Below are 71,747 nucleotides of genomic sequence, written 5' to 3' on the forward strand. Positions count from 1 at the left end.
AAAATCAAGACTCCTGTATTTTCTTGATTCCTAAAGAAGAGCTAGTACTAATTCTGAGAGCTGTATTGTGCCAGCTCTTGGCCCTGATAGACCCTTCCACTACCTCTACATGCGGGCTGTTCTCCATGGTCTCTTGTCCTTGCCTCCTGCCAGGCTCCCATTACACATTTCAGGACAGCCTGCACCTCCATGGGCTATGTCTTCCAAAGGCTTCCGGTGTTATCCATACCCCAGTCCCTTCTACCATGGAGATGACAGCTGAAAAACTAGATGTCAAACAGCCTCCTCTAACATTTTGTTATATAATGGCGAGATACTTAGCCTCGATGCCAAAACCGCTTCTGAACAAGTAAAACTGTTTATCATTTGACTGCATAATTGACCACCCACAAATAATGTGAAAAAATGTGTTTACCCAAACAGAAAATGTTTGGGTAAAGAATTGCTCATAACTGCAGTGAGAAAGAGTCCCACCTGGAGTAACTAGAAATTTTTCCTTCACAAATGCTTATTTTGTTGTGTTACAGAGAATAAAAATAAGAGTTAGATTTTGGCAAACCAACTTGCGAGACGTAAGGCAAGGCAAATTGCATTCACAGTACTATTTTTATGCTTTAAAACCACACAAATACAGCATTCGTAGAATGTTTATTTATTTAAACACTTCAGCAGCTATGACTTGCTTTAGATATTTGACAACTTACAGGTATTATTATTTGTAAGGAATGAAAAATTAACAAACACATTACCATTTCTCGTTGCATAGAGAATTTCAATAACACTATTCACATTTATAGCATTGCATCTGACCACTACTTTCCTTCTGTCCAGAAAGAAATAAAACAAAGGCTTTGTGCATCATGCCCAGAAAGTTAAGAGATTCATGCAAAAACAGATTTTGGCAAAAAACAGACAAAGAAAGAAGTTTCTTAGCTCAGAATTCTCTATGGAAATGGTCTTTGTCTGTAGCCCTTATTACACTAATCACTTACGAACTTTGGTTCTGTAAGGAAAAACTTCAGAGGATGGTACAGTGCTGTCTTGGTGTGACACACAGCTCAGCACCTAGCATGACTTTGAACTCTGTGGAGGCAAAGACTGTCATATTTAATTTGGTATTGACTTGCAGGGTTTGTACTCTCTATGTGCCCTGATAGCGTTTGGAACTGTGGCTCTGTCATTAACCGGTGCTTTGTGAGAGATGGGGCAAAAAGGCAGTATTTCTGTACAGTCATAGAGTAGGATTCTATACTGTAACAGGCATGCGGTGTGTGTCTGAAGTACGTGGGGAAACTCATCTGGGCAAACTAAACTACACCCTAGGTATTTTTTCCTCTTTTTGTTTTGTGAGTATGATACTGAAGTGATTTGAGAGCTCAAATCAGTGGCTTCCAAAAAGCAAAACGTGCATCTCTAATATCTTCATGTTTAGCTTCGTTTAGTGCATTTTTATTGTTCATATTTTATATCAAAAGAAAACCCTGCTGAAAGGAAACTACCACAGCACATGACATTGAAATGCACATATAAGGTTTCACAGGAGCCCTGTCACCAAACACTGTGTTGGAGATGCATGAAATTACAATCCTGCAAATGACTTTACAAAGTGGGGAGGGAATGAAGGGAGGTTTAAGTAGCAATAATTACTTATTGAATTGCTCCTTCTCTGGGCAGACATCAATAAAAGACAATAATGCTAGAAGCTACGGGACTTGTGTAAGATTAAATTACATTAACTGGTGTTAATTGAATAGGAATGCAGAAGCTCAAATTAGAAACAATGTACGCTATACTCAAATATAATTACAGAAAGGAAGTACACCTTGCCAACAAGGATAACAAACACTACTACATATCAAAAAACCATATTAGAGCTGGAGCAGCTGGTTTTTATGGTCTAGGTTGCAAGGCTGATTGATAGCTCTTTTTTAAATGACATATCAGGAGACTAAGTATTAGGACTGGTTACACATTCCCGTGTGCCACACTGAAAAACTTAATGTTCAAGAGCTCGATCCTAGTTCCTAACCGCCTTTTTCTTCCATGGCACCCACTGGTGGGTGCGCTTGTCCAGTGCACATGCCTGTGCTGGGTGCTGGGCAACAGGCACTTAGGTGACAGGAAGACCTGGCAGCCAGTGCTGGAGGCTCCCTGCATGCTCAGTAGGAGACCTGCAGGTTACTTTGCCAGCAGGAACTGGTGAGGCCTGAAAGGCCTTGGGCAGGGGCTCAAGGGATTTTGTAAATATCAATAGTTTTTATTTCGCCTTGTGAATTCCTTAAGTTTCACTGCGGAAAAAATCAGTACATTCAGTATCCACACCTTGGATACTTCCAGGCAAGCAATGGACACTATGAAAAGGTAAAATGATTTCCCTGAATATACACTAGATGGAACATGATTCAGTCCCTTACAGTGCTCCATGACAGGTTGTTCTGCTGGAAAGCAAAAGTACTTCAGTTACTGTGGTATAATTTGTTTGTTCAAAATGCCTCTTCTGCAAAAGGGTAATGAAGGGGGTATCATCAAACAAGAATTTCTCACAGAATTTAAATGACTGAAAACTTTGGTTTCCTCCTTTTGGCAAACTATGTATGCCAGGAATTATGCATTAGAATAGTTTAACACTAATACTATGTTGACTTAAAGCATGTCTACCAGTTTGAATTATGAAATTTTTCCATTTTCCAGAATTTAATGATATCTTTCGAAGTACACTTTGGCATCTACTTCCTAACTCAGGTTTTGAATCTTGCAAATATCTAGTCTGTCTTTTGTTAAATGTATCAATTTATTTGTTAGGATTATGATGAGACCTAATACTTTTTCTTATGATTTTGCAATTAATGTAATATCTAGCACTTATCTACTGATGTTTGCTCATACAGTGCTGTATAGTTTCAAAGTGTTACATGATAAGTCACTATTAACAGATTTTTTAAAAAAATCCTGTAAACCAGAGTGGTTTATAAAACAAGCACAAATTAACAGACATCAAACTGATGCATAGTACAGCGGTTAGTGCTTTAGTATAACTGAACACATGGAGAAAACGTCAGAAGATAAAAAATGCTCCAGAAAGGAAATGTCAAGGCACAACTCTCAATGTCAAGGCAGATCTATTTATTTTTAGCTGCTGTAGGTTCCATGTCTATGTCCAAGTCTGACAGAGCACAGTAGAAGAGCATCTGAACATATTTTGTTGTTGTAGCTGTAATAGCAAAAATGTGTGAGACAAAGTTATAATGCATCTGAGACAAATATATGGATTTTGAGGATTTGAAAGCACTACACAGATATTAGGAAAATCTTAAAATACCTTAATCAATTGGATCAAGCACATGTTATAAATAGCTAAAGGCAAAAGCAGCTCAATAATTAAACAGAAAGTCTTGTTTAATCAGACTTTCATCAACATTTCCATTGAATTGTCAGATTGATAGCTGAGTTTGAAACGCATAAAAATGTTAAAGTTTTGTTTCTCAAGACTGCCTGAATTTGAGGAGTGGAAACTACCCATCAGGCCAACAATTCATTATTTCATAATTTACAAAAATGCATGTACTCCACTGATGCAGATATTCCATTCCTTTGACAGGAAGTGAAGCAGTGGTGTCCTGGTATTTCTGCCTTCTAGGGTATCAAACTGCATGCAGTTAGTCCTCACAATCCTACATGGCTTTTATCGAGCCAGATGTTGAAATAGCTCAACACCACAAATATTAGATGACCATATTACATCCACATATTGAACTGTTTTGTACAGGTATGGATGCTTTTGTTTTCAGGACCATGTGATGAAGCAAACAATCTCAGACATGCCATATACAAAAGTGTAACAAATCTTCATAAAGAAAAAGGATTCCAGGAAAAACTATTCTTTCTTTCTTCTGACCAAGCATTCAAAGTTTTGACATACTGAGCAGGACAAGAACATGTTATCCACTAAGTGGACAAGGACTTCGTTGGGTGGTTGCACCAAAGAATTGTGGTTAAAGGCTCAGTGTCCAACTGGAGATGGGTAACAAGTGGTGTCCCTCAGGTGTTGGGACCAATGCTGTTCAACACCTTTGTCAGTGACATGAACAGTGGGATTGGGTGCTCCCTCAGCAAGTTTGCTGATGACAGCAAGCTGTGTGGTGCAGTCAACGTGCTGAAGGGACACGGACAGGTTTGAGAAGTGGGCCCGTGCAAATCCCATGAAGCTCAACAAAGCAAAGTGCAAGGTCCTGCACCTAGGTCGGGGCAATCCCAAGCACAAATACAGGCCGGGAGGAGACTGGATTGAGAGCAGCCCTGAGGAGAAGGACTTGGGGGTGTTCATTGATGAGAAACTGAACATGACCCAGTAATGTATAGTTGCAGCCTGGAAAGCCAACCATGTCCTGGGCTGCATCAAAAGAAATGTGACCAGCAGGTCAAAGGAGGTGATCCTGCCCCTCTACTCTGCTCTCGTGAAACCCTACCTTGAGTACTGTGTGCAGTTCTGGTGTCCTCAGCATAAGAAGGATATGGACTTGCTTGAGTGAGTCCAGAGGAGGGCCATGAAAATGACCAGAGGGCTGGAGCCCCTCTCCTATGAAGACAGGCTGAGAGAGTTGGGCTTGTTCAGCCCGGAAAAGAGAAGGCTCCACGGAGACCTTAGAGCAGCCTTCCAGTACCTAAAGAGGGCCTACAAGAAATCTGGAGAGAGGCTTTTTACAAGGTCATGTAGTGACAAGAAAAGTGGGAATGGCTTTAAACTGAAAGAGGGTAGATTTAGATTTAGATATTATGAAGAAATTCTTTACTGTGAGGGTGCTGAGGCCCTGGCACAGGTTGCCCAGAGAAGCTGTGGCTGCCCCATCCCTGGCAGTGTTCAAGGCCAGGTTGGATGGGGCTTTGAGCTTTGAGTGGAAGGTGTCCAGGCCCATGTCGGGGGGTTTGGAACTAAATGATCTTTAAGGTCCCATCCAACCCAAACCATGCTATGATTCTATGTTGCTTACCAGAGAGCCACTGCAGACATTTAGGTCGTTTTTCAACTGGCAGATAGACTCCTAAATAATATGCAGGAACGCCTGAGAGGGCAATACCAATGCCAATAAGGGAATTGATTGTGTCGCTGTAGAGAGGAACTATGACCAGGAAAAGGGAACATAAACAGTATACTATAGGGAAGAAGAGGCTAAGCTGTGGAGACAAAAAAAAAAAAAAAAAAAAAGAAAATCCAACATTTATTAAAAGATGCAGTAAAAATGTCAGTCTTTGCAGATTAAAGTTAGACATGTCAATAATAAAAATACAGCTATTGACTATATGGCTATTATGTACTGAATTTTTTGACTGCCTAGAGTCAGTATAATTTGCTAGCTTATGCGTATGGTGCTGAGAGCTTCTTACTTGGTATACACCTGAGTATCTGACCATTTTATTGCTTTCAGGCCTGCACAAGCTGAATTCCTTTCCAATTAGTAAGAGATTGATCTTTGAAAGAAGTGCTTTAAAACTGAGCAGTAATGGGTAGTTTTCCCTCTAACTTCAATTGCAAATTTTTAATTGTAATTGTTATTGGGAACTAACTCAAGTAGGCTTTCAATTATCATGTCGATGCTACAGAATTAATGGACTGATTTACAACCTCCTGGGCACTTAACAAATATCGTACTGCAAATAAGGAAAGTTGCAATAACCTCTCTGTGGATTTATTTTGCACTAAAATACTTTTCATTGCCTGTAGTAATGAGCCTTCTCAAGAGCCCAGGAGTTGACATTTGAACACTAGCTGCAACTCCTGAGTGTTTAATGGTATAAATAACTCTTTTTCCTTATAAAAGTTAAAAATGTAAGTAAGTCAATGAAAACCAACTGCTATGCTTCAGAAAAGGAAAAAGTGTGTGTGGAGTTGGGACGTTGACTAAGCTGGCAAATGCTGATAGGAATTAAACAGTCATTGTCTATAATCTGACTGTAATCCTTGCCTTAGTAAAGTCAGTAGCAAAACTGCCAGTAAAGCAAGATTTAATCTTTATCTTCACCATATTTTGGGGGAGAGTTTGGAAATGAAATATGAACATGCTTCAGGAAAATTTGGTCTGTTCTGGAAGACTGGAAACTTGTAGCAGTAGGCACTCAGGATATTTTATGCCTATGAACCATGTGGTTTTTTATAATCAGGATATTCCACTTGAATGGAAAAAAATGTATTGGTAAAAATGATGCCCAAGGTTTGGAAGTGAGAGTGACAAGGAAGAAATGTTTAGATTGCATATTAATTTGGATTTCTCATGATTTTTGCTGCATCACTGCTGCATCAAAATGCAGGTCATGGAGCCAACAGAATGCAGCGAAATGGAAGACAGCATGTGATTTTGTGTGCCTGGGGGAAGCTGTGCGTTTCCCTCCCTGCTTCCTGGACAATCACCATATTAAAACCAGAATCAAGTTTTAGGCACTCTTTCTGTGGTCTCCCTCTCCTAACTGATAGCCAGATGCTCTTCTACAGTCAGTCATAAAAAACTTGCATTTTACTGTCTATGACCACTATGCAGTGGGAGGGAACAATCAAAATATATTTGATTATTCATGCTTTTGAAGTTCTGCATGAGCAGAAATTTGGGTATTTATGGGCTTTGGAGAGATTTTGCCAAATTTGTTCAGTTGTGTAATTTTGATCAAAGTGCTAACTTCTCTATCGCCCACATCAATAGCTCTACTGAGCTCCTCTGTGAGCAATACAAAACGGGGTTGATCCAGGATGGGCTAAGAACCCCAGGCATTTATTTAGTCCTTATTTATTTTGAAACAAAGATAGTTGTAAGGTTGAATGAAAGGAAAAATAAATGGCAAATATCATTTCGACCTCACAGCAAAAGTGCCAGAACAGATATTCTTGTGGAAACTCAAATGGGATTTGCTCCTTTCTCATCTTGTATGTTGAAAGGATTTCTATGGCTGATAACTAATCTGTAACATAACTGGCAATGTTATGGTTGTGATATTATAGAGCACATAAACACATGCACTAACTGGCTTTTAGAGCTTGTTTCCTCTCTTGTTTACTTACTTTGATAGGCCGGGGTCTATGTGGCTGAGTGTATCTCAAATATATTAGTCCTGCAATAGACAGACCCACAAAAAGCCAGTAGTTGAAGCAGTAGTAATTAATGAGGAGGAAAACATCTTCCACAAGGAGATAGATCAAAGTCATTAAGCCCTAGAGATAATAAAAACAAAGACTTTTTAATGTGAAAATAAAAAGGTAGTAAAATTATAAAACGGCCTGTTTCCAACATATTTTTCTGGACATAGGAGATCAGGTCCATGTATGGATGTACTTAAAACTCTGAGAAATCTGCAAATATGCTGTGTGAAACATGCTGCTATCTCTTCCTTAAACACAGCAGTGAGACCACCACATTTGGCTGAAGAGGTGTCAGGTTTGTGAAGTTATGCTTTAGCACCAACAGAAAACCCTCCTAAGAAGGCTGGATGAGGAGCCCCAGACCATGAGATTGTAACTTTTAGTAAATTATGTGGTGTCAAACAAGACTAGTATGATAATTCATAAGCCATATGTAACCCAGGGCAATGGAAGACACAAAATATATGTTCAAATAAACAGCAGTGAAATGCTTCGGAATGATTCCACCTTCTCTGTTTGTGCACATCCTCCCCTTATTTTAATGTTAGATTTATGAATCATTTATTAAAATAATTTGCAGTAATTCTATACCTTATCATTCCTCAGTTTTGTGTCACAGGATTCATTTGTATAGTGACAGCAGGAAAAATGTCAATATGGCTACAGGTATCTGATGGTAGGAATTTAATTTTAAGTATGTTGTCACTCCTGTTGTAACAAGAATTCTAGAAAATCTGCCTATGGCGGGGTCTGAAAGATGTTCTTGCCATATTCTTCTCCAGAGACACTGAAAGCTCGCATAAAGGCTTATACAATTCCTGTGTATACTGTTACATATTTAGCCATTCTCTATTTTCTAAGTAATGCTATTTTACTTACTCCTCACTAATCTTGTTCAAAGAGCATATGAATGTAAATCAAGCCATTCCCTTTCCACTGAAAAAACCCTGCTAGATAAAATACCACCACCACTACCACCCTCAGTGAGTTTTAGAAACTGTGGGCATTTGAGGAAGGTGTCTCCAGTGCAGGAGAAGCCCAGGAGAAACACCAGGAAGAGGCGAGATGTTATACTCCCTGTGTCCGAATGCCCAGCTGCCCTGGCCATGCACAGGGCTCGGCTGTCACTTACATTGAAGAGGAGAGCAGGGACTGGTGTGAAGCACTTTACATGAATCAAGCTCAGACTATCAGGGAGGTGTCCTTCCCTGGCTCCAACATAAAAAAGTCTAAAGAAAAAAACAGAAAACTCAACCGGTATTGCTTTCTGACAAAGGCAGCATTCATTCTTTTATTACTTTGTTGTAAATGTTGTTCTCTTCTCAAGTGGCTTTAGTTTATCAGTTGGTGCTGACCACGAGAAGATATATCAGATCGTAACAATTCTTCCATCATAAATTAACAACTTGACATGGCAAAAATTAACTGTCACTTTTACAATGTGTAGTAAAGAATGAACATTAATAGTAAATGATTCCTCTTCAATTAGTTAAAATAAATCTTATATTTCATACCTAGATGCTGCAATTATTGATGAGTTTAAGCCACTATAGCAAGACATGGCCACCGCTATAGGAATTATCCACTTAGCATAACTAAGGGTTTCACCACCAAACGTCTGTAACAGAAAAAATAATAGTGAGGCCTGTTATATTAGGCATATGGACAATCCTGAGAAACTCTCATGAAAACACACCCTACCAATACGGTGTCATAGTCCATCCTTTCTTATGACACCTGATAACAACTTGTGAAATTAGAATTTGGAAAACCTGATTAACATCAAAATAAAAATGGCAGATACATTAAAAAAAGATTAACCCCCCCAACATTTCTAAGCCCAGATCAAGTTAATGACATAATAGAAAAAAATGTATTGCCTTTAACCTATTCTGACAAATTCTGACTGTAGTAATCCATGAGTTATAACTTTTGTATAAAACATTAGTAAGGTTTTAAAAAGCATTTCATTGCACCTTTTTGTGTTGAAAATATTGCTGTGATCCTGCAGCATGAAACATCACACACTGTACATTAGAATGATAGCAAAACCACCCAGATCTGGCATAGCTCTTTCTCTGTCTGGCCTTAGAGAAAGCATCTTCTACAATGAAGTGCTTTTAGGAGCAGGATTTAGAGTATACAAGAGGTTTTTTACAAGAGCAGATTCATCTTCACATGCATCTTCCACTCTTACATGACAACAAAGTTTAAAACAAAGCAATAGCCTTCAGCATAGAAATATTTCAATTGTTTTGCCAAGAAGTATGCTACCTGAGATTTTTATGCAGTGTCATCCATAGAGTAACTTTTTAAAAATTATTTTATACAACTTACCACAGCCACTGCATCACTTGTGAGGAGAGCCGACATGTCCAACACTACGTAGTATGCTATATTAGTCAACAAATAAATAACAGTAACAATAGGCATTGAAATTGCAATAGAAAGAGGTAGATTCCTGCAAAAGGAAAGTGGTAAAATTATTTCACATTATTTAAATAAAGAATATTTAAGTAGAAGAGTGTTCCCAAATTCAAACATTTGTGAATGGATACCTCCATCACTTTTTGTAATCTATCATTTTGTAATCATGAGGTTACAAAATAATGTGCAGCCATGTGTGGAACAATTCCATAAGCAACATAGTTGGCTGCTTGTGGGCCTGCCAGAAGTTTCAGATTAAAAAATGTACATTTATACCTGTAAATTGTATATAAGGCAATTTAAGAGAGCACTTAAGCAATAAGATTTAAAAGCACACTTCAGGGGCAGAAGATGATATTTCCAGTTCTACCTGTGGACTTTTTTATTCTTTTACTTAACCTTTCATTTTTAGCAACATTAAACATTTTACCCATAAACAGTAATGATAGAACAGTCATAAAACCGACACAGTCTTACTCTATTGGTGGTAAAACCAGTCTTGGAAAAATAAAACAATTGTTCTGTCTGACTGAAAAGGAGTAGGGAATTTCACTGGCCTGGATGATCCATGATTTTCTCTGCTTTCCAAAGGAATTTGTTCTCCTCTTTAAAAATTGCCATCTGAAGTATAGGGTGTAAAATATATATATGCAGACAAGTGATTTATTAGTGTGATACAATTGGCAAGTGAGGACAATAATCAGAAAGAGTTCTCATACTTACTCCTTCTTTTCAAAAGGAGAAGGTTTTTACAGGGAAAATAGTTTGAGAAATTTCCAGTCAGAAACAAATACAAAGCAGCTTGTCCTGCCATCTCACCTGTCTTACCAGCACACTTCAGCAATACAAAGGAAAAGCACGCTTTTACCTCTCAGGATTCTGCATTTCCTCGGTGACGTAGTTGAGTGTGTCCCATCCTGAGTAGGAGAAGAGGGCAGAGTAGAGAGCCAAAGCAATCATCCCTGGGTGTGTTGCAGAGCCCTCGAATGGAGCTTTCAGGTTTTCTGTTTCTCCTGTACAAATGACAGGTACCTCTTAGATTTCAAGGCTTATGATATAGACAGACACTACACTAAAAGTCTCAGCTAACCAAAAGGAAATAAAAGCCCACTGCATCCAGGCTTCATTACTATTTCTAAAAGGGCACAGCTTGTATTTTCACTTGACACATAGCAAAGCTTCAGTCAGATGTTCAGACAGCTGTTCTTGTACAGGAAGACAGCAGAAGACATTTTCCCGTATTTTGTTATTTGGATAATTCTACCAGAACTTACAGAGTCCTCATCTCCTGGCATCACTGTCTAGCCTACAGGAGGGAGCCATACTGAAGTGATGCTATGCCTGTCAGCCAGGCAGAGGCACTTTGGGAAACCCAGTTTCAATTCCTGAATCTGTCTTATAGTTCTTCCTCATATCTGTGCTTTTGTTTTTACCAGATGAATTAGTGGCCACTGGAGGGGAACTCCTGGAGGCATGGTTCTCAGTGGCATGCTCTGTCCCACAAAGGTGCTCCTAAAAATTAAGGGAGGAGACTTGCTTTCCTTTCAAAATTCTCCTCTAGTTTAGCTCAACTGGTTGAGATGAAAACCTGCTGCAAAATAGACAAAATGTTAATGAATCTGTGTGAGACTTCACTGTGGTTCTGGAAAGGAGAAGAAAGGCTTTACTGAGTTTGCAGAAGGAAAGTCAACTATCTAATGTAACTGAAAGTGGGTTAAATATTAAGGAAGACAGAAACATGCTTAAACCTCTATTAGGAAGAAAGTGAGGTCTTTGTTGTAAAATGAAACAATTTCACTCTCTGGTTAAACCAAGGAGGTTATAGATACCACAAAAGCAATTCAGTCTTTGAAAAGCAGTAACTACAAGGAGACTGTTCAAACTGAGGAAGGTGAAGCTATGAGATGTACACACACTTTGGGGGAGAAAATAGTTGGAAGGAAAAAAAGAGAAAAATCCAAAAGGACAAAGAAAACTGTTTTTTTTTTTTTTTCACTACAGACAGTTCATATTCAAGATCACCTACATTCACAGTGTTTTAAAACAAGAGGTGTAACTGAGCACAGCAGAAGGAATATGTCACGGCTAAAATGTCGTAACTGTTCTTTTGATTAAAAAAGCTGCTGAGTTTAAGAGTGCATTGACCTGATCACAGCTACCTCCAGAAGTCTACATCATTCCTCCTCCCAGCCCTTTCTGCATTTAAATGCTCTGTTCTGCTTAAACAAAGTAGAGACAAGACTTTACTACCAGTAAAAGCCCTCAGTATTTTGTGTTCCTCACAATAATGTTTCCTCTCTGCCTCTACCCTCCCTGACCCCATGGAGCAATGCAAGGAACTGGTGTGGGCTGTATGGATGCAGATCCAGAGGGAATGGCCCCTGGGCCAAACTGCGTCACGGTGGCTGCACGCCAGCAAGCAGGCTGGCAGTTTTGAAGGACACGATTTGAAAGCATAGGTAAATTTGTGACTGTGGGGACAGGACATCATGGATTCACACCTTTGTAAAACTGCAGCAGCTTTATGAGGGAAACTACTCCTTCATGGAACTGGGGCTCTTGAGCAGTGCTTTTCCTCTGCATCTTCATGCCCTTAGGACTGAGTTCATTTGTTTGGGTTTCTTTAGACTTGAACAAACTGGTGACAACTGACATGCACAGACAATGGCTAAACTACAAAGCTCTCTTAAAGCCTGGAGTAGCTTTAAACCATAACAGCTGATGCAACTGCAGCCAAGGAAAGGAGAAAGATAGCAAACATGGAAAAGCAAGCATGCTCGTTAGGTTTTATAAGCTAGTTTCAGCAGGAGAAAAAGACAATTCCTGAAGTGAAGAGGGGAAACCATCTTTATTTCAACTGAATAAAGATACAATACCTATTCAGGAATTTCATGGGAAAGGAAAATGAAAAAAACCTTAGTAGCTGAGTACAAGAGCTAGAGTTGGAAGAAACTTCACTGTACCAGAGGCCCAAATCAATAAAATCAAATCCACTGTCATATGCAAAGATCAGAGGTAGCGCAGGAATAAACTAGTCTCCAGCTTTTCAGCGTATTCAGCTCAGCGCAGTTATTGCTGATGTGAGGTGGCTCATCTGTCCTGTGATGTCTTACAATACCACAGTGATTTATAGGACTGCTCTATCACAATCTTCTCCCTTGTTTCTAGGAAGAAGCACACCCTCTTGCCAGTGAAGGAAAGCACATGTGCCACCCTCCCCTGTCCTCTCCCCTTGCAGGCTGCTGTGGTGGCTCTCTGCCATGGGCGCTCCAGGGACTGTGGTGTGAGGAGCAATGCAAAGGATGTGTCCAGCAGTTTCTGCTGTGCTTTCCTATCATAGGACAAGTAGCAACACTAGCCTTTAATAAGCACAAGTCAGAGGCTCTGAGGCTGACTTTAAACGAGTTAGCACTAAACTGATGTTAATTCAGCTGCTATTTGCTATTCAGCTTGAGCAATGCAGAACTTGGCGTGTGGTCTTCCATCCACGCTAAGGATAGAATAAAAATTAACCTCCCATTGCTTAACAAGCCATAACATTTCTCTAATCTTCCTATGAGAGACAGTTGGGGTTTTTTTTCCAGAAAAACCCCAACACTTCATTACGTAAGTGTAAAGGAGTCTGATCTTCCTGCACTAATTTTGAAATTCGTATACAGTTCATGTTTAAGAATTTAAGTAAATTATAATGACTCTTACCTTTACCAATTTTGTAAAGGCCAACAGATATCACCAAGATAAGGGCCATAATTTTTGCATACGTGAAAACATCTTGTACACGGGTTCCCCACTTCACATTTACACAATTAATAAATGTTAAGGAACCTGCAGAGAAAAAGAATATGCATGAGAGGAGCATATGCACCTGCTTTTGAAAAGGGTAAGAAGGTAAGGACCCTGGGAGCAAACCAACCTGTCAGACTTGCCTCTGTGCCTGGGAAGCTCATGGAACAGATCCTCATAGAAGCTACACTAAGGCACATAGAGGATGGGGAGGTGATTTGAGACAGCCAGTGTGGCTGATGAAAGGACGGACATGAGCCAGCAATGTGCACTCATAGCCTAGAAAGCTAACGTACCCTGGAAGTGTGACCAGCAGGTCAAGGGAGGTGATTCTGCCCCCCCGCTCTCGTGAGACCCCACCTGGAGTACTGCCTCCACTGAAAATTACTTACCCTTTTGGAAGTTTTTGCTGTGTTGTACAATTTAAACCGTTTTTAAGCACAGCCTCAGAGGAACTCATACCCTAGCTTGACAAATCCATGTTTACAAGGAAAATACTTTGAGTGCAGTCCGTCTACTAGGGGGCATATTTGTAATGCTTATCCCTGTGTTTATCTAAAACATATAGTCACGACGAAGTCAACTTTGTGGAGTGTCTGATTAAACTACACAATTTCTCTAGAGACAACACTCATATTAGGCAGAGTATTTTTAATTCTGTATGAATTTTATGATTTTTTTGTTCATTTTTTGTGATTTGCAAGAAATAGGGGAGAGAGACCATGGACCAAATGTGGGCTGCCAGTTAGGCCAATGATCCAGAGAGATATATGTATTTTTAATCAGCAGTCATAGTTTTCCACAGCCAAACTGTTGTAATTCTCCTCTCTCCTCTAGTAATCACAGCCCCAAACACAATCTGTCTGAATAAAAGATTATTAATTCCTAGGAATGTGTTTTAGAGGGGCAATAATTATTTTCACAGAAGGTAAAGGAAAAGAAATTCAGAAAAATCTGAGTACCTACAATTATAGTTCTTAACTTCTAGGAATCATAACTTTACTTACATATACACGCAGCTGCAATCAACCTGACTGCATCATACGGTGGCTCACAATGAGGAAAAATTGGCTGAACAATATAGTTGGCAAATGTGATTGCTATCACTGCCTGAGTTGTTGGTTCAATAATTAGCAAGGAAGACCATAGTCTGATGAAGGCCACAAAGGCACCAAATGCTTCCAGAATATAGGCATAGCTGGCTCCAGATTTAATGATGGATGTTCCCAATTCAGCATAACACAAAGCTCCGAACAGTGAAAATATCCCACCAAGTGCCCAGATGACTAGAGAGAGTCCATAGGAAGCACTGTACATTAAAACACCCCTGGGTGATACAAATATCCCAGAGCCAATCATGTTCCCTACAATTAAAGAAACTCCATTTAGTAATGTGATTTCTTTTTTCATCTGCATTTTTTCACTTGTCTCTTCCATACTGTCCCTTTCAGCTCTTCCATGCTTAGTTTTGGATTTCTTATTGCACCATATTTGCCAGGGGGCTGGCATCCTCAACTATCACCTGAAAACAAGAGAACAGAACATCTTTTGTAATGCACACGCATAAGATAATTAGCCTGCAAGGCATAAACAGTACAAAGAACAATTGTTTTGCCTGCTTTAATTTTGCAGTGCAGGAACCACATACTAGTGAATTTTCTTAGCTTTGATTGTTCTGTACCTTTTGAAAGGATAAATGTGAGGCCATTGTCCTTGGTTATAGATCCTGAAGCTTTCATGAGCTCTCAGTTCACTTTCATTGTTTACCTTGAATTGTAATTCTATGTTATGTTACTGAAGTTTTATCTTAGGGAATAAGGAGACACTGTACTTCTGGAAGCATGTTCTAATACAGCTAGAGTGTTCCGACATGCCTACCTCTCCCTAAATTTTTCTCTCATCCCGGGAAGAACTTTATTTCATTATTATGTTTCATCAAACCACACCCATCTGAAAATTATCTGCTGAGGAACACAAGAGAAAAGAGAGAAAAAGATCCTGAAGAGCTCCCGCCTCAGGAGGTTAGTGTTAATATGAGGATAAAATGATGAAAACCATCCATGGGTCCTGAAGAAGCTGGCGAATGAAGTTGCTAAGCCACTGTCCATCATATTTGAAAAGTCATGGCAGTCAAGTGAGGTTCCTGACATCAAGCTGTGTGGTTCGGTTGATACACTGCCCTCCAGTATCTGAAGGGAGCCTACAATAATGCCAGAGAGGGACTCTTCATCAGGGACTGTAGCGATAGGACAAGAGGCAATGGGTTTAATCTTAAACAGGGGAAGTTCAGGTTAAATATAAGGAAGAAGTTCTTTACTGTGAGGATGGTGAGGCACTGGAACAGGTTGCCCAAAGAAGCTCCACCCCTGGCAGTGTTCAAGGCCAGTTTAGACACAGCTTTGGCCAACCTGGTCTAGTGCGAGGCATCCCTGCCCATGGCAGGGGGGTTGGAACTAGATCTTAAGGTCCTTTCCAACCCTAACCATTCTATGATTCTGTAAAGAAAAGAGCTTTAGCTGTTCATACAGACAAGATTGCCGCTGCAGTGAATAATGCATGTTAATTATTAATCTCACTTGACCTCTGGGTAGAAGCCCCTAGCATGCATGGGGATTAAGTTTTGAACACCCTGTCCCTGGAACACTTTTCTGTGTGGGAGTCCAGCAAACACGACTGTAAAAGCCTCCCACTCTGGTGCTTGGATGGCAGGATGCAAGTATGCTGGGAACTGGGAAAAACAATGTAACTGCCTAGCTGCATTGATAAATCAGCCTTGTGCACACATCACACCCCTCTGGGGCTGAGGTCCTCAGGAATGGGGAAGGGAAACGTGACTGTTGGGGCTGCAGTGACTGTCTCAGTTCTTGGGTCCTGCTGACTCATAATGGTGCTTACTTAGAACAATGAATTTTTCTGGTGTCTGTCTCAAAAGAAATTTATTTCTCCTTCCCTTCCTCCCCTCCACATACACTCCAAAACACTTCCAAAAAAACTTCCTCAAAATCCTATGAGCTAAAGCCAAGTTCTCTGAGTAGATCACAGCTCCTTCACACCACACAGGCCAAAAACATTTGGTCACAAATTTATGTTGTTAAAACGTGTGCCAATGGTGAGTTTAAAACGAACAACCTGCCCTCCCCAAACTGTCCGAAAGGTTTGCTTTCCTTTACATAGCACGTTTGGTTTAGCAGCCCTGAATAATTTATAATTACATGTGTTCTTTTCCAGCTTTTTTTGCTGCAACTCAGTTTCCTAGTTGACCAAATAACTAAGGAAGCGGGATGAGGATTAAAGATTAAAAGATGTCAAACTATCTTTAAAGATTAAATGCTTTTCTCATCCCAATGGCACTTTCTCTAACCACAGGAACACTGTGGGAACATGGGAGTAAAGTTAAATATTAATTTGCCATAGGTGTTCAAGTGTGATTACTGAGTCTTCCATCTTTTGCTGATGGATGTCACACACGGGTGACTCGTCTTACTTCTCACTTTGTCCCTCTAGGAAAAAATATGTCACCTTGGTCTGGAAGAGAGGAATTATAAGAGCTAATACTTCCAGAACCTCCTGGCCCTGTTTCTGCTTTTCATGGCTATGTGAAATGTTGGCAGAAACACCCTCTGGTGATCCAGGTGTCCAGATTGCCCATCAGGACAGCAGCATGCTGGAAACGTAGGTAGAATTCTATATTAATACTACTTGGGCAGCAGGGCTAGTTTAAAATTACCTCATGCTTTTTGTGCCTGATCTGGGATATTTTAAATTTTTTTTTTTTTTTTTTTTTTTAATGTGGTTATTCAGAGCTCTGGCTCTGAGCCAAAATGCACGAATATTTAGGTGGTTACTGCTCAAAGGGAGTGAGAATTCAAAATGCAACAGTTCCAGAGGTGATGCGAATGTGGAGCTATGCCAGTAGTGATCAAAACCAATGGCTACCATTTTTCCCCAGATGAAGGCTCACTGATAAATGAGATAAATATATTTTCCTGTAAAGTAGGATATGTAAAATACGTAATGCAATTGACAGGTTGTCACTCATAGAGGTAACTTGCATACGTGATATCAAATCTGAACTTTGATGTCTAGTATGGATAGCCTGGTAGCTAAAGGGAATTTGAGCATTTAAAGTGGCAATGCTACTTAGGACTAGTAGAACTTTTACAATCTGTAGCTTTCATGAGAGTACGAAGGTAAAGTTCAAATTATTTTTTAAAGTAACACAATGTTTTGCATACTTTTTTTATTCTCTATTTCAGATCTCTCAAAATGTGTAACCAGAGCTGTGTAGGGAAATATTTTTCACAAATAGGTGACTGTGGATGAGACCATTTAAAAAGAAAAACAATTAGAAGAAAAAACAGTTAAAACTTCTGTACTTTGAGAGATGTCGCATTAGCAAAACTTTTAACCAGACCCTGAATTAAGTCCATGAATAGGTACAGCTGGAGAATGAAAGGATAAGAACCAAGATGTGTAACTTCACTGTAGTTACGTTAGCCCAATTTATATCTGCTGAAAATCTGCAAGAAAGTAGCTTCTGCCTGTCCCTTTGCTGCACACCTCCCCCCCCCACCAAGCCAATAGCAATATTCCCATTAGCTTTGACAGTGCACTGATTTTGTTCAGTGGGGTCGCAATGTTGAAGTGTTATTAATTTCCTTATTCAGGACTATGTCTTCCTTAAATAAATAAGGTTTGACTGAGGCACGACTCATGCTAGTTCTCAGCAAAGTTTTCATGCAATGGTCAGAGGGCTGGAGCACCTCTCCTATGAAGACAGGCTGAGGGATTTGGGCTTGTTCAGCCTGGAGAAGAGAAGGCTCCAGGGAAACCTTATAGCAGCTTCCAGTACCTAAAGTTGGCCTACCCAAAGAGTGCTAGAGAGAGGCTTTTTACAAGGACATGTAGTGACAGGACAAGGGGGAATGGCTTTAAATTGAAAGAGGTGAGATTTAGATTGGATATTAGGAAGGAATTCTTTACTATGCCGGTGGTGAGGCACCACAACACATTGCCCAAAGAACCTGCAGCTATCCCTGGCAGTGTTTAAGACCAGGTTGGATGGGGCTTTGAGCAACCTGGTTAAGTGGAAGGTGTCCCTGCCCATGGCAGGGGGGTTGGAACTAGATGATCTTTAAAAGTCCCTTCCAACCCAACCCATTCTATGATTCTATGGTTAAACAGTCTCCTGTACAGATCTTCCTGTATGATAGAAAAAGGAGAAGAATTTTTTTGTGTAATGTGTAAGAAATTTACTGCTGTTACAATCCAGGCAGTGATGAAAACAATTTGAAGATATGCCCAATGTCTGTCACTACAGTCTAACCCTTTCCCTCATTTTGCTATTTCGGTTCTACGAACCCACAGTCCTGCCCTACTGTCATCACTGTCACTTCATCCTCATACTACCACCTCCCTTTTCTGGGACCATCACTGCTGCTTCTGCCTTGAACTCATTTGCCAAAAAACTTAAGCTAAGAAGCCTAGCTGTTCAAGCATGACTTTGTTTCTGTCACTTGCGCATCTCTGTAGGTCATATTTTGAGGGTGCACATAATCTAAATGAGAGCCAGTATGAGCTAAGGTCTGGGAAGGCTTATGTGCTGGAGACAACCATCAGACTGTAACAAATTGACTTCTTACAGGGGGGTGGCCATTTTCAGTTAGAAAATCCTGTATTAAGATAGTTAACAAATCCCTACAGTGAATCCTCTATGTGAGAGGAATGCAGAATGGCTTCCTGAGAACGGAAAAACTTATTTTATGCAGTAATAAAAAACCAGGGGCTCTTTGCATTCTGGCATTCTGCTTTAGCATGTTTACATACTTAGATGCTAATCCAAATGCAGTAATAAAAAATTATGGCATCAAAAATATTAAATACAGGTATTTTTGTAGCTCTTGTGTTTGAAGTCTGAAGACCATGACATAAAAGCTTCCTGACATGAAGGAAAGTCCCTGCTCTGTTGGTCCCCATGGACTGAGACAAGCAGAAAGAGCTACTGCTCTGGAAATCAGAGATTCAGATAGGCATCAACATGCCGATGTGCCTCAGAGGCTGCAGCAGACTAAATGAAACAGCTGCAAACACTTGCCTGTGCCTTGTGTCAGCCAGTGCTCTCTACTACAGAACTTCAGAGCCCTGTTTTCATTCAGGTCCTGCTCTTCCTTAGGGGTTCCCACAGCTAATGCAGGAAAGTGTTTGTCTTTGAGAAAAACCAGAATGCCTTGAGAGTACAGACAGCTGTAATGGCCCTAAATCCTTTGCAGTCTTATATTTACCTCCTAGCTGTATGCACAAAGAGCATTAGAAAGGAACTTGTAGACTGACACCTGAAAAGTTAAAGAAAACGATAACGCCATGCACAGGTAATTCTCAATAGCTAATTTTTTAGTCAAGCTACTGCCAGAAATCATACACAAAAGTGAAAGAAGAAGGGACAGATTGATAGTAGTTGAAAACCAGAGCTGAAATCAAAAACAGTTCTTCCACAAATTAGTACCGGCCTGGTTTGTCAGGGCAGAATTGCTTAGACACTTTCCATCCTTCAGGGACTTACAGCCTCATGAGTGATTGCCTCCTTCTTTAGGAGGTAATTAACCTTTGCCAAATGTTTATGCAAGGCTTGGTCAGGAGTTATGGAAGTGTGACATCTTATGAGCTGCTCTACAGACTTCCAGAGGGACCGAGCTGCCTCTATTTGTTAGGACATTTCAGAATTCTCAGCTTTTAATTCAAGAAAACTGATAAATAAATCAGAGGATCTCTCTTAGACACCAAATACTGTTCCATTCAGCAAATTCCTTTCTAAACTGAGGGCATTTAAAAAGTTGTCTCCTATCAAAGATGCTGGAACATGCTGGACTCGAAACGTACTCCCTAATATTATTTCAGATAATTTCATGGCCTTTTCTTTAGGTGATTGTTGTCTACTGCCACGTAATGTCTAATAATGAAAGTCTGCTATGCCATCAAGGAACACAGCAAAGTCAAACCAGGCAATAAAACTGATGAAACCCCAATATTTTCTTGTTTCAGTTAGAAAATTAATGACAATAAGGATGACATTTAAAACCAAAATCTAGCGTATTTTAATTATGTTTATATTAGAAATCAATATATGTGTAGAAAGCTATTTTAAAAGTCATGAGCAATCTCTTATTTTCTCCATGTACACTCTGGGTAATTTTCTCCCACATGTAACAGATTAACTAAAAATAATACCTCCCCCAACCATAGACATTTATATTAATAGCTATTGGAACATGAAATCAGATGAGATGTCAATTTTCAACTTGATCAAAAATGTGTAGATGAAACTTCAAGACATGCTGAGCATGAGCATCAACAGGTCTTAAAGTGGCAGATTATACTGCTGAACATTTTCCAGTGACAAGGGAGATAAAGCAAACAAATGAAATTATACATTACGAAGGAACAGCATAAAATAAAATGCTGTTAGCAATAACAATAATAAAAACAACAACAAAAAATCCACTTTGATCTTCCCTGAAGAAAACATATCCCACTCAATAGGAAACAAGCATATTTCCTTTTGGTTTTCGAATTTTATGTTTATAATAATTCAGTGAATTAATGCTTCACATGCTCCAATTGCATTACTGTGGTCAGAAGATGGATTTCCCCTAGGAGAAACAAGGGATATTTGAGAGAAAAGCTCCTGTAGTCCAAATATAAGTAAAGGTATTAAAAAGAGAAGGTAGCAGCTTACCAGAGGGTGGGTGATACGCTTGCTTCCTTTAGCAGGAAGGCTACTGTAATTGAATAGTGACTCTCTAGCTGCTGCTCTAAATAAGTACACATTTGTTTCACCAGGATGGATGGGTTAACACTAATATGAATAGCCTCTTCTCTCACTCTCAGTTTAGCCTTGCCTTTAGCTGCTGTTTTTATTGCAGTAGCATGAATACTAAAATCAATGAGAGCTTTCAAGAAAGAAGATCCCAGACTCTCCTGGAATGTGGTTTCTCCAAACAACCCCAATTGAGGTCATTAGCAAGCACAAGCATCAGCTTAAATATCAGCTGCTCTCTTTTCCTTAGAAAGTTATGGTTGAAATAAGACAAAAGGAATTTTGGGGAAAAAAATATCCTTCATCCATGCATCACTGAAACCTAGAACAACATTTTCCCAGATGTTAATGTGAAACAAATGCAGTCTAATTCCTTCTTGTTAATTTAGAAAGCCACAATGGGACTTTTTACTAACACTGTACACAAAGACGACATTTATTCTCCTGGTGCAACTTGACAAAACAGAAAGATTTTCAGAGTGGGGAGACTAGTAAAGAGTGGTAGTTAACTGAAAATCATAGGTATTATTTCATTTCAAACAACCCAATATTTTTGTTTACTTTAAAAAAAAAAAATCTTTTAAATTGAATCTACTTATTGTTAAATATTTATCAACTCAGTTATTTTTCTGAACTGGAGAATTATATATCTGTGGCTTTTCTAATAATTTATGACATGATAATACACAAAACAGGCTGATCTGGTGTTAAGATCTTATTTTAATTAAATAAACTTTAAAGTAATATCTATGATAAAAAATAAGCAGAGAAAGAAATTACTTACCCAGCGTAATCAGCTTTGTCTTCTGAAACAATGCGTTGTCCTTACTATGAAGTACTTTTGGAAAGCCAGTATGGTATACAGCACAATATCTTCCAAAACAACTAAACATCCAGAAAATAAAGCCTTCTGGGCAGAGCAAAAAGTTAATGAATTCAAGAGCACTAACCTGGGATTTTTATTTTCCATTAATAACAAGGCTAAATAGTAAGGCAAAAATCTGTACTTACGTGTCAAAGAGCATCTGGAAGGAGCTGTTCCAGCAGGTCAAGAGTCTTAAGTCACGGGACTGAGTAGAGGCACTAGATACTAGATAACAGGACTTCATCAGAATGGGCTACTGATCCATGCAGAAAAGTGAAATAATTGAATTCAAGCAGAGATACCCCTCCAGCCAGTCTCAGTAATCCAACTTGAAAACAAGCAGGAAAGTTGCATCATATTGCACGTTCCATACTGTAACCCTCAGTGACCCAAAGGAATAATAGAAACAACCCAAGTCGTTCTACTGAAAGTCAATGCTCCTCCTATTTCTTCCTTTTAAAGTAACATCTTGTAAAAACATGCTGTCACAGAATGAGACAGGTCTACAGTTAATGTTTACACAGAAATGGCTGTCCTTTTTAAAAACCGTATTCAAAGCAGGTATGACAAGTATTTTGAATAAATAGCTTCCAAGTTGCTTTAGTTTTATCTGTGAAGGATGGTTATTCCTGAGAGCTCTTTGAGTCTGCCTGAAAAGATTGCACAATTCCAGCTGCCTGCAAGTCTGTGGTTACGTACATTATAATATACCAAGAGACATTTTGGCAACAGAATTGTTTTGCAGGGATGTTGGTCTCTGCTGAAAGAACAGAGAGGCTGAGAATCACGTTCCTTAATCATGACTTCTGTCATTTTAAAATCTTTTTCTTTGGTCAGGGCAGTGTTAAGAAACTATATTCTAAAAACTGGGATGCGTATTTTCAAGGAACTATAACTACTTTCACTCTGAAATTCAAACTTGAATTTGTGATGTTTCTAATTTGGGGCATGAACCTGGCTTTTTGATGGCGTGCTATGCCGTGCTGACTGTCCTTAGAAATTTGCCCCCTCTTAGAGCTTAAGTGCACCTTTATATATTTCATATATACCCCCCAGCCTCAGCCCTTTCTTTTAATTCTGTAAAAGGCTGCATGCTGGAACAAGAAACAAATGTTTTCTTCATTAATACTACTTTGGTCTGACCCCGATGGTTATGTCCTGCTTGACATTTCTCACAGATTTACAGTAACAGCACATAACTCAGCACTGAGCAATCATAAAGCAAGCAGTCTGCATGAAAACTATTTCTTTCTTGAAAGTTTCTTCTGCAAATAGAAAATCTAGTTCCTTTGCAAAGGAAGATTACACCTATCTTGCATTTTACATATGTAAGATGGATAACATAAAGAAGTGAATATGACTTCCTTTATAACATATGTTTCTCATTCATTTTTACAGTCTTGCAGAACTCGGCTAGCACTTCTGCAGTGAGGATTCTCCTGTGCCAGGTTACTGCTCATAGCAACTCTTCTGTGTGTTACAGCTACACAAACAGGCATTTGCTTATGGAATAGCAAAGTGAGGTATGCTTGCCTGAATAAGTGTGTGACATTTTCTGGTTTATTGCTTATACTTTCATTACTGCTCAGGAAAGTTTTTCATACTCTGCACTGGAAACGAGAGTGCTTCAATTATTTCCAGAGCTCTCTTCATTCATACCATTGTCCATATGTAGCAAACAGTTCAGCTGCACCTCTGCCAAGTCCTCCACTCCTTCGTGTTCCTTACCACTGCTGCCTGCATCTTACTGCTCAGCCAGCACAGCGTCCTACAGTCCTCGTCTACAACAGATGCACTTACAATTAACCCCAAGTGCACAAAATACTGTTTGTGTTGGAAGGTGTGTGTGGGAAACCAACCAGCTTTTCAAAGATAAGTCTTCCTGAGTGCTTGCAACCCTTTCTCTCACAGGCCAGGGTCCCACCTGCCACATCCACAGAACTGGCATGACTTCAGCAGATGTGCCAGACTTGGGCTTCCTGTTGGAGAAGTTGTGCATGAACTGCATGACTGTGCCTGGCTGGCCCCGCTGACCCTGGACTTGCTGCCACAGTCAAAACCAGTGCTGAGTGTTCCAGTTACACAGAAACTCTGTTCTTCTTTCATAGTACATAGGAGTTAAACAACAGAAGCAGCATTAGACTTTGACATGTTGGCTCATATGTCTGTCAGCTCCACACACCCTTCACACACCCTGCGTGGATCAGGCACACAGCCGCCGCCTCCCTCTCCCCACGGCTACCCCAAACCTTTCTCCTTACCTCTTCTTCTGTGCACCTCAAGTCCTGAGTGCAGCTGCCTCCTCCTCTATTTCACTCTTGAAGAAATCTCTGTGTGCCTAACATGTTGGAGAAGCCTCGCAGAAGGAGGCTCAGGGTCCAAGGAAAGAACAGGGAGATAGGACTGAGTTCTTCTATTGAGTGGCCTCAGGGTTTCCTTGGAGGACTGGACTTTGGCTAGAAATACTTTGCCTGTGCTGTGTTCTGACAAATTAAAACCAGATTTTTTTTTTTTTTTACTAGTTTTGAAGCCACCTAGGTAAAAGTCACTAAAGGTTTCTGAAACGAGCTGAAATAAATAGCACGTACCTTTTCCTCTCAGGTGGCCCCATTTGTGCATCAACATGTTAACATTATCTTTCAGACAAAAACGGATGGCAGAGATGTTGTCCAGAGAAGGTTAGGCAGGTTAGGCAGGAGAGACCCATTCACATCACTTCCAGCCTGGCAGGGCAGTGCATGCTTGATCTTTGTACAGACCCAAAATACTGCTCATCATGTAAATACTAAAAATAAAATTGAATGAGAAGTTTGATCCAGCAACATGAGATGAGAAGTATTTACAAAAGATAAGGGAGGCTTTAACTAAGAAAATGTAAAAGAGGTATTAACTAAGGGTGCTCTTGTATAAGCCGTATGTGGATCTCATCCTACTATGACTTCAAGAGGAGTTGAAGTGGTTATAACCAAATAATGTAAAAGGTTATAGCTGCATTCTTTCTAATATATCAGTTCTTAGCAGAACAAAGATGATCAGCACAATGCCCTTGGGCTCCTCTTCGGACTGACATTCTTCTTACGCAGCGGTCTGAAGTGCTTGCCCAGGCAACAAAATGGGGAAAAAAACCCAAAACAATAAAAAAAATCCTATCAAAATGCAATGTAATCTTCTTCCCACCTTCCTCTCAGCTCTGGTATCTCAGAAGGACTAACCAATATGGCTGAAAGAAAATTTACTCTGCACACAGCATACGAGCCCTGAAATAGAGCACACAGATTTTTTTCCTTCTCTATTGGAAAGACAAGATGAAGGGAGAAAAACCAATACTCCAAGTTGAGTTGGGTTGTCTCAATCCTGTGAGGTGAAAGGAAAGGATATCTATAAACAGAAAATATGTAAACCAGGGAACATTTAATATTTTTTCTTTGTCATGTATATACAAAACACTTTTATGAACTGAGTCAACAAGTGTCTAGTGTTTGGCATTATGGCTGCACTCCAACTAATAAATTACAGTCTAGATGAATGCAGTCTAGATGCATTCAGTGTCATTTCTGACACATTTCACCAAATGCAGTCTAGATGAATTCAGTGTCATTTCTGAGACTCTACAAAGGCATAGTAAAGACAAACCAGTACATATATAAAACCGCTATATAGAAACAAGAATCGTGTTGTAAGGAATATTCACATGGTTTCATATAGAAAGAATAAATTTAAAGACGCAGTCTTAGAGAATTTGGCACAATGTCTGGATAAGGTTGAAGTCCTAGCTGTTTGTTATCTTTCAACTTTTGTATTATAATTCTGGCAAATTCCTCTCCTTGGCTATCTGAGGTATCAAGCAGTTGTCGTACTTTTGATGTCCTTGTAGGTTTCGTGCTTATAAGTTCATAGTCTTCTTTCATGAGTAAAAATCTTGATAGAAGAGCATCCAGTGACTGATTCAAACATGCTTCGGTCATCTGATCAATAATTTCTTCTCTTTTGCTTTGGATCCATTGATGAGCTACGTTCCGTTGTATGGTTTCCAAAACAAAATCTGAGATTGGAGAGGATTAAAAAAAAAGTATTGTAACTGCTGTCAATAAATAGTGCCATAGAACAAAGAACAAACTGAGAAAGAGCTGTTTAACACTTGTTTTTTGGTCAGAAATACACTAGACTACTAAATGTGCTTTTAACACTTCAGTATTATGCTCCACATTTAAAATGTTCCATTTTGTTAAATTTGGTGGTTGAATTACTTATTTTATCTGAACTACCTAATAATTTAGGTGAGAAGGAACCCTCAAGGAGGTCTTCTTGTCTAATGGCCTGCTCAAAGTGGGGCAAACTTCAAGGATAACTCAGGTTGCTCAGTGCCTTGTCCAGCTGAATTTTGAACATCTCCAAGTGATGGGACTTCTATAGATTCCGTGGGAACCTGTTCCAATGTTCAACCCGACCTGGTGCTAAAAAGAGAAAGGTGGTAACTTCACTTTCTAGTGGGATTTTTATTGAAGTTTACTGAAAACATCCTTTTAGTTCCTGTGTATTTTCCTCAAGCTGAGGATTCACATAGTGAAAAGGTATCAGTTCTGCTGTTTCTAGAATAGGGATGATGTGGCAGATCATTATAAAGTTGCATGTTACTGTGTGGCCCATTAAAAAAAAAAATAATCTCTGAATAATTCATCATGCACTAGAGTTTCTTTTTGTAATTTTTTTTTGAAGCACACTTCTAACAGTTATTTGATGCATAGGAATATAATGAAGTGGGCTCTCAACTAACAGAAAATCATTAAAGGAGAGATGCTGACACAGCTGCTGCTTCTCTTTGCCCCATCATTACTACGAGGAAGATTGACAAGACTAAAAAGTGAGGAGAAGTGACAGGGAACAAGATGACTTAAGCTCAAACTAACTTTTTTTCCTGTTCTGCTGGATTGCAGCACTGCTACAGCAGTAGGAGAGAGGAGAAATAATATGAGGAAATGGAATGTGATAAGGAAGACTCAAGGCAGCAGGAATTATGTTTGCTTAAAAGGAGAGAAAAAAGGTGGTAGCTACAGGTACATGCACTTGGTCACATTTTACATTGGTTTTACTTTGTAATGTAAGGCTACGAGGACAGAATTACTTGCATTCTTAACTTGTAGAATGCTTTGTTTTCATTTTACAGATGAACAACAGTTCAAGTTTCCACTTCATTCACATATATATATCTGATATTAGGACACTTCTTGTGGGTCTTGGAATCAAATCAGTGTTTGCTGTACCTGAAGGAATTGGTGATGACCGCAGCATACATGATGCAGAATTTGAGGCATCTGAATTACTCTTGTCAGGTGAGGGAAAACAACTGTATGGATGCACGAGAAGTTTGGCGCTCTGAGTTACAGAGATATTTTCATCTGTGCTCTTACAGCTGAGAGACTGTAGACCCCCAGAACTTCCATCTAAAAAAAGGAAATAAGAAACAACCAAAGAGCCAGCTGTATTACTTCTATGTTCAAATAAAATATAGCCATTGGAGACTACTTAGAGTAATTCCATAAACCAAGTCATAAACAACCTGAATTTGCTTCAAAATTCCTTACATTCAGGTTCTGAGTATATTTATGTCCCTTATCTTTTACCAGGGCTTGACCATGGGTTGGGGGTTTTGTGTTATTTTAAAAGACCCAATGCCAATATCCGCATCAGATAGTTTTATAATGGAAAGCAAGACTGATATTCCTCATATTTTCAAAGTTTACTTCTGCTGTGAACAATTCTGCTGTTGTAGGATTTTGCAGACACTATTTTCCTAAGCTTTACAGTATCTATACATACATAGAACAAAGCCTAAGCAGTGACTCTATAAAAGGACCACCAACTGATCAGTCAGATTAATTGTATTACCACAATCTCACTAGTAACCTCCACAGGCAGATATGTCAATTTTTAACAGGAACCAGGAGCAAGAACGGCTGATACTTACCATTATCTTATCTCATTTCACTTACAGTCCATGCTCATATTCAAGCTAATATTCCATTTTCTAAAATTCATCACGGCATTCCTATTAAGCTTGGTAACCTCAAGTTTTTCTTAATCTTTAAGATTTTATACTATGTGTATAGATAAATGCTTGGGTTGAGGTACAGCCAAACGACACTACACTTGCTTCTTGCTATTTTTCCAGTAACTGAAATTCTTTAAGCCTCTTGTAATTTATTTTCCCTGGAATTCCTGCGGTATTTATATCTTTCTAGTACATTGAGTACAAGACCAGAATTGTGGATATGTTCGAAAAGGAACTGGAAAAGAAACTGCCTGTGCTCTCCTACCTCTACCAGAATATCTCCAGTTTTGCAGCACCTCAGCACACTTTTTGATGCCCCACTTTATAGCAGTGAAGTCAACCGTCTTGTCTGCTTTCACACCACTGATGCCTGCGAAACTAAAGGATACTCCATTCTTTTGAAATACACGTTTGCATTCTTTTGAAAGAAGAAACTTGAGTGCAGTTTTAGTTTCACAATGTACTGCTATTCCCATCACTTTTTTCTGGCTTCTGATGTCAGCCCAACCTCAAAATTGAATTCTGTCTGGGAATTTTTCCAAATTTTATTCAGAAAAGGTGACAGCTACAAAAGGTCTGTGCAGATACTTTTGCAAGGCAATCTATTTATTAAAGCTGGTTTGTTTATTGGATTAAAAATGACTGAGAGGTTGAGCTGCATTAGAAATTTTCAGTTTACTCAGCTTTAAGAGGGCCTCAAAATGTTTGGTCTTTTTTATCTTTAGAAGTAGTTCACAAATGATTAACCGAACTGCCAAGAGTCTGAAGGGACAAGTAAATGCTATCTATCTCTGCACTCACAACCCTGAAGAGCAAAACTGAAGCTGGAAGCTGGGGAGATTTCTCAAGTGACAAGAACAGAAAATCAGAGCTCAGATATTCTAGTTTTTTACCCAGAGCACTAAGTTTACAAAACACATCTCTTTTTTGACATAAACGGAGATCCAGCTTTCTACTGTGCAAATGTAACGTCACAGTGGGAGTGTAAAGCTGCAATGGCAACTTAAATTTACACAAAGTTATGAGTATCTCTACCTGATGAGAAGATATTACACTTGGGAACAGACTCGAGTCTTGATATATCTGGAGAGATGCTCCGAAGAGGAAGCGCATCACACTGTATGGAGCCAGAATATGTTTCCTGAAACGATTCCGGTGGTGTATTGAAAAAGAACACTAAATAAATACAAAGTTGCAATTTCTTACAGAGTACTTTCCCATCACTGTGTTTTCTGTGCTATCTAAATGCTCAATAGACAGTACAAATAAAATGCAGTAAACCAGAAGAAATTATGTAATTCTAATATTTGTGGTTTTCCAAAGCTGACAGCAATTTTGTATGCAAGTTTAACTATCAGTAAGAACCAAAAGCAGCAGCATTAAGAATCAAAATATAAAAGCAAATCTGTATGAGTTTATATAAGCAAGCTGTGTAGAGGTGTAACGGAGCAGAAGACAATATCTCTTACAAGTTGCACTCATTGTGTACTGCATTTCTCTTCTAGGGGATGGCTTTCCCACATTCAGAGGACACACCAAACATGCCCTTATTTCTGCTTACCCACCCTTTACTACCTTCACCTATATGGCTATGCATTTGTTACACCCCGGCTTAACTAATGTATTTTATGTCTTTCTTGACTGCACAGGAAAGTAAACTGCAGACCAATTCCCCCTTAATACATTAACCCTTTAAGCTCTCAGGATCTTTAATGATGCCGATATACCAAAATCAATATGTAAAATATTTACCTCGTGGGGATTCACAGGTATATTTAGTGATATCTGCTCCACATCTGCTTGCTTTCCACTCTTGTAAATAAATCGTGATTCATATAGTGACTGGAAAAGACATATTTATCTGTACTAAATTTCTGCTAAAAGACAAGATGACAGCTCTGTACAAACACATGCTTCAGCCAGATACAAGATTAGATAAATTACAAAGGAGGTTACATTTCTTTTAGCAAGCAGAAGTTACCGACTTATTTGACCAAATCATGACTGTAACAAAAGCCACTTACCTTTGATCTCTTTAATAGAATTACTGCTTCCAGCATAGCTATTTCATCAAATGTTCGCAGCACTGGCTCAAGGTCTATTAAACATTCTAAACAAAGAAAGAGTACTTTAATGAATGATTTAAAATGGAAATTGAGTTTTTATTTTGATAAAGCTACTTTTTTATATTTGCAAAAGCAGTTTGTCTATTGATACATATCAAACCACTTATGCTGCTAAACAGAAGTTTCTTCCTTTCACCTGTTGCAAGTATTTCACATCACCAGAAGAAACCCTGTCCTGATCTGGCCACCTCACCACCCTGTATCAAAAGAAATCCAGGACTGTGCCAGACTGCAAGTCTTGCATTCCTGGAACGGATAGGTGGGTGGGTTTGGCATGTTTCAAGGCAGACCCACCAAGCTTGATTAGCTAAATGGGACCATACAGCTGTCCGCTCATTCCAGCAGATGTGCTAAAGATTTATATGAGAAGAATAACAACCACCTCCCATTACAGCAATATCTAGAATAGATGCTGTGGCCAGGGCCACAGGGCCAGAGAAGATGAGATAGTCAAGTCACTGACCTATCATATCTAGTAAATCCAAATGATACTGTCCTCATTCCCAGCACAGGCAGCAAATCAGAGAAGTTAAAATCATCTACTCAGATAGGGAGCGACATGACAGTCCAATGATCAACTGACAACCTGTACTATGCACCCTTTCTTTCCAATGCTTAAAGGTTTACAAAACTAAATACTTCGAATTTTGAGATGACTATATTGTAAAAATGTTTCTTTGAAACTGTGCTCAAATATAACAAAACCTCAGGAGAGGGTGATGGCATGTCACAATTCCACTGCATTTCTATGAACTCCACCGACTCAGCAAAGTCCATTTACCAAACTAGAAATCCATCACACTACATCCTTATTAACATATTTCTAGTTTTCACTACAATTTTACCACTGTTCTTCCGTATTAACATTTTTCCACTAGCATCTTCAAGACATACATTCAACACTGGGATTCTCATGTTCTTGCACCAGCTAAAACAGAGTTTTAAAGGTTTGGCACTCCATTTTCCACAATGACATATTAGCACTGTTGATCTTTGTTAATTATAATCAATAAGGTAGGTATACATTCCAAGTACATGCAGCAACATGGTGATAAGTAGTCTTTATCCCTTATTTATAAGGAGAACCAAATTTTCTATTTAAAGTTTATTTAACTAAAAGGGGGTTTGATTGTTATGTTCTCCCCCCTGCTGTGCTATGGTAATTGCAAAATTTCCCAATCATCAGTGAGCTTTACTTCCCTTCATTTTGCAACAATTCTGCAACTTCCACTTTCTTTTTATAATAGTAAAGTAGAGGAAAAAGCAAGGCATTTTTTCTTCAAAGACCATCGTACTACAGACATGGCACTAATTAAAGAACCCAAGTTAGCTCATACTGTAGAACATATCTCAGATAATTATCCCTTCATTGTGACTGCAGACTTTGGTTGCTATTTTGTTTTGTTTAACTGGCACAGGAAAATAAGAATACATAAAGAAATACCATGATCTCTATTCTTTTTGATTTTAGAAAATATTATAAATGGCCAACATAAACTGATATTTCAAAATATTCTTTATTAAAAATATAAATGCCTCAAAAAAAGGTCATGTAATCTTGGACTGTAAATTGAACATGAAGATACTCTATGTGTTTGGATGTGTCCCCATTTTGTCCTCTGCCAAACTGATGCAAAAACTGAAGTTATGAACATTTCTTTCTAAGCTATCTGAACAGCAATTTTCTAACACTTTCTAACTCAAAGGAAGTATGCCTATAAAGGCTTTCAAATAAACTTCTGTTCACCGAAGCTACCAATGAAACATTTAAAATTGTGGACCTCTCTATTCGTAACATTACAAAACACCCCAGGAAACCAAAACCAAAACTAAAACCAAAAAGCACCAGAAAAACCTAAAAATCCCCTGGTACGTCAGGTTTGAGTCATTGCACCTTCAGTTTAAGCACTTAGAATTGTTTAAGCCAGAGCTCTTTGTACTATTCTACCCTTGAATACATTCAGTAATTCTCTTATTCTATGTTTTTGCCTCTCCAAGGTGATCCAGCTTTCCCTACAGAATTAGGATTGTATTTTCTAAAGGAGTAGGGAGGAAGTTTTTAAAGCACACACAAATGAAACAAGCACTGCAAGGCAGCTGCAGGAACTAATGTTAGTTTCACTACACTGACATTAGTGACCACAGCAACACTCACAAGAGGAAATTTCACAGTTGAAAACAGGTAAGCAGTTTGCCAATTTTGATGGAATTACCTTTCTGCAATGGCCAAAGAACCAAAAGTCACCACAAAAATAAGCACGTTAAGGAGAAATTGTTAGGGGGGATGAATTTGGACTCAACATGCACCAAGTATCTCAATTAAGTGCAACGAACACAGGTTTTCAAAAATCAAAACAAAACTTTTCCAGTTCACACTACAGCATTCTAATCTCTACAAGCTTGCACCTCAGTCTTATTCTCTAAATTTTGCAATCTACTGTAAAAAGGGCTGAAAGTATCTATATATGGTCTCATGGAAAAAAAGCTGGACAAAGGAAGGATGGTTAAGCACGTGGGTTCAACCAGTTTCTGCTTGATCTGGGAGGTGGAACAAAGATAAAGTCTCAGTGAAAAAGATTTATACTGAGATGCAAACACAAGATGAAGTCATTGTAGCTTATCTGATGTACAATGGGTTTTGGTGTGTTTGCCAGCTTGCTCATAAATCCCACTGTACTCCTTCTACACTTCTCCCTCCTTCTTAAAAAATAAAATGTTCCCTTCAGCAATAAACAAAAAAGGCCAAGTGCAAGTAGTTATACAAAGCATGCTGCTTTTTTACAAGTAAATTAGAGATGGCAAATGCAAAACACTCCAGCTAAAAACTTGTTTTTATGGTACACATGAAGGTCCATTCATCAATTTTGCTTACAGACATGGTGGAAGCAAACAAGCACCTTAGCATATGCAACAAGAGCACATATATCCCCGCATCTTGACCACTTCCCTTTTCTGACTATAACTTTGCTCTGTAAGTACCATGTTCAACAGAAATCTGGCAATTTAAAAATTACTATGCAAGGCAAACTCACTTAAGAACGATGGTCTTTCATCTGGATTTTGTGCCCATCCACTTTCTATCAATCTTATGATGATCACTCGATGAGGAATGTCCATTGATAGACTTTCTTCACTTAAGTCTAGTCGCTGTCCTTGTGACACACTATACATTATCTGCAAGGGGTTTATAACTTCTGTCAAAATAGACATCGTGCAGTCATTAGAAATATATGCAATATAAATAGCTTACTATAGGAAAAGTAATTCAGTTCGCAGACAGTGCATTTATAGTTCACCAAAAAAAGGTTATATTCCTCTTTGTAAAAAGAAATATATTTTTAATTTATCATTGTAATGTAAAAAACGTACAGAAAAAGTGTCTAATCTTAAAAGTAACTCAAAGCACTTTTCAATAAGCTTTAAAGTTGAGTCATTACAAAGTAACTCCTAAAATGAAGTCCCCAGGTACCCATTTCTCAGGTTAAGCCTTATGTAAAATAAGGCATGAAAAATAAATAAAAGGAAGACGCGGCCTTACCTTCGAATGGCTGTTTCCTTGACATCACTTCCCACATAATAATTGCATAACTGTTTAAAGTATAAAACATATAGAAGATGTTATTTTAGATTACCAACACTTAATATGTGCTTAGCTTTACATTTTACTAAAAATGTTTTACTAAAATGATCCCAAATACACACACGGGACTCGCTGTAGCTAACTACAGTGATGACCTGAATATACGAAAACTATCAGGAATTTTAAACAGTGACTTCAGCTAGAACTGGTTAATAATATTAAGTACAGAAAAGATACATGGCATATAATCTCCTATTCCTATTAGTAACAGCTCTGCTGTACTAATATGTCGTGAATTACCTACACACAGTTGAAATCTCAGTATGAAAATTACAGTGAGCCTCAGAGTCCCAACTGCTCTGTCTTAACTGCAATACTGTGGCATCTCTGCAGTCCGCATCAACACTCTGTGACATTCCCATGGGAAGCAAGGTCCTACCAGGGAGGATGGCTTTGAAAAGTTTTTAAAATTTTGCTTCAAAAAAATGGAAATCCATTTTCCACTGAAGCAATAAAAATGAAACTATGCAAAGAATTATTAATTTTTTTTTCCTGAAGAATTACACTTATCAGAATGTTTGCTCAACTACTCAAATAACTGTACATAAAACCAGTATTTCCTACATGACTAAAAAGTACCAAATTTTGCATTCAGTTTACATTTAACTGCCTCTCAGCATTACATCATATAACAGCTACCAATTAGGAATAATAATAAAAAAAAAAGAACAAAGTAACTGACGCTTAAAATCAATCATATAAATTGAGCTTTCCTAACCACTTATTTCGTTCACAACGTAACATTCGTCAATGATAAAATTTATTCAAGTAAATTTTAATAAAAGCAGTCCTCCCTGTTAGAAAGCCTGCTTTTGATGCATTCCTGAGAAATTCATGCAGGTTGATTTTTCTGGCATGGCAAATTGTTCCTTATGTAAAAGTTAATGCTGCTTGACTGTTGACCCAGCCTTTCATTCAGTTTGGAATCTCTCTACAATTGAAAGCTGTTCTCTCAATTCTACAACAATGCAGAATACCACTTCCTGCTGATTGCCTTTACACTATTCATGTTCTCCTTTCCTATTTCTGCTTCATAGCATCTCTTTCTGATCCGGAGGCACAGACCTTCCTCTGTGACCCTTCTGGTGGTCATTTCCTTCACTGTCTCTCTACCTTCGTGTCTTCCCGCCTTGAACTGCCATCACTCTATATGACACTGTCTCAGTTTCTTTTCTCTCTTTTCAAACAATCTCTTCCCTTCCTCATTTATCAGTTTTCTAAGCCCTTCTATTGATTTTTTTCTCTCTTATTTTCTCCCATTTGGTTGTTATTCCTCTGCACACTTTTTCTTTCTTTCTAAGAAACATCTGTCTTCCCCATCTGCACTCACTCATTAAACCACCAGCCACTCTCTTTCCCCATAATATGCCATTATTCCTTTTCAGTGTCTTCCTAGTCCAGCTTTTCTTAGCAAAGGGTGAAGAAAGCAGGAATGTAACCATCTCTATTCTTTGGACAGGAAAGTCAGGGAACTTTATGTGCCCCATAAGCATAAGGAATAATTAAGGGAAGTAGTGGTCTCCCTGGAAGTCAGTAAGACCCTGTGAGATTGATTCACCTCTCACCAAAATACAACCCCATCAAAGATGGCTGAAGGTAGAGGTGGTGAAGTGCAACAGAGAGATGGATTTTGTCACAGTGATATGCCTCTTCACACCTTCTCAGTCTCAATCATTTACACAGGACAATTCTCTCCAAAATTGTTCAAGTCATCTTTGATGTCTCCAAGTCTTTTCAGATTAGGTTCAGATTAATAATTTCATACTATTAATAATTACATCATTAATAATTTCAGATTATTATAATTATAATTCTAATATCCTAAGAGAAATTGCTGTTTTGTTATATGGGTTGCTGCTACTCTACTACTTCCTGTTCTATTACTTCTACTACTCAGAAGTGACTGACGCAAATCTACCTGAACTTCCATAAAATACACTATTCCTTAAGGAAATCTCTCTAACTACGTCCTCCAACTCCATTACCCTGTTTTTTCCTAACCCCTTTAAAAAAATATGTTTTCTTCTTTCCTCTGAGTACATTCTGCAAATTATGTTAATTGATCCACACAAATTACAAAGGTATGTGCAATGAGCTAATGGTGTGAAGAACTTTTTTCCTTCCCTACATTGTCTGCATGTGTACCCTCAATTATAGAAACCAGTCTCCCCTGTTTCTGTAGTTCTAGCTTAATTTCTGAAGGATTACACTTGTCACAGTGTTTCCTAAAGAAATGATGAGTCATTAAATGCAGCTACCATTCAATTATTTTTTTCCCAACTCAATTTACTTATATACCTATGATACTACTACTACTGAAAGTAATAAAATTTCTGAGAATATGTTAAAGTCTAGGTTCAGTAAATCAAATATGAATTCAAATTGCAAAGCCCACTTGAGAACTACATGAGTTACCTGTAGATATCGTGTTTTACACTTGCACGGGTTTTCTGACTGGGATTGTAATCTTCAGGTGGCATGTAGATAATTGTCCCTCCTTCTGGTAAAGAGGTTTCACTTCGTGATTGTGACATGGATATGACACGCCATTTTGACATGCCAAAATCTGCAATCTGGAAAGGACAGATCAGTTGTTCTGAGAAGAAAAACTGCATTTATCTGCTGACAGCTATTAGAAATTCCTGAAATGCGCCCAAAAGAATAGGTCACTTAAAGTCCTTAAATTGACACACAAGAAGTATGAGGTTATCCTAGCAACAGGAAACACCAGCTCCAGCTCAGAAAGCATTCCAAGGTCATGACGCTTGCTATCGCTGTAGCACTGCCCTACCCTGTGGTTCTTTAATGAAGGACTCATATACCCTATGGCTGGGGAATTTTCTATGGAAGTGTGTCCCATATGAAGAAAGTCACTTTCTTTGGTCAAAAAAGAGGCAGGCAAAAAACCACTGAGTACTTCCAGCTCCCTGGTTGTGAAAAAGCACAAATTTAGTATAAATCGTAATAGCTCTATATAACTTAGCTTGCAGATAGCCTGACACAGTTGCACTCACAGAAAAATTTTAGGGCACTCCACCCCCAAAACTATGACATATTCATCTTGAATTAATAAATCTAACATTCTGATATTCTGTGCTGCAAAAAGCTGCTGAATATTTTCTTTACTGTGCAGTCTGGGGCCTTGTCCCTTCCTAGATTTACAGTACATCTACATAAAGAATTAACTGACATTAGTTTATATTCCCAGATATCCACAAGTCAGGGTGCAAGATATCAGACTAGGTTACAGGCAGAGAAACAAACAGACTAGGTTACGGGCAGAGAAACAAACAGCCAGCAGAACACACTGGCTGGCTGAGTTGCAGAGTGTCTGGCATACCAGAGGAAAGATAAGCAGCCAGCTATGAGCTCTGCACTTGTCCAGCATTTGCCTAAGAGCAAAACCATTTTCAACAAAGATGCCAGTGCGAGCACTGTGGCAGCTACGAAAACAGAAATAAGCTTTTTGGAGAGCACACAGTCAAAATCCACAGTAAAAAATAATCTCGTTTCTCTACAACTCACTCTCATCAAGCCTTCCTCACTGTAACTGGTTGTGTTATCTTGCTCATTCAGTAGATCTGGGACAGCCAGCACCACTCTATGAATGGTGTTACTTTTATACATATGCATTCTATTTTGCATGCATTGCATGCCAATTCCTCGCATTTCCTCTCTAATTTAGAAATCTTGCTTCATCTCCCTGAAACATTCAAAAACCTTAAGGACAGTCTGCAAGACTCCTTACAAGAGGTAGGACAGGTATTAAAAAGTTAACCTCTTCCCTTCAATTGTCCCAGCAAAGCAACTGTTTAGATGTGGTTAGGCAGAGCACCAGACCATATCAATGCTGTTAGGGATTAAAAAAAGAGTGGATAAAAAATTACTTGGACCAGTTCCCCAATCAGGTTTAACAGGAAGCTCAAAAGCTGGCAATTCCAGCACAACTTGAGTGGGAGGAGGTATGACCTCCTGAGGGCGTGAGCGGAGACAAAGCTGTGTAAGGTACCTTGCTGCCAAGAAAAATGTTTTTGCAATGGAGAAAGAAGAAATCAGCACTGGATCTTTGATCTTTATCAATGGACTCACAAAAAGATTCATCTCATGCTAACAACTGAAGCATTTGCCATTCAAGTATAAATTAAGTGCAAAATATCTCTTATTTCTTATTTACTTGAATAGCATATTCTACCAATTTTAAGAACCAGAGGATCTTTAAAAACAAATAAACAAACAACAACACTTGCAGTTATGGAAGCATGTAACCATTTTGTCAGAAGTACTTTTAATATCTTTTTCACATCATGGCAGTGATATTTTAAATAAATGAATGTTAGTTCTCTATGTATGCTTGCTTGCTCTAAGAAGTTTCACAAAAGCCATCTTCCTACATGTTTAGATTTAGCATTTATCACAGAATCATAGAATCAACTAGGCTGGAAAAGACTTTTAAGATCATCAAGTCCAACCATTACCTCAGGACTGCCAAGTCCACCACTAAACCATGTCACTGAGGGCCTCCTCTACAGGTTTTTTGAACACTTAATGTTTTTGAGCACTTAATGTTATGTTTTACATGCTCTTATACTACACTAACAGAACATGTATGTACATACTACATGATAAATGTCAAATGGGGTATTAACATTTGAATTTGACCTACTGTCCTCCAGAACTAACTTGATTGAGCATCTCAGACAGGAATACTTTCTATTTTCTTCTCGGAAGGGGCCAGACATAGCTACAGCTGGAAGGTTGCCATATGACAGTGTCACTGCTACTGAGTATCAGCTACTGCTCTAGCAGAAACAGCCCTAATTCTGGCTTTCTGGTCTTTTCAGATGAAGCATATCCACACCTGAGCAAAGCAGAGTTTTCAAAAGAAAAACTCAAAAGTTCTTTCTGCAAGGATAGAAGAAAGCGTCTGTTATACAATTACATCCCCTCTGTATGTCCACATCCTCATTCCTCCTCCCCTACAATAATTAAAGCCCTTTAACTCAGTCTGGATGCTAAAGAACATAAGAATTAAATAACTCTACCTTGACATGAAACTCATCATCCAGCAAAATATTCTGGGTTTTCAAGTCATGGTGCAGCAATGGAGGATTCATGTTGTGCAAATAGTTTACTCCCAAAGCAATTTCATAAAGAATGCGGAATCTCAGGCACCAGGGAATGTCAGGATATAGATCTTTCTGCCAAGATACAACCACAAAACCAGAATATAATCCTCTGGTCTGATCTAACAGCACAACACAAAGACTTTTGTAAGAAGAAGAAAGTGACTTGGACAAGCAGTAATCTTTTAAAACCTACATTACATGAACTCCTGAGCATTAAGACTGTTTAGCTGTTAAAACAAATATATAAATGTTAATGATGCAGTGTTGTTTCTATTCCCTAGCATTCATGTAATAGTTCATGACTGCTATATGATATAGGACATTTACTACATTATTTGTTCATATGGATATACGATTTACAAATGAGCTCCTGTATGAAACTTGCAACCCATAGTTTATGAGTAGAACACAAAGGATGGCAAGAATTGTATCTTCAACTGACATTGGGGAAGGGGGGGAAAGCTGCAGTGAAACCAAGCACAAAATACTACCTTTATAAATATTAATACACCAAGAATAAGGCAGTAAAACTCAACTGAAATCTTAAAAGTTACGTTGACACTAATGCCTTTATGAAAAACAGCAGCTGAGCTTTCTAAGGCATGAGATTCGCATTGATTAAAGGTACAGAAGAAACTGCAGTGCTGCTAAGACACAACTGCAGTAGCTTTACAGTATCAACACTAGATGCTCAGACCAAGCTAACAGGAGCAGCTGAGAGTTCAGCATAGGAGAACTTACTCCTGAAAGCAGGATCTGGTAGAAATATCTCTGTCTGTTTAGATCAGCAACATTTGACTTCTTTTAACTAAAGTAAAAATCTTCAAAATTTATTTTTTTTTTTTAAATAAGGATTCAAATTCAGGAAAAAAGCCTCTTCTTTGTGTGATATTTACATTGGCAATAATTCTGAAACCCAGGCTGAAGGAAGCAGACTTATTTCAGCTTCTAATTAGACAACAGTAGAGACTTTAAAGTGATTGATAGTATATAATAATTCAACTTGAATCCAGTTATAGGTGATGACATTGAAGGAAAAAGTGTAATACAACTGAATTCTGAAGAGTTTGGTTGTCTTCCTGGGATACAGAAACTCTATCTGAGCACAAAAAATTACCAGTTATAACAACTGTCCTTTAATTTGAAATATTACTAATAATACATTCTACTACTTCCCTTAAGTATGGAAATCGCAGTCTATTTGAAACAACTAAGGACTATATTTAAAGACTGTAAGTACACTTACCCCATGTAAAAGCTGGTTTAATGACCCATTTGTCATGTATTCTGTTACTATCCCCAGAAATTCAGGCTCGTTGCAAATTCCCAAAATTGGCAGAATGTAACTAAACCTGGCTTTGTGTAATATCTCTGCTTCTTTTAGAAGGTGGTTTCTATCACTTAAAGAAAACAAACAAACAAATAAAAAACATTACCAAAGCAATACTAGGAAAGTCAAAGCAAATGCTGAGATCCCTATATACTCGTAGTACCTACATGTAGTACCACCATCTTTCACCATTTGATTCCCACTATGCTGTTTTGATAAAAAGATACTGTTAAGACAATTAAAATCTGCAAAAGCAAATATAGGATAGCTTCCCCAGTTTTGTTGTACCAAACATGTAAACCTCTCTATTTCCATCACACATTTAATCCATGCTTCGAGTAAAGAAGGATACAGTCAGAACTCTGACTTTCACCATCTTGTATAACCATAGCATTAATAACCAGCTACATTTGTCCTATTTACTGCCCATCTTCAAAACTGAGTTTTCACTGAGGCCCAATATTTATCTTCTACAGATTAGAGATTTTAATACTCACAATTCCCAAATCATTTAAATTTAGTGGACACTTGTGCACTAAAATAATACGGGTTAAAGGAATGCACCTTCTGTTTCTGAAGGAAAACTAATTACCAGCTATGTTTTTTTTTCACATAAATTGTTCATTCACATTGGGCTCCTGCTTTGAATCACTCTCTGGGAAAACCATTCTCTGGTTGCATAGGAAGAAGGAAGGGACCAGCCTCATGACATTTGGATGCCTGTGTGAATGCTCTGTTACATCAAACCTCCTCATTAATGTCAATTTGATGCATCTTTACAAATTCAGACCTTGTAGCATGTGGATTCAAGAAGCTCAAGTTTTATTTCAGATTGAGTATGCTTCTATGCTTAAAAATTATAAACTATTTGGCTTGCCATATATCTCAAATGCTCTTGAAATAAATGGGTTTATTGACAGTGAAGATACTTGGACCATGAAGGATAATTCTAACAAAAAACAATAATCAGATTTTATACCAGTGGATACTGGTACAGGTACAAGTATGTGACTAGGATATCCAAATACAGGACTTCTACAGCACATCTAAGACTGATCCTTTGGATGTGAGCCAGACTGATTTAGAAGCAATACAGCTGGGCTGGGGCATGGTTGCATATAAGCCAGGCCTATGCCCATCACAATGTGCTCAGCACAGCGCTATGTTAATGCAGCTGTACAGTTCCCAGCTGAGAGCTGGCTTCTGTCCATCTAGGTCAGAGCACACACTGAAGTGCTCATGTCAATATGGACCCATCAATGTAGATCTAGCCGTTACAAAGAAAAGAAAGGACATCAGAGTAAATGGGGAAAAGAGGAAGCCTCGAGAACTAAAGCCTCCTGCTTTTATGACAGGAAAACTTCAAATTTAGATGGATGTGAAATTAAGGGCAACTGTTGGTCCTTATCTATGTGATGGAAAAAGGCTTCTATTATAAGAAACTCTAGGAAATGACCCAAGTAAAAAGGCAGCCTTCATGAAATGTACAGGACAAAAGACACAACTACCTCCTTTCCTCCCTCTCTCCAGAAAAGACTAGGTTTAAGAAAGCCACGGGTTTTCCCAGACTGTGAGGCATACCTGCATGGGATTCAGCTGTAGCCAGGAAAGGAGTTGCAACATATCGAGGTTTGTTCCTGTGTCTGTAAGTCACTTCACCTTTGTCTGTTCTGTACCAGAAGGGCATTGTATAATTCCTAAATTAGTACAGGCCCACAATAACTATCCAATTGGCTTTACTCTTTGGCTGCTCACACACAAGTTCTGGGATACATAACGCAGGCTTCCTGTTTGGGGAATTAACTACACTGTGAATGCTTCCCTTTTCTTGACAGCATTTACAGGATGGCATTTTATGTTGCCTATTATACAACCAACTTGCTGCAAAGACTTGGGTATAACAGATTGCTTACAGCTTTTGATCTTCTGATAAGACTTCCAAACTTTGCATGATATATGGTAGGAGGCTGAATTATTTTGATTACCTCAACTGCCCTTTTCATTATGGTTTCACAGGTTAGATGTCACACTAATCTAAATTCTTGTAAGGCTAAAATAATATTTGTTGGTTTCTCTCAACTGAGTTCAGAGGATAAACACTGTATTTCCAATTAGCAGGGATTTAAGCAGACTTTTAAATTAAAGAAAAAACCCCCACAAAATAACCAACAATAAACTTGTCAGAGAATACAATATTCCTGGTTAAACACATAACTGAGATTCCATTTATTTCTGGCAAGATTTCAGAGATAAAGCCTGTGTGTACACACCTGGGGAATAAGAGATCAAATAGCTTAAACGGATTTATCTTACAGTCTAGCATACTGGGTCACAAGACTAGAAGTCTTGTTACTCTGAGTGAAGCTATTCTGCCTAAATGCCCCATACTAGAGCAAAGAAACCTGAGGCAGTAAAGTTTAATGACAATTAGATAAGATACAAGAGGCAGGTTTACAAGTTGGGTAGGCTTCAGACAGCCTAAGCAGCAGCAAAATTGCATTGACAGGATAAAAAATCAGCATTATAGGGAATGAATGAGGTATTGATGGATGAAAAATTGTTACCTGCTGCCCCATTACATGGACTAACAGCTCCTGTAATAAACACGCTGTCACTTGGGCCGAGGAAAATTGGGAACGCAAATGCTACAAGTTGAAGCTAATGGAAAATACCAGTTGTACTTGCGGCCTACAAGGCTATTATTTTAAATCAGCTTCTCTCAGAACTATGAGAGCTGGAGCAAGGAAAAATATCAATTGTGCATGATCTCGGAGAAGCTTCTTCTAGGAGCTAGAAGCAATCTCTAGTGGACATAGTAATATATGCCTCATATTCTGCCTCTGTAAACAAATCTATAGTAATCACTGTATTTTAATACCCTGCTGATACTTCAGTAAAGTGGTTAGCAACCAACAGACCCAGACAGAAGCTGAACTGTGCAGAAAGAAAAGCCTTCAAAATAGGCAAGCTGCTCGGTATCTCACACGCTGAAACCGAAACCACCCATTTCCAACAACTGAAAGAGGGGAAGCTTCGGGGCTGCTACATGCTTTCCCTGGCTCAAGCTGAAATCACTCTTCGTGGGATCTCCTTTGCCCTTGGATTTAAAGCAGCGCTGCCCACCGAGACACATGCTCTCTGTTCCATCAACCTGAGAAACCCAGCTTCGTACCACGGGACGCGCTCACCGAGTGTCCCGGCAACGCGGGAGCGCGGGACCCATTCTTGGTTTAGTGAAAAGGCGGGTTCAGCTCGGTCCTTCCCCCCCGGGCCGCCCTCCCCGCCGTGATGCCCCATCCCGGAGGTCCCCCCCTTCCCCGTTACCTGTCCAGCAGCGGCCCCTGCAGGCATTTCAGGGCCACCGGGACCCTCCAGTCGGCGTGGCGGGCGGCGGACACGGTACCGTAAGCGCCACGGCTGATAAAACGCAAGTCCGGGAGTTTATTGGAAGGGATGGAGGGAAGGGCGTAACTGATGGCGCCCGCCCGGCCCCCACCATCCCCGCTGCTCATCCTCGCACTCCACCGCCTGGGGCGGCCGCGCCGTCTGTCCCCTGGCCGCAGGGGAGCCCGGAGCGCCGCTCTTCTCGCCCTCCTTCCCCGCCTCTACCCCGCTCCTCCAGGGCCCGCCTCCCCTCCAGGCCGCCGCAGCCCGCTCCTCCTTCAGCCCTACGGAGCAGCGACTTCTCTTCCCCGCAGAGAACAGCCTCCCGCCGGCTCCCTGGAAGGGGGAGGCGGAGCCGCCGCGATGAGTCTTGCGGGGAGGAGGAAGCCGGGAGCGAGCTGGTAGAGCGCGGTGGCGGTCCGGCCGGCCCCCGGGAGAGCTGTGCCGGGGCAGCAGCCCGCTTCTTCGGAGGAGCCGGGGCACGGTGCCAAGGGGCACCTGCCCGGGCCAGGGATGGAGCGTCCCCAGCCCGTCCGGGGACCGTCGTGCCGGGGGGTATCCCTCAGGCCGGAGGATGGGGATAGGGGAGCAGCACCGTGCGGGAGGTGGGCGGGGTGTGTGTTATTTCTATTCCCGAAAGATGATGCGGGATGCCAGGCCGAGCCCGGCCGCCGCCCTTCGGAGCTATGGTCTGTGCATTTCCGGGTGTACAGTCATTGTTCAGGTGAAGCGAGAGGAGAGTTAGCTCATGCACTCGCTTGTCTCCTCCCTGACTGTCCTAGGAAGACTTTTTTCAAGATAGCGGGCGTTTCGAAAAGGTGATTTCGAAATTTCCAGAAAGTGCAAGTTCACCCTTGTCCCTGCTCAGAGCCAGCTGTGGGTCGGCTGATGTGTTTGTGATAGCTTCACGCCAGGGTTTCGCAGGAAGGTTTTGCAAGGCTTGTTCACCATGCCAAGTTCTCATAGACTAACAAAATGCTCTAATTTAAAGTTAGAAGTCTGTAACTTTCCACAAGGAGTGACAGTTCTGCAGGATGAAATGAAGGTAAATAGAGCAAATCACTCTCCTTCCCGTGTTTGTGGATCTTGGGCTAAACCTCTGGCTTTTCACCTCTCTTCTCCCAGTGATGATACGAAGCAGAGAAAGGGGAAGAAGCTAAGCTTTCAGGCTATGATACGTGCAGTATTTCACGGCATGCATTTTAAGGGATGGCAAGTATTTTTCAGTTGTTTCTAGGTCCTAGTACTTTAGATAGCTTTGCTGTGTTATTTTTCAAATTTCTTGTATCTTGGGTGATTTATATCCTGCAAGTGCTGCAGCACGACTAACGTACTGAGCAGCCATATAAAGCAAGTGATACCTTACTCTATTTTGAATTTTCATTTAGCCTATGTCCTTCTGACACACTAGGTGGTTTCCCAGAAGTGTAATTTTGGTGCAGTGTTTGCAATATGCATGTTTTGGATATCTATTTATGCATATCTCTCTCTGTATTTACTATGTTGGTAGTGCTATTTATCATACTATTTCAGCTTTGGTATGTAAGAAAGATTTTGTTTTATAAAGAAAATAATACGCAATGGGCATATACTGTGAGCATGTACTACAAGCCATTCTGTAAGCACATACTTATGGTATTTCCCATTAAGAGATTATGAATGTCACTATACTAAAAAATTTAAGATACTATGCAAAAAATTATTTGCACCTCTTGTTGCTATGTGCTGTGTTGATTTCATGTATATTTATAGTTTTAAGTGTGCTAACTTAAAACCCAAGAAAATTATTGTCATTCTAAAAAGTGGCAGATTGGTAACAGTGCCAAAACTATTGTGAAAGTCTGCTTTAACTAATTGTTTCGCTATATAGACCTGTATGTTGTTATAACATACAAAGTGTACTGTTAGGTATTGTCTAAAGAGCCCATCCATTTTCATTGATGTCAGTGGGTTTTGGGGTCAGTTTCTGCTAGTTGAGTGGAAGCAACGTTGATATTTTTATCAAAGTAAAGGAATACAGGATGAGTAACAGAAATAAGTGGTTAGTTACTGCTTTGTACTGATCTTTAGGAATTTTGCCTGAGTTTGAAGGCAAGCTTGCTAGTAAGGGTGGAGAGGGAAGAGGAATGCTCCATTTCATCCAATTTCTATGGCTATAGTACTGTGGTGAGCTCCGTGTTTTGTTGACATACCAAACCAGAAGTTCCAGAAAGATAAATAGATGACTTGGAGCTCCCAAAAGGAAGAGGGGCTTCTGAGGGAAAAGTTACAGTAAATCATTACTGCTTCTGGAAACCCCCTTTTGTTTTATATTAGTGTATTAAAAGGCATTCTCTCAAATGACGCAAGTGGCATCACAGCTGGCTTAAGGTTTCATTGTTAAAGTTATATGACATAAACTGCAGCTAATATCAGCACAAATTAAAGCTTTGAAATATTCTTTGGGGATTGCGGTGAAACTGTTAACTGTTGTAAAACTTAACTATGACACGACATCAATTGCAGTATTATATGTGGTGGTCTGATTTTTAGATCAGCTGCATAATTGACTTTAAATCAATTCTGTAATGGCATTCAGGAAAGCCATGTAACAATACCTGTTGACTTTCTGTTTCCAACTGTAAATTGGGTCATAGCATCGTATCTGAGAGTCTTGTATTACACTCACTACTCATTATGTCCAATGGAGTTTCTTTTTAATCACTTTTAACAGTTTTTGAGAAGTACCTTCATAACTGTGTTTCTTAGTGTAAGACCTAACTTGTTTCAGCAGTTCATCACATGTGAAAAAATTTAAAATTCATTGTTTTCATTGTGTCCTGGTTTTGGCTGGGATAAAGTTGATTTTCTTCCTAGTAGCTGGATATTTTGGCTTTAGTCTGAGAATATATATTGTTACTGATTTTTACTTAAAATCCCTTTGGTATCTCTAAATCCCTTCTTGTAATGTGTGCAAAGTGACCTTCAGGAAAAGTCAGTGGAGATTTAAGGATGATCGGTGGCTAAATGGTGAACTCTGATTAGTTTTTATGCTTTTTATTTGCCGATGATTGAGGAAAAAAAAGCAATTTCTTGTAAAACTCAGTGTACCTGTTTAAGCAACCATAGTGGCAGCTCAAACTTCACTCACAAAGGAAGTACAGCTCCCTCATCAGTGAAGACTACACAATGGGCTTCCCACAGGTGTGGTCCTTACGAGAAGGGTGACAGAGACAATGTGTAGTGAAACTGCCTGTGCCAGTGCTCATTTGTGTGTTCCTGTCTGGTGGTGGTAGTGAAATACAATGCTTACATAGAAGAAACCTGAGCATATCTGTATCTCAAAGCAGTGCCATTTTCCACCCCAGTTTTCTGGAATCAAGTTGAAGAGTTAAATCTGTGGGAAGTTCTAAAGCAATGAGCAAGTAGATTTTCTGGATATATTATTCTTGATTATTTCTATTTGAATAATCCTGGGATAAAGAAAGAATATGGACCAGAAAGTCAGAATCTAGGTCTCAGAGCCTGAGCACAGCACTGGGGAGGAAGTGTTGGGTTTTGTTTCTGTTCGTGGGGCTGGCTGTGAGACCATGTCAGAACAGCTTTGCTTGTTACTGCAGTGGCCTTTAGCAAAGCACAGACCCATTAAAGTCTAACTTGAAAATTTGCAGTTGACAATAGAGCAGATGTGTAGTATACTAATAAAAAGAACTGTTAGAATATCTGATAATCGTATATTAATGTATCATTATGCAATAAATGTTTTTTGGGCCTGATTAAGTCTACACTGTTTCTGACAGTGCTGCTGCTGCTACGTTTGAAGGAGCAGGTGATGTAATCTGTAATTTGTCCTCTGTCTCTTTGTGTGAGGTAATAGACCAGCAATCTGTGCATTTCACATTGCTTCTTATCTAATGGAGACAAGAGTTAAAAAGTACCTTCATACTTGAAGAGAAGTTTCAAAGTCCTTTATACCAGTGAGAAATCATTTCCAGCCCTGATATTGTCTGAAACAAAACATCAGGTGTTTAGATTCTGGTTGAGACTGTGTTTTGCCTGCTGCCACTCTGGGAATATAATGACACACTTGCTGAGGTCAGTTAATAATGAGGGCTACAAGACAGGAGCACTGTGCCAACCAACACCCTTTGCATTCATCTGTGTAGTCTCCTACCAGCCTTAACCAACCCCTCCTTGTTAGCATGTGCCACATACTAGCTGGGCCATTCCTGGACATCCGAATTGTTTTGGAAATGGTTGCCTATTGTTTTAGATGACTGCTTACACAATTTTTTTGTTGAAGTCTGCATGAAAGCACTTGTATCCAGCTATTGCAACATGTCAAACCTGGTTTACTGAATCAGGGGGCAGAGATGCTAGGAGCTTTTCTAGCAGTTGGGAGAGAGGGAGGGTCAGAGCCCTTGGGAGTAACAATACTTCTGAGTCACCTGGGATTTTATTTCCATGTTGTTCTACTGCTGATGCCCATGTGGTGATGACACATCTTAAGTATAATGTCAGGCTAAACTCTGGTGCTCTCTTGAAGATAAATGATATTTCCTTTCAGCACTAGCAGTTCAACAAAGCCACCCCACGCGTGAATCATTTTGAATGTTTATTTGCAGTTTTCTCTGAACTGCTTCTTTTCTCCTCTTGCTTGTGGGACTTGGGCAATTTTATGATGCCAGTCCTCTTCCTAGCCACCTGCTTTGCATGAACCCAGTGAAGCTTTCTATGTGAAAGTGATGCAGAAGTGAAAGCCTGGTGGAGAAGGAGGAAGTGAAAGACGGGGAGTTTTTGATGGATTCTGCTTGGACACAGTGACACTGTGGTACTTTTCTGTATCTTTCTCAATGTGCTGTCTGGGATTCTCTGGGGCCACGTGAAACCCAGGTCCATCCTAGGTGCTGAGTCCATGCTAATGGATTAAACATGTGCTGGACCGTTTCTTAGCAATGAGGCCAGCCAGCATGGGATGGCTGTCATCCATCCAGAACAGAGAATCTGCATCAGAAATGCCTGTTAAGAGTTGTTCCTGGCTCTAACTCCTGAAGCATGGGAATTGTTTAGGAGAGTGTTCTTTCTTATGAGCCAAAAGGGATTATTCTAATAGACTTCTAAGACAGCTATCTTCTGGCAGAAGATCGAGTGCCAGGGCCTGGGAGAATTCCCTGACACCTCTGAATTTACTAGTACTAGTAATATAAGGTATTCAGTAGTCTGCTATGTTCAGGATCAGGCTATATTCACTTTTTAGGCTGGGGTATTTCCTCAAATGCTTCAGTTTCCTCTTTCCTCCTGCTGAGATTTTAAACTTTATTTTTATTTTTAGTTTAAAATGCTGATGTACTTGGTGTTTCCCACAAAATTATTTCAGCTGAGAGCAGCCTGAAAAATTTACTTTCAGTAGTGCCTTAGAGCAGATTTTATTTTCCTCCTTTTTTTTTCCTCTCTTTTAAAATTTAAACTGTTATACAAGTGTGGCAGATTTGATGCAAAGCACTGCCTAGAGTGTCAAAAATCTCCCAGATCTGTAATTACTGTTCACATACAGAAATACATAATCTGTTGGAGCTCTGTCCTGTAGCTTGAATAGCTTGAATAGCTACAGTTCTCTCTAAATAGCTGTCAAGCTGTCTCTCATGACAAAGTCATAAAAGATAACATTAATTACTTTACTACAAAACTGCAAGGAGAGGTCTAGGTAATCAAATGGATGCATAGAACCAGGGGTTCAGGTGGGGGCTGGAAACGTTAAACATTTGCATTTGCTTTCTTTGTGTTTTGTGTTGACACTTCAACAAGGGTAAAAAATTACTGTGTTTATTTGACAACACCTATGTGCCTTGAAATGGAATTAAGATGAAGCCTATATGTAGGTGAAATGAGGAGCCAAGACTTGTAGGAACCGAGCATACTTAGTACAATACAAGACTGAATTCTCAACAGGCACAACAGGCTCTAGATTTGAAACCCTTCAGGCTTGAGCAAGATCACATCTTGCCCAGATTCTGTGACCCTGAACCAGTGGGATTGAGTGTGCCCTCAGCAAGTTTGCCGACGACACCAAGCTGTGTGGTTCGGTTGATACGCTGGAGGCAAGGGATGCCATCCAGAGGGACCTTGACAGGCTTGTGAGGTGGGCCAATGCCAACCTTATGAAGTTTAACCAAGCCAAGTGTAAGTGCCTGGGTAGGAGCAATCCCAGGCACTGCTACAGGTTGGGCAGAGAAGAGATTCAGAGCAGCCCTGCAGAGAAGGACTTGGGGGTGTTGGTTGATGAGAAGCTTAACATGAGCCCGCAGTGTGCGCTTGCAGCCCAGAAAGCCAACCGCATCCTGGGCTGCATCAAAAGAAGCGTGACCAGCAGGTCAAAGGAGGTGATCCTGCCCCTCTACTCTGCTCTCATGAGACCTCACTTGGAGTACTGCGTACAGTTCTGGTGTCCTCAACATAAAAAGGACATGGAGCTGTTGGAGCGAGTCCAGAGGAGGGCCACGAGGGTGATAAGGGGGCTGGAGCACCTCCTGTATGAAGACAGGCTGAGAGAGTTGGGGCTGTTCAGCCTGGAGAAGAGAAGGCTGCGTGGAGACCTCATAGCAGCCTTCCAGTATCTGAAGGGGGCCTATAAGGATGCTGGGGAGGGACTGTTCCTTAGGGACTGTAGTGGTAGGACAAGGGGTAATGGCTTCAAACTTCAACAGGGGAAGTTTAGATTAGATATAAGGAAGAAGTTCTTTACAGTGAGGGTGGTGAAGCACTGGAATGGGTTGCTCAGGGAGGTTGTGGATGCTCCATCCCTGGCGGTCTTCAAGGCCAGGCTGGACAGAGCCTTGGACCACATGGTTTAAGGCAAGGTGTCCCTGCCCATGGCAGGGGGGTTGGAACGAGATGATCTTAAGGTCCTTTGCAACCCTTACTATTCTATGATTCTATGATCTCCAACAGGTACTCTCTTATTTAACGAAAGGTCATTTTTCTTATTAAAATAAATGGCTACGGCAACACTTTAATTTTATTTTTAAGAGGGAGATAAAGCCTCCCTGATGTTTGTTGACATTCAACCCCATTCACTGGTAATCCAAGCCTTAGTAATTTTGTTAGTAAGTGCAATCAATTTTTGTTTATTTAGGAACAGGTAATTCCTGATGAATATTCTGCTGAAGATCTATGGCTTTTAGCAACAGTACTTATGTCTTGAGGAATTTATAGTAAGCCAAAGTGAATCAACCCTGTTAATCATTTCCTTGGTTTTTGGGCATAAACACATGGCCCTCTCTTCCTGTTTGTATATGCAATTAGCATGTGTCATCTGGGAATAACGTAAGGTATATTTTCAGAACAAATGTAGCAGTCTGGGAGAGAGTAAATTCCGGGAAAAGATCTTAAAAAAAAAACCCCACCAAAAATGAAAGTGGAATATTTTCATGAACAATATATATCTCTAAATCAGGTATTAAATGAGGAGTCCATTTACCACTCCACATGCACAGGGTACCAAACACCACTCCTACAGGTTCAAATTATCTGAATGCCTATAGGTATTAGCATGACCCTTTCCCAAGTCTTTAGCCTGGAGCACACAGACCTCTTCTTTGGAGGTCTTCCATCAGCTCATTGTCACTTGGCCAATATATGAAATGCATGTAAAGATTTAACAGGCCTGGCGTTACCACAGCTCATCACGTACAGGGGAAAATAGCACAGACAGGCTGAGATGGTAGTTTGGATGGGGCCAAAAGACAGTTTTGGGGTTTGGGAATGCGTTTGAAGTGATCTGCAAAATGAAGGTGTTTCCCTGGAGTGCGATTCAAAAAACTAGACACATCATTATGATACTGTTTTTATTGGCAATAGCAAAACCGTGATATCATCTCAAATAAAGCATATGAAAAGAAGACACCCCAACAACTAGCTCCTAACAGCTAACACCATCACAGCTTTAATGTCCTTTAGCTACCGCAGAGACATCTGCTGCATCTGCTGAATGCAAAAGTGTGTGTGGTAAATAAAATGTTTTTCATTGTACTCAGACAGACATCAGTGTGAACAGGGTCAGACCTTCCATGGTGTAGCACAGTGGTACCAGATGCCATATTTCTTCATTTTGAATTATAGTTTAATGTTAAAAAAACCCCTCTTAATGATTTTTTTTCATTAAAATGAAGAGTTAGCACAGCACTGCTGCATACATGATGGTCTGTCTGGTTCTTATGGGTGTTGAATGGAAATCATGGAAGAAATTTTCTGAGGTTTACACTGATGGTTCTGAACTTCACCAGTGTGGGTAACAAGACACAGTGTCTGTCTTAGAATGCCCCAATATACTTTTATACTGGAAAGAATAGTCCCTCCTTGTTAATAAAAAGTTTGTGCACTTTACTCCTTTTCCAATACAGAGAGTTTGGACTGAGAAAGACAAAACCCCACAAAAAATTTAGAGTGCTGCTTAAAACTGTTTGAATTTTCAGGTAATGGTCATCTGGTAGGACTGCATAGTAGTTTTCTACAGTAGTTTTTCAAGTATACTTATCATGTGTTTCACGTGCCACCTTGTGGTCTTCAGTGGAAAAGCAAAATTTTGTCTGATTTGGTAAATTGGAAATATGTTTCTGTGTTCATATTTCCAATAAATGAAAATCTGTAGTATAGATCAACATCTCAGCAAGTTTACCAAACCCAAATTTTCAAATGTTTTATAAAGAATGAGGTTTAAGAGCTTCAAATACAACTTAGTTTAGAACATGACCTTCAAACTGACAGTATTTATGTTGCAATAAGTGTGCTGTACAGGTAGTCAAAATAAAGATTAATTACTGGAGGAAATATACAGGGTGCAAATCCTTTTCGTCTCCAGCATAGAAGCATCAATAAAAATACTGTAGGTGCTGGCCAAGAAAACAGCTGTGTTTTAATCAGGAGTACTGACATTCGAGGAACTGTTCTCATAAGAAGTCAGTTTCAGCAAATCTGTCCAGGTGGTATAATTTTAGAAGATTTTCACTACCCAAAAAATAGTTATCTTTTCAAATCAGAATATATTGTTGTTTTGAAATAATTCAGAAGATTGTTTTGCTATTGCACTTTTCCTGAGTGACAAAATTGGAAGTTAGTCCTGTTTTAAGTTTTCCTTCAGTGACAACTTCTGAGACAAGTTAAGGTTGGAAATTTGTGTCTAACCTGCTTCTGTAAGTCTGGAAGGGCTCAAAGTTCTTGTAGGAAAATACCCATTAAATTTTCTTACTTACTACGTCTTTAGGGCTCAAAAGTTTAAACTTAGGTCAGAAATATTTGTGCTTTATACAAACCAAAAGATTCTGTTTTCTTAAAGAGTGTTAAAACTGATCAAAGATAATTGAAGAGTACCAGGAGTAAGTGGGAAAGAGGAAGAAAATAACCAGGACAGGTAAGATTATTTGAGTAAGCTGTAAAGCTTGAGCTGTAGTTCTCTGTTGGAATGAGTGGCCAGCTGGAACTTGGGAGGGGACGCCCTCTAAACACGGGCCTCTGTCAGGTTCCTTTGCTATGAGCAAGCTGACCTTCCTGCTTCATATGTGATATAGTATAAGGCAGAATTGCCTCTGATGGTAAATCCATGCTGACTACTCCCCATCACGTTTTTGTCCTTCACAGGACAAGTTGGAAGTTGTTTCCAGGATCTGTTGCTCCATCACCTCCCCAGGGCTGTTGCCAGCAGCAGCGGTGCTCTGTCATAGCAGAGTTAACCCAGGGGCCTTTGCTAAGATCTTTAGGGGTCCATTTGGGACCCTAATTAGCCTCCAGAGTGCCCTGGAGCTTTATCTGGGCTTTGCAAGGGCCCATTGGAGGCCCCTGCTGCCCTCCAGGGATCCCCCCATTCTCAAAAATCTAGAAGTCTAAAAAAAAAATTAAAAATTACTTTTAAGCACAAATTCACTTCTGTAGATATTCTGGAGGGTTGTGTCTGCTATGTTTATTATAATCCATTGTTTCTGTGCTTCTTAGCCCCCAATGCCCACATCTGGATCCTCTTCATCTTCCTCCAAAATAGGTGAGAGACTGGGAACATGATAAAGAGGATCATTCCAGTTCTCATTTTCCAGGTCCTCATCTGAATCTTCTTCAGCAGAATCAGAGGGGGTGAATCCTCTTGAGACATCCACCAGCTCTCCCACAGACCAACCATCTTCATCTACCTGTCCAAAGACATAAATTGACCAGCAGTTAGAGGAAGCTGTAGTTCAGGCTGCTCACTGGAATCATCACAAGGATCATAGCTGTATTGAGCAATGAATGTTCAAAGCTGTCCCAGCTGTTGTCCCACAGCCTGCAGGATGATGGACTGTCTGCCTGCTACTGGTTCTGTCTCACTTGCAGTGTCCTCCTCTGAAAGAAGGCAGGACCCAGGACTCTCCTCTGCCCAAGCTGACCCTAAGGAGCTCTGAAACCGATTCTCTGGTTCACTCACCTGGGCTCCAAACAGTTGTATGGTGTCTCCGTGGTCCCTTTTTACTTCTTTCTGAGCACTTTCAGCTGTTTCTTTCATGTCATCCTGTTTGCACTCTGCATCTTTCAGTCGTGTTTGAAGAGACCTGATTGCTTGGATAACAGAAATTCTCTCCTTTGTCACTCGCATCAGTTGCCTCATCAGGTCAGCGTTTTCAGCTTGAACCTTTTCTGCCCAGCGCATCTGCCCACGGAAGCGAGAATTTTCTTCAGCCAGTCCGGCATTTTCACCTGCCACCTGCATGAGCTGCCCCTGTAACTCCTCACACCTTTGGCAGAAGGTGCTCGTAGAGTCTGAGCTCTTCTTGTCTGCAGCCATTTGGTCCTGAAGCTCCTTCTGTGAGACTTCATTCTGCTGGGCCTGTGGCAGCAAACCTCTGGCAGGCTGTCTCCATCCTCCAGTCCTCTGCTCAGGAAACGACTTCATGCATGGTTCCTCAGCAGAGCTTTGGGTGGGCAGTGGCAGTGGAAAGTTCATCAGGTGCTCGATGGTGTCCTGCAGATGCCTGCAGCTTTCTTTTAGCTGCTTGGTGAGGGCAGCTAGCCGAGAGTTTCTCTGCTGGAGCCTCTCTGCCTCCTGGCATGTTTCTGGAGAGCTGCCCTTTCCCAGGAGGCCGTTCTGCCTCATCTTAAGGGTTTTGCGTTGCCTCTCCAGGTCTTCCAGCACATGCTGCAGGCGGGCCTTCTGCTCCAGCAGCCGGCTGCAGGTGCTACCAGGAAGCACCAAGTCTTGTTCTGCAGGCTCCGGCACCTTCTGCGCGGGGAGGCCGAGGGCCAGCACTGAGCCCCTGTAGGGTGAGGGGCCACTGCGCACCACAGGCCCCTGGCCCACAGCATCCTGCCTCATGGCTGAAGGCATGGGGAGAAGGCTGTCGGCCACCCAGCGCTGCTGCCAGCAGGCACCACCAGTTGCGTTCCCTGGATCTGCGAGGGGCGGCAGCCCCCTGAGCCCATGTCAGCTGCTGCCTCCCAGCACCGCGCAAGAGGAAGGGAGGAGTGTGGGGAAGGTGTTGGAAGATTTGCTTTTGTTTCTCATTATGCTAGCCTGATTTGATTGCTAAAAATTAATTTCCTAGAGTCGAGTCTGTTTTGACTGTGATAGTAATTGGTGAGTGGTCTCTCTCTGTCCCTGCCTCGACCCACAAGCCTTTTGTAGTTGTCCAGTTGAGGAGGGGGAGCAATAGAGCAGCTCCAGCCAAGGTTAACCCAGCACAAAAGAAGCTTGTACATCCTTTGGGAACTTGAAAGCCATCTTCCGTGTCTCTTCTGCTGTTTATGAGCCCCCTGAAGCGCTCCAGGGAGGGCACTGTTGCAGGTCTGTGCAAGAATCATCTCAGCTGCAGAAGGACATCTGGTATCTTGGCCTGGTGTGTATATTCCAAAGCCTGCCATTGTTTTTCATCTGCTTAAGTCCGGTTGCAAGTATCCGTTTGTGTAGTGCTCTTACAGTGTTTTTACACTGTTCTTACAGAAAAGCTATGGAAATTGTTTCTGTCCGATGTAGCACATTGGTGCATAATGACTCGGGGACATCAGAACAAGAGAACAACAAATAAATGAAACAGGACATTCTGTGCATACTGTGTGTCTTTAAGAAAGGGGTTGCTTGTCCACATGGGCTGTCATTACCGCTATATAAAAAGAAATTCCTTTTCTGCATTGTTCTTCAAATTCCTCTAAAGTCCCACACCATGTGAAGAAGCTTTTGCACATCATATAGACCAAATACTGCTTCCTCCTTGAAATCTGAAAATCAAAGTCTTCACGTTGGACTCTTAATATGTTCTCTCAACACAGCTCTAGATACTGAGGAGATTGTTCTGTTAAAGGCATGGCCTGCAGACGCAGGGCGTGATATGGAAGTATCTGTAGGCAGAAAGTGTATTATTTGAGACGTGCTCTGCATGAAAGCTACATGTGTGCACCTAAAACTGTTGAAAAGCTTCAGTGATTTCTGACAGATTGTCACTGCCAGAAATTGTCTACCCTCATGGCTAAAGCTACAGCCTTAACATATAAGCAGCAAGGCCAACGAGGAGGAAATAGTGCTTTTAAATATTCAGATGAAACAAAACATAAAAAAAAAAAAAAAAAAACCTGAAAAAGGTGGAAAATTTCATTAGAAGTTCTGTCACACTATTGCCATGGGCACTGGGAGGAGGTGAAGAAAGAAACAATGGATTAGGAATATCATGGGGATTCTGTAAGCAACAAAAATAACCACATGAGCATTCATTGGACTCCTGATTACTGGGTGGTCTTTGCCCTCCTGCTGTCCGTCTCAGCCATGCAAAAGGCTAAGATTATGGCTCAAGCCATCTGAGTGCTTATGTGCATGATTAACTATGCAGCTAGTCTCGGTGACTTCGTCTGCTGCACTGAGGTTGTCTTCTGAGGCATGACAGCACTTGCTAGAGTGCAGGTTCTCTTGATTATCCAAGCAAGGGGACCAGTTGAAGGGTGTGCTCTGGTACCCATCCAGCCTGCACACACAAATTGGTTCACACAGGTGTAAAGTATTCAAAGAGCAAGAGCACGTAGGCATGGGTGAGTCTCCTGTCGGTATAGAGGCTGAGTAGGGCCAGAGCAAGCACCAGAACCGAGTGGTGGAAAAGCACTTCTAGAGACAGAAATTAGCTACAGAATTTGGCCCTTGCCTCCTTGACACGATGCACATGCATGAGTGCTTGTATGGTTCAGGCCTTGTTCTTCAGGCTTTTAATGCCAACCTTTCAAGGGTGCAGCCCATCTTGTGGCAGATGCTATGCCTTTATATTCGGCTTGTGCTTTCGTCAGTACAGTGTGGGTTTGCTATGTTGTACACAGGATAATGTTTAAAATGCTTGACTGAGAATTTAAACTGCATGTTGACAGTCTGTAGTGATTTCACCTTTGTAGTTGCTGCACAAACAGTGCTAGTTGATTTAGAACTGTATACTATTTGAATTCTACACATTTGCATTACCATTATAGCAGGCGTTTCACAGCAACACACAACAGCGATTAACAACGATGACCACTCGATGTCACTATTGTCATTCAGATTCATACTTGAAAAGCCTTGCTAGCCGTGTTTTGCTATTAGTGAGAATGTGAATGTGACATTTCAGATGAGTAGCATGGCACATCTTTTCAAACAGCTGTATAAATAATCTTTATTAAAACACTCTCAGGGATCTTTCTTCTGCATGTTCTTCAAGTACTTACAAAATATAATAAAATGTTGTGATCTGCATTTCTTATTTTTTCATAAAATCCCTTTAAAATATAGACTAGGTAATTTAAGGTACCATCTGTATTCCAAATCCATGGGTAGAAGTTTACTTCTAGATCAGAATATTTTTTGTGATTATCCCTCATACACAAGCACATTTTGAGACATCTTTCAGTATTTTACTTTTCATGGAGATGATTATTTAATACAGTTTTAAGTCTTCATGTACATCTTACAGTGGCAGAGGAGAACACATGATTTTTTGGTAGAGCAGCTGGACAAAATTATTATTAGCTTAGGTAATTATTTGCAAAAAATTGCTATTAATAATTGGTTTTGTGCTTAGAAGAGGTGAAAAGTTATTTAAAATAATTTCTCAAATATTATTTTCTGGTATTATCTGGTTTGTATTTGTTTATGAAAGAAAAAGTCAAAATAAATGCTGATGGATGCAGCTTTTGCATTTGCATCCTTGGGTCATATTCTACATTTCTTAACTTCAGGGAAACACAGAGGGTTTAAGGGGGCATGAAAGAGATTAAAATCTCCTCCAGTCTACTCATCTAGGTGAAACCATGCATACCCGGGGAGCAAGTGCCTGAAAGACAGAGCCGTTTAGGTATGATTGTCTAAAGCCCTGAAGAAGCATGGGCTACAAAGGCTGAAGAAATTTCAGACATACATACATTGCTTAGAGTCAGGTATTTCTTTTATGGTCTCGTCAGAAAAATGCATGAAGTCTTGAAGACTAGTCGCTTGACAGAACAGTTTGTTCTCAGCATAGCTTGAGCTCCTGAGAACCTTATTTAGCTGTGGAAAAAATGGCTTTGTCCTTCTCTTCCCCTTAGTGCCAAAGCTGGTATGAGAAAGCTTTCTCTGTGTTTGCCAAAGAAGGCATCTCCTGAAGAATGGGCTTTCTTTTTTTTCTGCATTTTTCATCTTACTTGGTCACTGGCAGAACAGTTTGGAGAACAGAGGCTTGCAAAACAAAAACAGCCACTGAGGGAAAGGTACTAAGTACTCTGGTGGTCTGATGAAACACATCTCTTTAAGGACAAGTCTTCCTAGTGAGGCTCATGGTAAAAATCTGTGCTCTTCCTCTCTGGATGCCTGAAAAAGAAGAATGCTTCAAGTTCAGAAGTCAAATGAGGACCCTCTGAAATTCAGGCAGAAGAGTATAATTCTCAGTGGCTGTATTCTGTGTCTCTGCCTTCAGTAGTCTTGTACTATATCCTCCCATAGACCTTGCATAGCCACTGTAGTTGTACGGTATTTTTCACATAGGCAGGTATGCAGCTGGTAGGACCTTTTCTGCTCCAACCCATTTACTCAGGATGTACAAAGCAGGCTGAGGTTCTTGTCCAATGGATATCACATAGGTGGACTGCGATTAGGCAGTCCTAAAAAGCTGAATCATTGTGGCTTTTCTATTACAAAAATAATTTAGAACAGGGTTTGTAGATATCTTCAGGAGACATCTGCCTCTGCCTCTGAAGGCTCATACATCATGTATGTGACAGATCCAGTCCTGGAGCAGTGATTTCCTGCAATTTGTTTCCAAGAGATGAGCTACTCCTTTTTCATCCCTCACTCCTCTGGCTGGTGAGTCACAGCTCAGCCCTGATACCCCTTAGGGACAGGTCTTGGTTTTATTTGGAAAGCTGGGCTTCTCTTCCCTAATCATTACTCACATAAAAAGGTTTCATTAATCACTGTCCTTCTATGAAATGAAAGCAAAAGTCACCATGAATCAGCAAGAACCTGGTAATTCTTATTAATATGCATTTGTGTCAGGATACTTTGTGACAACTCTACTTTTAATGCACTTTGCCACCAGAAAAGTGCTAAGTAAGCTTAGGCTGCAGCAGTGTCTTAGTGCTATGCACTAATCCACATCTGTCAGGCAGAAGAACATAACTAAGCCACTGACAGAATGCTCAGGCAAGCAACTTTTTACAAGTGAAGCTTTCATGATGATTTAATATGGAGTTATATTTCTTGCTTTGAAACCCTATCTTTGCGTATAAAAATCACAGTTAAATCATGTCATGCTGCTCCAGGCAAACATCAGAAAACCCCTTTGGAAGCCTGTCGTGGTTTGAGCCCAGCCGGTAACTCAGAACCACACAGCCGCTCGCTCACTCCCCCCCCCCCCTTCTTCCTCCCCCCGCTCCCGGAGGGATGGGGAGGAGAATGGGAAGAATGCAACTCCCACGGGTTGAGATAAGAGCAGTCCCGCAACTAAGGTATAACACAAAACCACTACTGCTACCACCAATGATAATAACGATTAGTGAAATAACAAGGGGAGAGGATACAATTGCTCACCACCCGCCGACCGATACCCAGCCCGACCCGAGCAGTGATCTCGGCCTTCCGGGTAACTCCCCCCGGTTTATATACTGGGCATGACGTGCTGTGGTATGGAATACCCCTTTGGCTAATTTGGGTCAGGTGTCCTGTCTCTGCTTCCTCCCGGCTTCCCCTCCTCCCTGGCAAAGCATGAGACTGAGAAAGTCCTTGGTTGGAATAAACATTACTTAGCAACAACTAAAAACATCGGTGTTATCAGCGTTGTTCCCAGGCTGAAAGTTAAAAAACACAGCACTGCACCAGCTACTAAGCAGGAGAAAAATGACTGCTATAGCTGAACCCAGGACAGTATCCACCCCTTATTCCATACCATTCATGTCATGCTCAGATCCCACATCTCTCAGCACACCATCACCCCTGTCCCATATATACACATATATATACACCCACACCCACACACAGAGAAAGATATCGTTCCCTAGTCCATGGACCAATCCCTGTAAAATTGCTGAACTCATCCAGTCCATGATGTCAGGTTCCATCTCTTGTAATAGTCTTTCAGGGCAGGAGGGACGGTACATAGTGTTGGGTTGTGGCCTGCTGATGATACCGCCAAACTCATCTGGTCACTGCTGAGCTCGTCTGGTTTCCTCAAAATTCATTCTTTGTTGAGGTGATGATCGGAGGGAAGTCAGGGTCAATGGCTGGTGACCTGAAAATATCTAGCTGGTGGGCTATAAAAGTGTTATAGAGCAGGCAACAGCGTACAATTGAGTTCATTGGCTGTTTTCCCCCAAAATCAAATCCCCTTGAGGTACACATCGGACTTCCCCATCTTCCCGCATTACCCACCAAGTATATCCAGGTCCCTGAGCAAAAGCAACCCCACGAGTGGGTTTGCCTTTACCTGAAGCAGGAATAACCCAGACTGTCTTCCCCAACAAATTCTTTATGTGCACCACAGGAACTTTATCCCCGTCTACAGTACGTAAAAGTTCTGATTGGGCTGGGCCAGCCCTGTTGGCAGATCCCCTACTGTTGACCAACCAGGTGGCTTTTGGTAAATGTGTATCCCAGTGTTTCAAAGTCCCACCACCCATTGCTCTCAGTGTAGTTTTTAACAGCCCATTGTACCGTTCGATTTTCCCAGAGGCTGGTGCATGGTAGGGGATGTGGTATACCCACTCAATGCCATGCTCTTTGGCCCAAGTGTCTATGAGGTTGTTCCGGAAATGAGTCCCATTGTCTGACTCAATTCTCTCTGGGGTGCCGTGTCGCCACAAGACTTGTTTCTCAAGGCCCAGGATAGTGTTCCGGGCAGTGGCATGGGACACAGCATATGTTTCCAGCCAGCCGGTGGTTGCTTCCACCATGGTAAGCACATAGCGCTTGCCCTGGCGGGTTGGTGGGAGTGTGATATAGTCAATCTGCCAGGCCTCCCCATATTTGTACTTCAGCCATCGTCCTCCATACCAGAGAGGCTTTAACCGCTTGGCTTGCTTAATTGCAGCACATGTTTCACATTCGTGAATAACCTGGGCAATAGTGTCCATCGTTAAGTCCACCCCTCGATCACGAGCCCATCTATATGTTGCATCTCTGCCTTGATGGCCTGAGGTGTCATGGGCCCACCGGGCTAAAAATAATTCACCCTTATGTTGCCAATCCAAGTCCATCTGAGCCACTTTAATCTTAGCAGCTTTATCCACTTGCTGGTTATTCTGGTGTTCCTCAGTGGCCCGACTCTTGGGTACATGAGCATCTACGTGGCGTACCTTCACCACCAGGTTCTGCACCCGAGCAGCGATATCTTGCCACAATGCAGCAGCCCAGATGGGTTTACTTCTGCGTTGCCAGTTGCTCTGCTTCCATTGCTGCAACCACCCCCACAGGGCATTTGCCACCATCCATGAGTCAGTATAGAGATAAAGTACTGGCCATTTTTCTCGTTCAGCAATGTCCAAGGCCAGCTGGATGGCTTTCACCTCTGCAAATTGACTCGATTCACCCTCTCCCTCAGCAGTTTCTGCAACTTGTCGCAGGGGACTCCACACAGCTGCCTTCCATCTCCGATGCTTTCCCACAATACGGCAGGACCCATCAGTAAACAAGGCATATTGCTTTTCACTCTCTGACAGTTCATTATATGGTGGGGCCTCTTCAGCACGCGTCACCTCCTCTTCTGGTGACATCCCAAAATCTTTGCCCTCTGGCCAGTCCATGATGACTTCTAGAATTCCTGGACGACTGGGATTTCCTATTCGAGCTCGTTGTGTAATTAGTGCGGCCCACTTACTCCATGTAGCATCAGTTGCATGATGTGTAGAGGAGACCCTGCCTTTGAACATCCAGCCCAGCACAGGCAACCGGGGTGCCAGGAGGAGCTGCGCTTCAGTTCCAATCACTTCTGAGGCAGCTCGAACCCCTTCATAGGCTGCCAGTATCTCTTTTTCAGTGGGAGTGTAGCTGGCCTCGGATCCTTTATATCCCCGACTCCAAAAGCCAAGGGGTCGACCTCGAGTCTCCCCTGGAGCTTTCTGCCAGAGGCTCCAGGTAGGACCATTCTCCCCAGCTGCGGTATAGAGCACATTTTTCACATCTGGCCCCGCCCGGACTGGTCCAAGGGCTACTGCATGAACTATTTCTCGTTTAATTTGTTCAAAGGCTTGTTGTTGCTCAGGGCCCCATTTGAAATCATTCTTCTTCCGGGTCACGTGGTAGAGAGGGCTTACAATCAGACTGTAATTTGGGATGTGCATTCTCCAGAACCCCACAACACCTAAGAAAGCTTGTGTTTCTTTCTTGTTAGTTGGTGGAGACATTGCTGTTATCTTGTTGATCACGTCTGTGGGGATCTGGCGGCGTCCATCTTGCCATTTTATTCCCAAAAATTGAATCTCCTGTGCAGGTCCCTTGACCTTATTCCGTTTTATGGCAAAACCGGCCTTCAGCAGGATTTGGATTATTTTCCTCCCTTTCTCAAAAACTTCTTCCGCTGTGTCACCCCACACGATGATGTCATCAATGTATTGCAGGTGTTCTGGAGCTTGCCCCTGTTCCAGTGCAGTCTGGATCAATCCATGGCAGATGGTAGGGCTGTGTTTCCACCCCTGGGGCAGTCGGTTCCAAGTGTACTGGACGCCCCTCCAAGTGAAAGCAAACTGTGGCCTGCATTCTGCTGCCAAAGGGATTGAGAAAAATGCATTGGCAATGTCAATTGTGGCATACCACTTGGCTGCCTTTGACTCCAGTTCATACTGAAGTTCTAACATGTCCGGTACGGCAGCACTCAATGGTGGTGTGACTTCGTTCAGGCCACGATAGTCTACTGTTAATCTCCACTCTCCATTAGACTTTTGCACTGGCCATATGGGGCTATTAAAGGGTGAGCGGGTCCTGCTGATCACTCCTTGGCTCTCCAGTCTGCGGATCAGCTTATGGATGGGAATCAAGGAGTCTCGGTTGGTGCGATATTGCCGCCGGTGCACTGTTGTGGTCGCAATTGGCACTTGTTGTTCTTCGACCTTCAGCAACCCCACAACCGAAGGATCCTCTGAGAGACCGGGTAAGGTGGACAGCTGCTTAATTTCCTCTGTCTCCAAGGCAGCGATACCAAAAGCCCATCTATACCCTTTTGGGTCTTTGAAATACCCTCTCCTGAGATAGTCTATGCCAAGGATGCATGGAGCCCCTGGACCAGTTACAATGGGGTGCTTTTGCCACTTCCTCCCAGTCAGGCTGATTTCAGCTTCCAGCATAGTTAATGCTTGGGATCCTCCTGTCACTCCAGAAATAGAAATGGGTTTCACCCCTTGATACCTTGATGGCATCAGAGTACACTGTGCACCGGTATCTACTAGAGCCTTATACTTCTGTGGGACTGATGTGCCAGGCCATCTGATCCACACAGTCCAGTAAACCCGATTATCCCTCTCCTCCACCTGGCTGGAGGCAGGGCCCCTCTAATAGTGATCACAAAATTCTCCACTTCTGTCTTGTAGAAAGGGATTAGTATTCCTTATCACAGGAGCTGGAGTAAAATCAGCTCTTTCGCTCCATCTGGGAAACTGCTCGCCAGAGACTGGAGCAGCAGCTTTCCTGGGAGGATCATCCTTGACCACTGTTCTCCTCTTCAGTTCACGCACCCGTTGCTCCAGAGCTGAAGTAGGTTTTCCATCCCACTTTCTCATGTCTTCTCCATGATCCCGCAGGTAAAACCATAGGGTGGCCCGTGGCGTGTACCTCGTATATTTTCTTTCTCGAGCAGTAGGGCGCCTTCTGTTGATAGCTGAGACATGGGTTGGTACGCGTGGAGAGCTGGATAGATCGGATAAATCGTCTCTCAATTGTTTGAACTCCTGGGACAGTTTTTCCACAGCTGAAATGATGGAAGGGGTGAGATTGTCTTCGAACTCTCGGAGTTGACGAATCAGGAAATCCACTGTTGGTGATACTCCGTCATTCCAGGTCATTGATGCCAATGTGTGGGCATATGATGATGGCGCACTCCGTGTAAGTTTCCGCCACATGGGTCGTGTACATTCGACTTCATCTGGGTCTACGGATGTGTTCCTGGAATCCGGCCTACGATAGATCATCTCTATAATGGCTGATTCCCTCAGGGACTGGATGCCTTTCTCTATCGTGGTCCAGTTGGCTGAGCGATTCGTAATATCGTCTTTGTAGGGAAACCTTTCCTTCACAGCTGCCAGGAGCCGCCTCCAAAGACTGAGGGCTCGCTTCTCTCTTGCAATCGCTTTGTCAATTCCTCCTTCCTTAGCAAGTGATCCCAGCTGCTTGGCTTCCCTACCTTCTAGTTCATGACCGTCGGCCCCATTGTCCCAGCACCGGAGCAACCAGGTGACAATGTGCTCCCCTGGAAGACGGGTGAAATCTTTTCGCATATTCCGTAGTTCGGTTGAGGTCCGGGGTCGAGAAGTGACCTCTTCTTCTTCTTCCTCTTCCTCTGACCCACGTAGTAGTAACTCTTGTTCAGGTGCTGTTGCATATAGTAATGGCACTGGGTCTTCATCTTTCTTCGCTTCACGGGTTGCTCTTTGTGCCTTTCGTTTGCTTTTGCTTACAGGGGCAACAGACATTGTCACAAACTGGACATTTGGTTTAGCTGCAGTGTTTGTCACTGTGGTTGGAGTGGCTGCAGTGTCTGCCACTAGGATTGGAGTGGTTGCAATGTCTATTGCTGGGGTTGGTGCAGCTGTTGTGCTTGGGAGTTGAGTAACACCAACAGCTGCATTATCTGTTGCTGTCGGGGTTTGAGTAGCTACTGTGCTTGTCACTGGGGTTGGTGTAGCTGCAGTGCTTGGAGTAGCCATATTGTCTGTTGCTGTCGGGGTTTGAATAGCTACTGTGCATGTCACTGGGGTTGGTGTAGCTGTGGTGCTTGGAGTAGCTATATTGTCTGTTGCTGTCGGGGTTTGAATAGCTACTGTGCATGTCACTGGGGTTGGTGTAGCTGTGGTGCTTGGAGTAGCTATATTGTCTGTTGCTGTCGGGGTTTGAGTAGCTACTGTGCTTGTCACTGGGGTTGGTGTAACTGCTGTATTTGAAGTTGGAGTAGTTGCGTTGTCTGTTGTGGTCAGGGTTTGAGTAGCTGTTGTGCTTGTCACTGGGGTTGATGTAGCTGCTGTACTTGGAGTAGCTGTGTTGACTGTTGTGGTCAGGGTCTGAGTAGCTGCTGTGCTTGTAGTTGGCATAGCTGCGTTGTCTGTTGCTTTGCCATCAGATCCAGAGACATTTTTTTCCCTTTGAAGGTGCTGGATAGTGTTGAGCAGGGCTCTGTAGGCATAGGCCAAGCCCCAGCACGTTGCCAAAATTTGTCCCTCTCTGGTATAACCAGGACGACAGCACACCTCGTTTAAGTGTTTTACTAGTTTTTCCGGATGTTGCACTTGTTCAGTGGTGAAGTTCCAAAGCACTGGAGGGGCCCACTGGCCTAGGTACTTGCCCATACTATCCCACACACCCTGCCACTCATAACTGTCCAGCCTCAGGGAAAATCTCCTGGTGGTCCTCCTATATCGTCGTCTAACCCTAGACCAGATTCGAACCTGATACTGCTGAATTTTTGACATTAAACGAAATAGGATGTTCCTACGACGGGATGGCCGTGGGTAAAACACACTCCGTATGTTTGCCAACATGCTGATCCCCAGCACAATCAGCAGGCAGGTTTCAAGGGTACTCAAAGGCCATCTAAAACCTTCAGAACTCTCAACTGCTGTTGCAAATAGGCTGGTGGGGGAACGGGGGGTGAAAGAGAATGCTTCCTTCGTAAGTTTACCCCCCGAGGAGAAAAAAAAAGATATGCAATTGCTAAAATATTTCATTATATACCTCCCAATGTATAGTGGTGATGGCCACGCTGGAAGCACAAACCAGACCAGTTTCATGATCAATGAGTCTATTGTATTACAAGTCATTACCATGAAGTACAGTGAAACAAGAACCTTAGCCCAGGCCCCCCAGCCGATAAACGCTAAAACAGCAAATAGTGGCTGTAAGTAAGGTACAACATGCTGAAACTCTGAGATCAAGCGCAACACGTCTGAGAGCCAAATAATCACCATTGTGACGAGTAGTAACAATGAATGCTTATCACAAATATGATTAAACACACTCTGGTCAGATCTGTCGTTATCTCAACCTTTCGTGCCCCACGTTGGGCGCCAAAAAGAACTGTCGTGGTTTGAGCCCAGCCGGTAACTCAGAACCACACAGCCGCTCGCTCACTCCCCCCCCCCCTTCTTCCTCCCCCCGCTCCCGGAGGGATGGGGAGGAGAATGGGAAGAATGCAACTCCCACGGGTTGAGATAAGAGCAGTCCCGCAACTAAGGTATAACACAAAACCACTACTGCTACCACCAATGATAATAACGATTAGTGAAATAACAAGGGGAGAGGATACAATTGCTCACCACCCGCCGACCGATACCCAGCCCGACCCGAGCAGTGATCTCGGCCTTCCGGGTAACTCCCCCCGGTTTATATACTGGGCATGACGTGCTGTGGTATGGAATACCCCTTTGGCTAATTTGGGTCAGGTGTCCTGTCTCTGCTTCCTCCCGGCTTCCCCTCCTCCCTGGCAAAGCATGAGACTGAGAAAGTCCTTGGTTGGAATAAACATTACTTAGCAACAACTAAAAACATCGGTGTTATCAGCGTTGTTCCCAGGCTGAAAGTTAAAAAACACAGCACTGCACCAGCTACTAAGCAGGAGAAAAATGACTGCTATAGCTGAACCCAGGACAAAGCCAATTTTTAAATGAGATTTCAAATTTTTACTTTATCCTGCATGTCAATAAAGCAAGAGAATTCCCTGAATACTACAGATAAATGCTATTGTGAGTTAAATGCTGAATCTACCATTTTGGAAAACCTAAGTCTGACCTGTTTCTAAAGGCATTGTTAGTAGAAGTAGATGAAAGTTTACTGCTGTTGATAGAAACCTACAATGTGGGGGCACTGCCCATACAGCATCATTTTATGAGGTACCAGATTTTCCAAGGAGCCAAAAAAGCTTTGATCATGTAAATCGTTTAGATTCCTTTTCACTGCAAAGGAAATGTCTCTATTCATAACAGAGACTTTCTTCCAGTGATTTTATAACATCAAAAATGTTAATGCACTGGCAGTAGGCCCTCAAAAGTACTACTATTTGAAATGGTTCTTTTGGGAATCATGTATTGCTAATCATATGATGAATTTAGGAGTATTTTTATGTTATCACATAAGCAGTTATTGCCATGACAGCACCTACTTAAATATTTTAAAATTTTGCAGATTATAAAAGTATTAATAATTTCTTATTATCTCTTCAGCAGTGAAACTGTCTCAGGAGGGTCAATTGAATTTGTACAGAGGCTGAGATGGTAAATAGCATATAACTAGAATCCAGAGAAATAGATTTTTCAGTTCAGAACCTGTAGCTTGCAAGCAATCAGCTTAATTTTTGTGTTTGCATGCAAAAGAATTTTAAAATAAGATGGACATACCTGTAGAAAATAATATTTTGGCAAACCATATCATATAATGCAAAATACCTGTAAGCAGAAAACATTCATGTCATAAAATTAAAGAACTGAAAGACTAGGAAAGACTTTTTCCTTTTTTTTTTTTTTTTTTCCCCCGGTAACATAAAGGGAGGTATTACTGAAAGGGAGATAATAGAACTTCTCATATATTCTGTTTCAGTTTCTCTGTTGCCTGCAGCAGCGGAGGAAAAGGCTGACGTTTTGGGGCACAGCCCTGTGCTGATGCAGTTACAGGGCTGGGCCAATTTAAGTGCAGTCAGGAGACCAGTGCAGTACACTCTCCTTCCTGGCACAACCACACTGCGAGCCTGTGACTCATGCCTATGCATTAGCGAAGCAGCTGAGCAAGCAGTCAATAACCCTGTGACGAACCTATCAGAAGAACAGGCATGTTTCTAGCCTGGCAGGATTTGGCTGCTGCAGCAAGTGGCAGGGCTGGGAGCTGCTTACCTTGCACTGGGCAAGACTCAGCCTGTCAGCTGTCCCCACTGCGGATGTCTCACACTGGAGTGAGTTCCTGCCAATCAGCAAAGCTGCATAACCCAACACTTTGGATTGAGCCAGCAATTTATACTTCATAGATATCACTACATTTTAATGACACTGACATCAAATATATTCTGCTAGAAAAATTATGTATTATTGATAGGTATATCTAGCTCTATAGATAATGCATTTTATTAAAATAAAATTTAATAATTATGGCTTGAAGTTAGTAGGCATAAAGTTTTCATAAAGAAAAAGATAATGCAAGCAAAGAAAAATACGGACACAGACCTGCATGCTTTCTCAGAAGATAACCCAGTAACTACAGGTAAGCTAAAAATTCTTATGGATACCTTTTTAGTCAGCATTGAAGTGTATATACTTTCATAAAAAGATCAGAAAGAGAGATTTTTCTGGGTCACTGAATGACACCATGGCAGGCCACAGATACAACAGGCATCTCCTGGCCTGTACGTGAACCTGATAGTAGTGACTGTGCCCCAGCAGGAGGGCCCATGGTGGGATCCTGTGCTGACTGGGATTATAGTACTATTTACTATAGTACTATCCTTTTGAGAAAACCTGATTTATTAAAATGGAAATACTTCATGCTACCAATTCCAATACTGTTTTGACTTCTGTTGCTTCTCAGAAAACATTGTCTTCCACATCAATTTTTAATACTATTTTTCTTCTGTACCTAAAATAAATTGGGACAATACATACTCTCTCAATCTTTTTGAGAAAATACTTTGACTTTTTCGTCACAAATGTCTTTTCCTTGAGCTTTATAGTTTATGTTTTGCACAATAACTCCCATTTCCATGTTTTAATAACAGTCCTGTAGATCTTTTCCTTAACTCTTCAAATATTAGAATTCATTACAAAGTTTTAGTACTGCACAGTACATTATTCTGATTTATATTTGGTTAACTGAGCTGCATATTCTACATTTCAGCTGCATTTTCTAATTGTTGCTCTGAATCATAGATACCTAGGAGAGCAGATCGCATACACTTTAATAATTCAGTGTCCCTTTCAAAGTATTTGCACTTTGGTTTAAATGCAACATTTTTTTCTTAATTATTTTGTAAATGTGTTTTTCTTGTTTATATAGATAATATGAAAGTTCAGTTCAAATGTCTTGTACCCAAACCCACTTTTCCAGCTGAAGGTGTTTTTTGGTCAGATGTATAAAAGGATCAATAAAATTGCAACTGCAGTTAGCAAAAAGCTAATGAATATACCCCTCTCACTTCCTTGGTCTGTCCTGGAAAAATGGTGGCTTTCTTTATGGCACTATATTTAAATGAAGTATAAACCGTAACGCACGGTCTGAAGGAGGGAAAGGATTACTTATTAATATGGTACTTTTTTTTTCAAGTTGTTCTGATGTCCCAAAAGAAAATGTGGTCATATCATTCTACATGCATGCAAGTGGAAAAGAGGAAAAGAGGATATGTGCTCTGAAAAGTGCAACTCCTGTAGCAGCTGATTTACAAATTGCATAGTCTTTGTGCACTTTTCTCACGTATATTTTCCATAGTTGATTCTAGAGGAAAATGCAACCTAAACTATAGTGCCTTCTAATTAAATCAAACAAAACAATCAACATACCAACAACAAAAAATAAACAACAAAAAAAACCCAACAAAAAAGTCTTAGCCATAACCTCGGTTGAGGTATACATATATGACTTCAGCAGTAAAGCTAAAAAAAAAAAATAAATCAACAGTTAATCTCAGGTATTATTAAAAAAGTAAGAAACAAAAGTAAAGAAAGCTAAACTAACAGAGGTTGGACGCACTGGGGCCTTTTGCTTTGCTATCATATACTATTCCACAATACATCACAGCAGAGAAAATGCTGTATGTAATCAGAGCAGAGGCGTAAGGAATGAAGGCCATGCCACGCTTTCTCTGAAAAGGATATAATTTCTGCCTGACTGGTAGTCATGCTGTGAAGCTTAATTAAAGTTTATGAAGCACATCAAGATCTTTGGATAAAAGGCATAGTACTATGAACTTGGAAATTTGCTATTTCCAGCACTAAAGAGTGAAGACTAAAATACAAATGCTTTTGTCTTGACATGCCATCTTTGGTTTTGTTAGTATTAATTCTGCATGTGGATTTATCCACAAGGACATACAAAGGGCTTATGATTTTTTGGTTTTAGTACCATTTATGCGATAGAGAATATTTGTAGTGATATGGAAAGTATTATTGGTCTTAAATGTCACAGTAACCTTCTCTTTGAGTTTAAAATATATATTTAGTCCATAATTTATTTCATATTGTTTTCTTATCCCCTTCAGAGTGTGTCATTGAGACAGATAATCAGTATCATTATTCAGCAAAAGTTCATATTAGGCTACAGCAAGTTCCCACATATAATTTTTCAGCTTATCTACAATATTGCCATTTTCTTTTCTAGATATATTTTCAAACATTTGTGCAGCAGGAAAGTTGGAAGAATTACACACAACCGTGACTGAAGCCATGTTTGTTTATGTCTTTATAAACAAATCATGCAATGCAGAGTGTAAGCAGGTAGTCCCATGTACATTAGTCTGGCTGTGTGAACTCTTAGCATAACAAAAAATTTGATGTGTTCAAGAATTAACTAGCTGAGCATTAATCTTACATGACTCATCCCCTATGCAAACATATAAATGCTTAGCCTTGGATATCACACTGTTCAGTTAAGTCTATGTTTCATTATTGTTTCTGAGGACAAAAGCCCTCAGATTTTAATCTGTGATTTTAGTCTTTAAGTATTGACAAATTGTATCATCTCACAGTACCTGACTGCTTAAGGCAATCTGTACAGGATTGAAACCACTGCAATTTGGTGTTATGTGCATTTCTTAAGTGATAATACACAATTCTTTTCTATATAGAAGGTAAATCAGTGGTGAAGATAACCTCTCTGAATACACTAGTTTGGCAGAGACAAAATTTATAAAATTCAGTAAAATAAGATTGAATTTTCAGTAGTCTCTTGACCTACTCGGACGCTCCTTGAAAATACGAAGCAACAAATGGAAAAGGTTTATAATGCAAGTGAGAAAAAGCCTGAATTTCCAATTCTTAGTCTTGTTCCATCAGACACATATATGAATTTTTAGTTTTGTGACTATATATAAAGCTACTTAGATATATGACTTCAGCATTAAGATGGAAAGTCCCTGTTCTCAGAATGCTTCATGAGTGTTCTCTAAGATCAGCTGGGGTCTTCAGTGCTGCCAACTTTTATTTAAGGAAGTTTCACTCTCAGTTTAATCCCATTATTAAGTATTCTGAAGTCAGACATGACCATGAGAGGTGAGAAAGGTAATTTCTACCTTTTCCTTAATATCTCAAATATTCTCATGTTCTTTTGTATTGGTTTCACACTGGTAACTTTTTTCATAATTGTGTTGGTATAGCCTTTTCAGTTTTGGTATGTGTTCCTTTGGTTCCATACAAAGTCAGTGCACACAGCATGTCCAGTCAAGTGTGACTCAGAGCAGATCCCTGACAGAGGTGCCTTAGGTTAGGCTGAATAAATAAT

At 40.7% G+C, this 71,747-nt stretch overlaps 2 protein-coding genes and 1 long non-coding RNA gene across 6 annotated transcripts; 1 reads left to right on the top strand and 2 right to left on the bottom strand.

Annotated features, from left to right (window-relative positions):
- Positions 1 to 636: 636 nt before the first annotated feature.
- Positions 637 to 22,408, bottom strand: LOC115610192 (Y+L amino acid transporter 2-like). Of its 2 annotated transcripts, none has more exons than XM_030491299.2 (10): positions 22,154 to 22,408; positions 14,341 to 14,854; positions 13,250 to 13,375; positions 10,419 to 10,563; positions 9,461 to 9,584; positions 8,638 to 8,741; positions 8,256 to 8,352; positions 7,046 to 7,195; positions 4,989 to 5,172; positions 637 to 3,211 (listed from the first exon to the last, which is right to left on the bottom strand). In XM_030491299.2, the coding sequence occupies exons 2-10, from the start codon at positions 14,840 to 14,842 to the stop codon at positions 3,120 to 3,122; spliced, it is 1,524 nt and encodes a 507-aa protein (XP_030347159.1). In that variant the 5' UTR covers positions 14,843 to 14,854; positions 22,154 to 22,408; the 3' UTR covers positions 637 to 3,119. The 2 variants fall into 2 exon arrangements, with proteins under 2 accessions (XP_030347159.1, XP_030347149.1); XM_030491289.1 differs by lacking the exon at positions 22,154 to 22,408 and adding an exon at positions 21,927 to 22,005.
- A 2,997-nt stretch (positions 22,409 to 25,405) lies between these two features.
- Positions 25,406 to 43,882, bottom strand: RIPK2 (receptor interacting serine/threonine kinase 2). Of its 3 annotated transcripts, XR_003992153.1 has the most exons (12): positions 43,607 to 43,882; positions 40,199 to 40,352; positions 38,869 to 39,024; positions 36,242 to 36,399; positions 33,725 to 33,774; positions 33,219 to 33,380; positions 30,085 to 30,170; positions 29,813 to 29,902; positions 29,096 to 29,201; positions 27,273 to 27,452; positions 26,277 to 26,465; positions 25,406 to 26,053 (listed from the first exon to the last, which is right to left on the bottom strand). XR_003992153.1 is itself a non-coding variant. In XM_030491311.1 (11 exons), the coding sequence occupies exons 1-11, from the start codon at positions 43,792 to 43,794 to the stop codon at positions 25,728 to 25,730; spliced, it is 1,656 nt and encodes a 551-aa protein (XP_030347171.1). In that variant the 5' UTR covers positions 43,795 to 43,882; the 3' UTR covers positions 25,406 to 25,727. The 3 variants fall into 3 exon arrangements, 2 of the variants coding, with proteins under 2 accessions (XP_030347171.1, XP_030347181.1); XM_030491311.1 differs by lacking the exon at positions 26,277 to 26,465; XM_030491321.2 differs by lacking the exons at positions 26,277 to 26,465; positions 43,607 to 43,882 and adding an exon at positions 43,471 to 43,513.
- Positions 26,713 to 29,097, top strand: LOC115610206. Its single transcript, XR_003992154.1, has 3 exons — positions 26,713 to 27,065; positions 27,176 to 27,341; positions 28,251 to 29,097. It is a non-coding gene; the product is annotated as an uncharacterized LOC115610206 (long non-coding RNA).
- Positions 43,883 to 71,747: the final 27,865 nt, after the last annotated feature.

Source organism: Strigops habroptila, chromosome 1 (genome assembly GCF_004027225.2).
Source record: "Strigops habroptila isolate Jane chromosome 1, bStrHab1.2.pri, whole genome shotgun sequence".
In the NCBI taxonomy this organism is placed as follows: Eukaryota; Metazoa; Chordata; class Aves; order Psittaciformes; family Psittacidae; genus Strigops; species Strigops habroptila.

Bases quoted from the DNA above. Each gene is read 5' to 3' on its own strand.
- RIPK2 (XM_030491311.1), bottom strand. From the start codon at position 43,794: ATGAGCAGCGGGGATGGTGGGGGCCGGGCGGGCGCCATCAGTTACGCC. The intron at 39,025-40,198 runs GTAAGTGTACTT...GTATCTTGGCAG, and splicing joins TAAACCAGCTTTTACATGGG to AAAGATCTATATCCTGACAT. The intron at 27,453-29,095 runs GTAGAGATACTC...TCCTTTTTTTAG, and splicing joins GTGTAATATCTTCTCATCAG to ATGGAAGTTCTGGGGGTCTA.
- LOC115610192 (XM_030491299.2), bottom strand. From the start codon at position 14,842: ATGCCAGCCCCCTGGCAAATATGGTGCAATAAGAAATCCAAAACTAAG. The intron at 13,376-14,340 runs GTAAGTAAAGTT...TTTTCTCTGCAG, and splicing joins GATTGCAGCTGCGTGTATAT to GTTCCTTAACATTTATTAAT. The intron at 7,196-8,255 runs GTAAGTGACAGC...TATTATCTCTAG, and splicing joins TCCCTGCTCTCCTCTTCAAT to GGCTTAATGACTTTGATCTA.